The sequence below is a fragment of the Lytechinus pictus genome, chromosome 2 (genome assembly GCF_037042905.1).
Source record: "Lytechinus pictus isolate F3 Inbred chromosome 2, Lp3.0, whole genome shotgun sequence".
NCBI lineage: Eukaryota > Metazoa > Echinodermata > Echinoidea > Temnopleuroida > Toxopneustidae > Lytechinus > Lytechinus pictus.
In genome coordinates, this window is record NC_087246.1 from 22,089,530 (window position 1) to 22,157,500 (window position 67,971).

Genomic DNA, 67,971 nt, shown 5'->3' on the forward strand with positions numbered 1-67,971 from the left:
ACTACTACTACTACTGCTACTACCACTGCTACTCCCACTGCTACTACCACAGCTTTCTACCACTGCTGCTACCACTGCTACTACTACTACTTCAACTACTACTAGGCCTACTACTACTACTACTTCTACTACTACTACTACAACTACTTCTAATACTACTACTACTACTACTACTACTACTAAAACATGCACAAATACTACTATACTACTACTACTACTACTACTACTACTACTACTACTACTACTACTACTACTACTACTACTACCACTACTACTACTACTACTACTACTACTACTACTACTACTACTACTACTACTACTACTACTACTTCTGCTACTACCACTACTACTACTGCTACCACTACTACTACTACTACTACTACTACTACTACTACTACTACTACTACTACTACTACTACTACTACTACTCCTACTACTACTACTACTACTACTACTACTACTACTACTACTACTACTACTACTACTACTACTACTACTACTACTACTACCACTACTACTGCTACTACCACTGCTACTCCCACTGCTACTACCACAGCTTTCTACCACAGCTTTCTACCACTGCTACTACTACTACTTCAACTACTACTAGGCCTACTACTACTACTACTTCTACTACTACTACTACAACTACTTCTAATACTACTACTACTACTACTACTACTAAAACATGCTAATCACACACTGATTTCAGATCTCGCTGCCAAAATGCCCGGGGGAGGCAGTCTAGTATATTGACCCTATTAAAATGTATTTGGGTATGCTTTTTTTCCAAAGCTTTTTTTTAAGACTAGCCAAACGTGTTTAGGGTATGTTTTTTCCCTCATGCTTTTTCCCCGGGGTCATATTCTGGCAACAACTTGTTTAGGGGCGAAAATGTGTGAATAAAGCCCGCGAAAAACTTGTTTAGGGGGTTATTTTGCACACAGAGAAAAACTCGTTTAGGGGGTGTTTGGAAATCATTTGGCCAAGCGTGTGTACAGCAATACATTTGACTGCCCCCCCCCCCCCCAGGGGCAAAATGCGAAAAGTTTCCGACATATTTTGTGGGCCTACACACCAGTCATGAAGGGGATAGTAGCCTTTGCCCCATGTGTCTATGAACCTTGATCTCACTATACAATACCAAATGTATGAATCCTTTAATCTATACATAACCAATGCACAATCCATTCCATACTTCTCATATAAACACCTCTTAAAAGCAACTATTTCCATACACAACTAAATATATTTTTAATGGTAGTTTATTATATATTTTTGCCTGTACACCATTTACAGTGTATATACACCATTGTCAATAGTAAACTTAAGATTACTTAACTACTTGTAAGTACAAACAAAGGAAACATAGTAATGCACTGAAGAAAGATGGGTGGAAAATACTTTTCCTCCTAACATAGCAACAAACAAGATCCCAAAGATTAGCAAATCACACTTGAATAGATAGTCACTAAAACTGTTTACATGTAAGACCTCTAAATATCAGAATCAAAATGGAAGGTTGGAGATTGAATTCCCTTTAAAAAAATCATACGAAAGCAATCAATCTCTGATAATGATGACCAAATTAGATGTAGAATGTTTTTCGATGGATTTTTACAAACATAGCAAATTATGGCGGAAATTATAGGTGAAATTTACAACATAAAAGGGGAAGGATAACTAGGAAAGACAAAATAATGAGAACCCTAAATGGGGAAGGGGCTGAAAAGGAGGCGTTTTGAAGATGAGTAAAAAGGGTAAATGGAAAGGTGATAAAAGTCTAAAATTTCTGGAAAATGACAATACATTTTTAGAGGGAAATGGATCAGTACATGAAAGTATGATCACGAGAACCATTCAAAATGGCAATATTTGTAAACAGATCAAGACAATGATCTTTTTTACAACGTGAATAAATAAAAAAAGAATAAATTGTCAGCATGTCTATCAGACTTCATCACAAGACAAGTCTTTGAAGAAAAAAAAATCCCCATAATTATATATTCTAACAATAATCCACTTTTTAAAACATGTTTTAGGCTTTGCAAAATACAGACTTCTACTGATTAAATCAAGGATAAAGTAATTTATTCATTCATATCACATATGGAAAGTAAATATGGTTTGATGGGTTTAATGCTTCTAATGCAAGCTGGGATATTTTGAATAAATATTAAACATAAACAAAGATTCACGAATAATGTACATTAACTTAGAATGTGTTCAAAACTGTATTAATATTTAAAAAATCATCATTTTATGACATCACATGTCAGTAATTAATAATTGGCTTTATAAAACTAACCTTTGTTTGGTCTTTACAAAAAAGGCTAAAGTGAGGGAACCAGAAAAGGCAGAGATGTATGAATTAATAATAAAAATAGGCACTTAAAATATAAGGATGATAAATAAACACTGAAAATTTTAGATAAATAAATGGATTTCAAAGAAATTCAGCCAGTTGACAGATATTGTTTAACAACTATTGATTTAACATTTCAAAAAAAAATATAGCAATGAAAAAGACTTGTAACATCTTGCGCAGAATAAATTTTTAGAAATTAAAATTACCTTGACTTTGGTCTGAACTGTAACCATAAATCACTTACAGTGATTTCATCACATATTTTAGTCTTTACAACTGAATTCCAAAAAAGGCAATATAAGAATCATAATGGGCACATATATCAATTAGCTCAATACAAAGCAAATTAGTCAACCGTATATACACATCTGCAAATAAAGAGATTTTTTTTCAGTTGTGAATGATCAACATTATTCTTATAGGTAAATTGATTTACAGACTTCAAAGTGGATTGAAAACATGATTCTTTTAGCTCATCCATATAATTTACTTACAGAAAAGTACACATATACAACACATTAAGAACTACACATAACACTTATTAAGAGCTCTTCTGTCTTTTTTTCAATAATTTGTTTTCAATACGGAGAGGATGCAATATTTATAATCAAAAGACCGGCTGAAATTGCCACCGGGAGTATCACTATCTCACTTCAAATTTCCATTTCTTAGTATCAAGCCACTCTGACATTCTAAATGAATCTCTTTTTGGAAAAAGTTTAGGGTACCTTAAGGCATTCCTTTGCCAAGGTAGAATGAGTGCTTTGAAAAGCTCATCACAAATACACTTCCAGAGGTGCCAACCAGAACAAGAACATTTCAGTATTTCAAAAGCTGAAAATCAGTATTTTCAAAGAAATACCAAAGGAAAACACATTAAACTGAAACTTTGGAAATCTGTTGTTTTTTTGCATGAAACTACCAGCATTCTTCACATTTTCAGTACTAACTACCAGTACCTCAGAGTTTTGATGATGCTATCTTTGCTAGGAAAATTTGAGCTCAGTTAAATTTGTAAAGATGACATAACAAGTTAACAATTCATGCTATAAATGATCAACAACACTGACTTGTATGTCAAAGTTTCATGAAATAGTCCTTACACTTTCAAAGTTTTGGTGACATTTTAAAATCTTTAACCTCTGTTAAGATTTCAATGTTGACAATGCCGCTGCTGCCAGAAAAAAACAGCTGTGACTATGTCTTAGCTATGCTAAGCAGGCTTGACAAATGAAAAGAGTTTACAAAACTACTTCAATTTTTTTTTATGTTTACCTATCAATCACATAGTAACAATTCAAAAAAAAAATTAAAAAAAATCTTTGGCACATTCAAATATGACTCTTTGGCCATGAAGAAAAACTCTGGAAACTATCTCATCTTTTATCTCATTTCACTAAAATGAAGAAAACAGATTCCTTTACAATAGTGATTATGAGAAATGGGCTTAATATTCTACAAGTTTAACTTAGGCACCAGACATTTAAGTATACATTCAAAACCTGTTATGACAATTACAATAATGAAGGTAAGAGTTCAAATGATTTTCAGAATTCTGGTTCAGATAGATGATTATGGTTCCCATCAAATTCCTTACCTGGATATGGAAAAGAAGTACTAGTACATTATATAACAAAATATGAGTATCACACTTGTGCTTGGTATAAAGTTAGCAACACTTCCGATAGCACACGTTTTCAAAAATATAACCAAGTAATTGACCGATCTGTTAGAACAAGTTAAAGATCATTTACTCACATGGGTGCATTGACAGGGTGCTTCATTTGAAATGGACATAAAATGATATAAATGTATAATATAAATAGGCCTATCAGCTTGCCCTTCGCGCTCACATCATTTATTAAGTGCGATCCATATCCACTTCGCAATTTTCCTACAGTGCTTGAAATAGTGCTTAAATCGACCCTTTCAAGATCGGAATATCAAATATTTTCAGCGCTTGCATTATTGATTTTCATGAAGAAAAAAAAAAAAGAATTTTGAATGCCCAGATTCTGGTCTATATCTAGAACACACGCCCACGCATGTTTATTGAGATACACAGCTTGTTCTTTATTCAAAACGTGCTTTATAAATAATCCAGTTTCAGATCAGAATGATAAAAAAAATTCTGCTCGCGCTTTGCGCTTGCATGTAAGAAGATACCCAATTGCCAAGTTTTCATGAAAACGGAGCATGAATAGATTGTCCCGTTTTTAGGTCTAAATCTCAATTTTAAGAAGCTGATCTGGGAAAATATGGTTGAAAGAATTTTTTTGCCCCCCCCCCCATTGGCGAAGGCTGGATCCGCCCCTGCATTTACATAACATAACAAACATGTAGAGTAAGAAGCATACTTACTTCAGATAAAATGAGCATATTCTGGTCGATATTTTGTTAAGATTTTGTTTAAACAGTTTAAATTTCAGAAGCTTTCAACTTTTCATGAAGAGTACAAATGAATGAATGAATGAAAATAGGAAATATACCTGAATAAAACAAACCATTGTTAGAACAAGAAATGCTTTTCTTTTTTTTTATTCAAGATCTTGTTAATATTCATCCTTGCGTCATGGAACTTTTTCTCAACAGATTTCAACTCCAAATCTAAGCCTTATCAGATACCAACCACATCAGTGTTACCAAGAATTCATGGTGTATCAGTAGGCTACATTACATAATGTTTAGTGACATTTAAGTCATAAGTTTCCAAATATACAAAATACAAATTTACATATATTATATATACACCAATACAAATACACTGTTTCTCCAGGAGAAGGGGAATATAAATGAATAGACAAAGGGATAGAGAATATAACAAAAACAGTTCTGCAACTACTATATAAGCCAATATGATTTGGATAACTTCTAAAGTCTACTACAAGTTTCATTTAAATTGATAGTTGAATGTTTGATTTGACAAATTTGAAATGACTTTTGCTGCTTTGCAAGCATAGAAAGAAATGTTGGCTTGCCACAAGGTTCTTATTTTGATCTTAGAGAAGACGTGACACTCCGACCCACTCAGTCATTTTACTGGACCAATATACAATACACAATGTATAATATTCCAGTGGAGACTGGTCCACCAGCATGATAGTTAATGCAGGAAGCAACCCGGGGTGGGGGGGGGGGGCGTTTCATAAAATTGTTTGTAAGTTAAGATTGACTTTAAGAATGACTGGTGATTCTTTCCTGTGGTAAATGATATCCAACATTAAATGTTCATACCTGTATGTCGCGAACTTGGTCTCAAAAGTTGCGCGAGACTTAAAAGAAAAAAGTAATAAAATTTTGCGGCGCTATCTTTTTCGGAAATATCGCGTGAAGCGTCGAGGAGGGGGCCATCATGGCCCTCCAAGTCCTTTTAGGGTTAAAGGTGCAGGTTAGAAAAATGTCCAGTTTGACCTAACACTTGTGCTCCCATAGCAACAAGAATGTGACTAGGAACACAAACAGAGTGTAGATGGACCCAGCGAGGGTTTGTCCAGCAAAGTTTCTGTGGTTGGGGTCTGCTCGCCTTTTTGCACAAAGTCAACAACGATAAACTGTGCATTATTTAGTTTCGAAACAAATGAGATATGCAGCTCAGAAATGCTATGCCAACAGTAGTAATAATACAACAATCTATAAAGCCATCGTCTGAATGACGGTTGAGCACAAGACATCATATTCTCCATGTAGCACACATATAAAACAAATCCATTGAAATATACAGTGAATATCTGAGTCCTAGATTACACAGAGTTGTGATCAATCTCAAATATGGCAAGCCACTGATGACACAAGTCTCTATCTCAGAAGTATATACATGTACTATCCATAAATTCGCCTGCGCAGCCCCAAAATTATGAAATGGCTTGCCATATGCAATTAGATTCCTCTCCATCAGCTGAAACGTTCAAACTTAGACTAAAAACATATCTTTTCCAATAATTTCCATAGATTCTTCTTCCCTTTTTATAAATCTATTTTCTAACATTTAAGCAGCTCTTAATTACAGCGAGAAGAATATATGCACATAATTTCTGCGCTATACACATCAGTATACTATTATTATCATTAAATTGTTAACAGACGGAACCGAGTGTTTAAAATAATGATGCACACATGAGGGTTCATCATCATTGACAACATGGAACAAACATAGGTTTGCATCCTAGATGATGTTCCTGGCTTGCCATAGTCAAGCAAGATTGAACCAAAGGCAATTATATGTAGGATAGGCCTTGGAAAAATGTATAAGTTGCATGTATATAGCTCACAGTGCATACGTGTATTCCAGAAATAAGTAAGTCACAGATACAAATAGGGATGCCAGTTGGAATTGATCAGAGGGCCTGAAAATCACCTATAATACAATATTTTGTACACAAAAATGATAAAACTATGGCCTGAAAATAAATTGTCGGAGCCTGAATTCAGGCTTTTGCCTGAAAACTGGCATCCCTGAGATACAAAGTGGTGGGCTCTCACGAGGATATTAAGGTTACCTTATAAGGATGCAACTATTCACATTTCATACTCGTATAAGAAATTTCTAAAGACACTCAAAAGCATTTGCTATCAAAATCAGTGGTAACTTTTGCATGGTGTTCATGAAACTGCCCTACTATACATGCAATGAACATACAGCAGTCTCAATTTTTAGACACTAATTACCGACATACATGTACTTTTACCAATCCTAGTAGGTAAGACACATTCTTATGAAGCACTTCTGGTACTACGATTGCTTCGATGTGATAATACTGAAAATAAAAAAAATCATATTGCAATAGCAGAATACACACTTCTGTACAGATAAGCATTTAAATTACTTGGAAGAATACGATACGTAAAAAAAATGGCATGTGTTTTGGACACAGTTATTGCATAAATGGCCGACACCTTGGAGGCTAACTATGGCCATTATACACTCTGTTGTGCAGAAGAAATCGATGAAGGAAGGTCTAGACTATCAAATAAAAAGACTGCCAACCTCACATGAAAGGAAATAATAGATCTGTAACCAAAATGATGTTCATGCTGAAAATATATATAAAGTTTAGATATATATTTGTATATAACAGTGGATTGCATGTGTTTGCTAGGGTTCACTTTAGGTTGGAATATCATCTAGTTTTATACAGGTTAATCATTGTATTCACCAGTTAAATAGACCAAATTCTTTCAATGAACATCGATGAAATGATGACTTGCTTGTTTTGCTTGGCAATAGTAAGGTTCTTTCTGGCAAACACATTCCTATATTACATCTCAGAAAGCCATTAGGTGTTATTATGGATATCATGTGTTTGATAAGTGCACCGCTTCTATTACCAGATGTATTCCTTGAACCTTCTTGAACGCTGTCCAGTCTAGATAAGATATAAGCACCGTCTCATTAATATGTTAAACTGCTCTTCTTGAACCAGTGTTACTTGGCCACACACATTGCAACAATCCACTTTTTGTCCTTTGACATCAGAACTCCATCTCCATCCTCAAGAATGTCCTATCGGTTTCAGCCTGTCTGTCCATTAGGTATTGCAAGAACCGACCTCCATCGGTACCTCCCTGTAACCAATGTATCTATGAAGCATGGCAGGGATGTTGTGGGGATTTAATTCATTCCAGTTAGGGAAGGTGCGACGTAGGGACATTCTGCAGAGGTGCCTTAGAGGCAGCAGGTCCTGTTGGACGGCTACAAACTGCACTGATCCAGACCTCGTCCTGTATCAAGAAATGAAGGATACAAAGGAAAACAAAAATAAATTTTTCATACGGAAGACAACACCAAGGCCCTGTAAGATACAGAGATTATAATAACAATAATAATAATATAGGTATATTTACCCAGGGAAGCCACTTCAGTTCTGAAAACTGTTCTCCCAGTGGGCCTTGCGATTATTATTACCCCGGCTTTAGCTGGGCTGCCTAGGCGCTCAAGCATCCAAGGAATTTCTTCCTACCGGGTACCCATTCACCTCACCTGGGTTGAGTGCAGTACAATGCGGATAAATTTCTTGCTGAAGGAAATTACGCCATGGCTGGAATTCAAACCCACGACCCTCTGTTTCAAAGTCAGAAGACTAATCCACTGGGCCACAATGCTCCAGGGGGCTGACTTTTACAATTGAATATACACAATCCCCGTAAAAAATGTTTAGGTTGAACTCAAATGAGTTTTTTTTTTTTTTCAATCCACTAAGCCTTCAAAATGCTTCAAATACAGATACCGATGACTTACAGAAACTTGTAATGTAGCTAGCTTCTAATGTCTATGATTTTCTTGTTTTGTTGTGTTTGTATAAAAAAAAAAAAATTAAAATACTGAACGATTAACCCTATTTCTGAAAAATTGCATTCATACTTATCATTATTAGTATTATTCTTTTTTTTTTTTGGGGGGGGGGGGACTGCCTCTACAACACCTCTGCAGAATGTCCCTACATCGCACCTTCCCAACTGGACAAAATCTATGATATCAATCATAGAAATCAGCCCCCCCCCCCCCATCAATGGCTAAGCTTAATCTCTACTGGAAAAGGATAGTTTATAACTTTTTCAGGGAAAGATACAGTATGAGATAGCTATTTCCCGCAAAAAATATCTTCCCACTTCAAGAACAGTAACTAGATGGAAGGTGGTACTGTATTCAAATAAATATCTTCTATAGAGTGCTTAAAGTGGCCCTCTACTGGATTCCATCAAATTTGGTTCATTGGTTTATTACTTATTTGGAAAATTCATACACCAAAATTAAACATTAACTTGACCGAAGCCTTAACAATTCTTCTCATAGCCGACCATACATGTATATGTATAATGTGAATTATAACTTAGTTAAAAAAATTTTCCATAACAACATTATTTCATCCTTGTTGCTCAACTAACTGTTTGTTTATTTATCAGGCAAAACTGTTAGAGTATCAAAAGTTATTCTACATCCAGTATCTGATGAAATTTTCAGTTCTTCACTCAAATAAACATTTTCTGGGGGTGGACTTGAACTTTACATGCTTATCTTTGTATCCACCTTACATGAACATGCCTTTACTCACCCAGCTGCTAATACAGTGCCATCAGGATTGAATGCACAGCTCAATGGCTCATGGATTGATGAGACTAGAATGGGTTTCTTGTTGTTGGAGATAGACCACACTCGTAGCATACTAAGGGATATTGAAAAGTAAATAATTTGAAATCAAGTAATTGATTTTGAAATCACTAAGCGACTCGCCAAAGAGCTGAACAAGGGAACATTTTTTTAAAGCATATCAGCCCCAATAAATAATCATTCCCTCACAGTTAAAAAAGAGACAGTCAGACAGAAGTCTTATTCAGCCGATCAAAAATAAGGATTTCAATTAAATTGCCAAACCTAAAGGTACCAAGGTATTTGTTGGGACTGATAAAAATGAGACTTAGGATCAAATTCACAAAGGTTAGGGGGTTTTGATTCTGTGATTTGAAACCATGGTTTATGCAGATTACACACATTGATTACTCTTAATTCAGCGGGTACATTGAGAAAGCATCTAATAGCGAATGCCCGTTTTTGCCACACCTTATTAACACACATCAAAAGAGAGAATCCATATCATTAAATTGATAATCATTGAAGAATGTGGTTCATTTAAGAAACAGTCCAATGAGCATTTTTAAATTCATTTTATTCATTTCCATTAAGTCTCAGCAAAAATAAATGTATACAACTGGTATAAAGAATAATTCAAAGAAACAGGAGACAGCATTAAGAGCTAAGATGCATCCTTTGCATGTCCACAATTCGAGTAAAATATGAATAAACAAGACACAATTGATAGGATAAATAACAATAAAATATATTCAACGAAATCTCAAAACAGGCAGTTACAAAGCGAACGAATGAGCAACATTGACTTACTTATCATCACACACTGAAGCAAAGTGTAAACCTGATGGAGAGAACGAGATATCCCTCACGTAGTGATCATTGGAACCTCCAGCAAACATCGGACTCAATGCAGGGTACACATGACTATGATGAATGAAAGAGAGAGAAAGAGAAAAAGAAACAAATTTGATCAATAATTCATTGAAAATAATAATGGTGATAAATTACTACTTTAATCAAAAGCCAACAACTGTTACAATCTGCAAAATCACATCATTACGAGCAGCCAGCTCAAGCAAAGGGTAAGAAGAACCTCAACTTTGTTTATAAATTACATGTAGGCCTATACAGTATATCACAATGCAGAGTCTAGCTGATTTTGTTTATGAGCACTTGCCCAAAAGAGGAATGCCAAAATGAAAGATTTAAATTTTAAATTAAAACCTCCATTTCTCAACGCACGTAAAGTCTCACAAGTTTAAACTGTCTAGATAATCGTCAATTACCAGAAGTTAAGATCGGAAAACCTACAGGAGAAGTCCTTCATTTCCGTACCTGATGTGATGTGATGTGATGTGATGAAGAGTGGTTGCAAGTATTGCTAAATGTACATGTTGGTGATCTCCCTTAAAAATAACCAAGCATTGTTTGTACTGGCATGGATTATAATCTAAATTTTGGCTACAAATTCTGATTTTTTTTTTATAGGACTTCTATTTCTTGTTTATAATTGACATTACTTTGCGAATAGAAAAGAAAAATCATACAAAAGAGAGTGGGTAAAGTGATGGAATGTATCACAATTTTTTTTTTAATTTGATTATTTTTAATGTTTTGACAATAAAGCTAATTTACATCCCCCACCCCCCCCCCCCCCCCTGTATAAAGACGGAAGTTGACAAACATGTTAGCACTTAATGCAAAGTCCAATTGAAGATCACAGACCTTTTAAGTTTCCCTCCAGGAAGAACATGCTAGTATTGTGGCTATCCCCCACCTACAATTTCTTATCTACATGTATCTCTCTATTACTACTACCAGTTAACAGGTTTTTTAGTCACTGCTCCCTCTGACCTGAAGATAAGTGGTTCACAACCACAATTACAATCTCATTAAAAAAAATTACTCAAGATACAGAAGATTTAAAAATTCAGAGCAAATAGCACATTGGCCTTGTGAATTAACTTGCTAATGTATGCTTGCCTTTAAAGGTTACATATATTACCTGCAGTCTATGGGTCATATCTTTCATATTGAATGAAATATAGGTTACTGCTTACATGTAAATCAAACTTGAGTAGTTGCAATGGGAAATATTTTTAAGTTATGATCATTACAAATCTACATACAAGTACATGTACAATAGGTTCTGACATACATGCAATTTAAGTAATCAGCTAAATCTCAAGTTAAAATGTAACCTGAGAACCAAGAAAAGCGCTGAAGTCTCATTTCACAAACTCCTCATTATCTGATGCGATCCTTGGAACATGTTATATGAATACAAATTCTTGATGGTGCTATAGTCTTGTTGATACTTCTATTAAAAAACTGGACTATGTACACTAGATCATAAGGTACATGTACAACACTATACACAGGGCACTGCCAACACAATCAGTTCTTGTGAAGACATTGATTGTAATCTGATCATACAGATATCATAAAACTAGAACATAAGCTCGTAAGTGTGAAGTCAAGAGAATGAGCTGGTACATTAGACTGTTCATTGTGCTGGCTGCTTAATTACACAGAATAATGCTCACACCTTAAACCCAACAAATTTTTCATTCTAATGGGTACTTTTAGGTGGAAAATGGTATAGGCCTACATGTACTTACACAATCCTGGAGGTTGCTAAAGATGATTTGACTTTTATTTGTGCATTTTAGGATGAAAAAACATTGCGTATATGTGAACACTTTTTAGATTTTAGCATTGATTCTGAAATAATTCCACATGCTTTATATAGTTTTTTTTCTGAACCATAAATCATGATGCTGTTTTATCGAGCCACCCATTAGAATGACAACTTTCTGCACCAATGAATTACTACAAGTAACCCCCCCCCCAAATCTGTTACCTAGGGAGGGGCATTTTGTCCCTTGTGTGTACAAAGCAGATACCCAGCCCACTTGTCTGAAAATCCAACAGAATGAAGTTTTATTCATGAAAAAAATTAAAATGATAAACTGACTTAAATGTGTTCATGACTTATACTGCAAAAGAAGTCATAATTTTTCAGAATAAAGGAATAAAATTGAGTCTTGAATGCCTGAACTCACATGTGGTACGAAGGATTCAAGGAGGGACAAAAAAACAATTTAAAAGCACATCAAAAACACAGGCAATAGGAGAGTACACTTGACTCACTTCAAAGCATGCGGGAATGCACGTGAGCTTTGGTTCCCTGACCTATGCCACTGCAGAATATGTGTACACAAGTTCAATTGCACGTGTCAATAGTGAGATACATGTAGCTCTGACCTCCAGATTATTACTCGTCTGTATGTATTTTGGATAGCACCAGTACCTGTTGTACATGTGCATGTATCACATATGTTTTGGGGGTTATTTCTATAGAGATAATAATTGCCTACAGGTACTAATATGTGTAGGTCAATGATAACTCCTCAATATGTTAACATCAAAGCCATTGCAACTGGTAATAATACAAGTTGATAAAACCAATAAAATGAACCAAAAAGTTATGAAATTTGGCTGGATATGGAATTTAAAAAATACTGCTTTTCAGAGCCAACAGCTCACAACGCTGAATCTGGGGATACATGCTGAAGTTGGTTCCCTTTGTGTGGGAGGAATTAGAGTTGAGAGTTTTACATGCAAATCCCATTGTTACTTTTATAACAATGTGGTCAAGTACTCTTAACTTTTCATAAAGGATTTTTTAAAAGGAAAAGTGTGAGTCTTTTTTTCTTCAGATTTCATCCATGTCAGACAGTGGATGTAAGGTAGATTCCAATGTATTGTGCTATGGGCATACAATATCTTGCACAGTGCTAACAAAATTGCTAACAATTCATCAATGAACAAAGTGTCATGGATGAGAAGGTAAAGTGAAGAGTATTCCCAATTCATCTTATCATGAAATCTTGAAGCCTCTAACAGTTTCCTAGACGCGATAGGAGTCTACAATTAATAAAACAATGGTCTGTATCAAAGCATCAAAACATTCTTGGCAGCCACAGGCTCCCGGGCGGGGCACTTCTATTGACGAGTGGATACCATGCGTGACCATAGGGTCTTGAAAAGCACCCTAAACAGGTATTTTCCATATTCTGAAAATTCACCCCTTAACAAGTATTGATGTGTGAAACCCTACCCTTAAAAAGTATTGGAAACAAAACGATACTCTTGGCAAGTATTCCCTGAATTGACCCCCTAAACAAGTAGAACAATATTTTTATTGTTATGTGCACTAGCTGTCGTCAGTTTTACCTGATTGGGTTTAGTACAGCCCCTGCACCTCCCACATCTTGCGCAAAATCATACTCTAAACACGTAGTGTTGACTCTTGGGGCAAAAAGTACATCCTTTATAAAACATTTTAGTCTTAAGTTTTTACACCCTCGCAAATTTGACCCTAAACACGTAGCTTTCCTAGCGAAAATAGATACCCTTTTTTCATTATTTTAGTGTTTTTGTCACCCTTATTACGTTACATACGTAACGTGCCCTATCTTGAAAAAGACATCCCTTTTACATGTTTTTTTGGTCGCGCATGGTTTCCACTCGCCAATGTACATTGTAAGTGGGGCCCCCCCCCACCCCGGGCACAGGCTGAATCAATCCACTTTATCCTATTTTATTACTATTTTGTTGACTGATTTTAAATAAAAGAGGGGCATTATTCCATTCTTGAAAACTTTTTGCAGGAAATGTGCAATCACATGATTTTGCAGTCTTTGGAATGGCAAAAAAATATGGGTCCTTGGTTGAGCAGAGTTTACGGCATGGTCATTGTATTAGGCTATCTTCACCGAACATTGGCATACCATTTACTTATAAAGGTCTTTGAAAATAGTAGCGATAATAATAGGCATTTATGTTGCACCATCTACATGTATCTACAAATATTCTATTATGAGGTGCATTGTTATTATTATTACCCCAGCATTAGCTCAAGCAACTGGGTTGAGTGTAATAGTTGAGTGCAGCACAATGTGGGTAAATTTCTTGCTTACGGATAACACACAATGGCTGGGAATCGAACCCATGTCCCTCAGATCGAAAGACAAGAATCATAACCACTAGACGACGCCCCAAAAAAGTATTTTAAAGACAATCCTTTTCTTTAAAAAGGAGCCAAAGGTAACAGAGAGAATGAATAGGTAAAAACACAGGACACCGGTAAATGAATTACAAATGGACATGATTACTCTAGCATCTATATATGTATTCAATTTATTTGGAAACTACCCTCACAACGACACGTAGCTAATCTCACGGTCACAAGTTAAATTCATAACAAATTTCAATTTCACAATCTGGATCCGGCTTCTCATCATTCCTAAAAGTAGGAATAAGAAATGTAACCAGAATAGGAAAGGGTTCATTTCCTTTCATAGCTGAGTGTGTAAATTAAGGAAGTGTGTTTATACATGGTTCACGCAACAAAGGCCAGAAGAGCATGTACACTCAACTGCAGGAGTGTCCTCAAGCAACATTTTTGGGGTACATTTGACATATTGGAAAGAAAATGGTGAATTAATAAATTCTACAATATTATATTGATTGCAAAAAATATCAAAGAAATGAGAAAGATAATTGGTTTTCATAAAGGGATCTAGGCATGAGAGAGAACTCGGTAGAATTCAGGAAATATCAAATATAATTTTGGTTTTGTGATTTCACAAACCATAGTTGTATTCTTACATGTACCAAAATAAGATATCAAGATCTGTGGTATTTTACAGAGGAAGGCTGCAATTGTTGACACATACTCTCACAGTTGGCACTATCTGCTTTACTAAACTTTTTATTATCCTAGAATTGTGCATGTCAAATGTTAATCCCTTGACAGGTCATTTGCTCCTGCGACAATTGCTCCTGGCTTAATTTTGTCTATCAAAGATGTTGTAGGGTTAGGGTTGCAATAGGGTTTTATGGTCTGGTTTATGTTTAGGTTTACATGTAGGGTATGATATAGTGTTAAACCCAGGGTTGAAGTTGGTCTTTCAATTAGTGTGTGGAATTCAGAGCAGAGCAATTACCGCTGGAGCAAATGTCATGGAACCCCTTGACAATATGAAATCCTCTGCCCTCTCTGTATGCACATGCATGAGGTAAACTCTCACAGTGAGTGGGCCACAGTGATCTGGCTTGGGTTCACAAATTTTCTACTTTCAATTTTCATCACCACTCCTCTCACAAAATCGGATTAATTTGAGAGCCTTCACATCTTCTTCCCATTCCAATAAGGTACTGGTAAGTCATCTGCACAAATACTCATACATGAACGATGGCTCTTAGACTGAAATTCCCTAACTCACAGTGAGCTTTAATAGCAAACACTACAACATGAAAGCCGAACTAGAAGATAACTGTATGCTGCCCGAAGTATCATGAATATTGCTGGGTAATCTAGCATGCTGGCTGTATGCTGGCTGGAAAGTATAATTTGCTCCTGCCTTCAAGGGGATTTTAGTTCAAAATAATAAGGATTAGTATTAGGAGTATGCTTACGTTTAGATTTTATGTCATAATGTACAGGGTTTCCACATGAGCAACGGCACAAAAGCAAAATGTACAAAATTCTCCAGTTTAATCAATCAAACTTGACAGCATCTGGAAGCAGAACTAGGCTTGAGGGATAGAACAGAAAATTAGAAGAGGATAGGAAGGAGAGGAAGAAAGAAAAAAAAATGGGAAAAGGATGACAAAAAAGGGAGAAGGGAATGGGTAGGTGGACATCAGAAGAGCCAAAGACGAAGAAGAAACAAAACATACCTGAACTGAATAAGAGTCTGTCCTGTATGAGGGTCCCAAAGAATGACCCTGGTATCATAGGATGCGGTTGCTAGAATAGCTCCATCCGCAGAGAACTCACAGGACATCACCATGTTGTGATGACCATGCAGTCTTCGCAGGAGCTTGTACTTGTGGAAGTCCCACACGATCACCTGTACAAAGACAAGACGAAATGGAATTGCTTCTGTGAGAATATCAAGTTAGAAATGGGTAGATACATATATGAATGAATAAAACCCGAACTACTGGCATGCTAAAACTGACAAACTTATGCTGCATTTTGCATTGGGATAAGGATACATTTGATTTGTTATAATTACTTGTTGATATCAGGTTCATTTTTCGTTAAATATGGAGCTTCCAGTGATTTACTCCTGTGATGAAAATGATTCAACTGATATCATAAGATAGTAGAATCATAAAGAATCACAGTAGTTGTAAATAAAAAAAAATTAAGCAAGAAAACTGTTTAGTAATCATATTGCCATATTTAACATTAAGGAAATTCAGTTCTTTGACTACAGGTATCTAATCTTCAGTCTTTGAATTATTCATTTATCAATGATTTTTCCATACCGATCTCTGCTCTCCAACCGAAGCCAGCATGGAGCTATCTGGTGAGATGGCACAGCCATACACAGCCTTGGGATGTCCCTTGAGCGTAACCACCATGTTGCCATCGTCCTTCATGTCCCATACCTTTAGGGTGCCGTCCTGGCTTGCGGACACAAGAAACAGGCTCCCATCGGGGTTGAACTTGATATCCCGAACAACGCTCCTGTGGTCTACAAGGAGGACATGTTCCCCTGACAGAATAAAAAGAAAGTGATCTAAATTAGTAAGAACTTTGAGTATGCTATTGCTGGCTTGCAGTCACTCCTGTGGGCTACGAGAAGGATAAATGTATGTTCGCCTGAAAAATTCAATAAAACATGATTTTAATTCAGCAAAAAGCAGAATTCAGATTGAGCTAATAATCTTTTGCATTGTAAAACAAAATTAATAACGAAACACCCTTAAACTTGTTATTGAAATAAACTTCTTTTATTTTCAAATTTCATTTCCATTTCTGGTATATACATGTACTAGTATGAAATATATGTTCTTCTATGTAGGTAATGACAGACCAGAATAATCTTGATACCTACAATATAATCATCACATATTCTGGGTATATTCAATATAAATTTGCTACAAAAACAACATTTTCAATTTGAGGAAGTGGGGATGGGAATTGTGCATGTACATGTACATTATTTCAACAGTGAGTTGTCTGTGAGTTTATCAAAATATACATTGTGTATCTTATCTTCACTTAACAGTTTTATTTGTTTCTTCAGTTGCTCCATTTATCCAACATTAAATAGTAGAAATCCCTTTTTACATTACGGGTACATCCATATCACCACCAGCTGTCAATATTGTGGTTCAAACAGGATTTATTTCAAAAGGCAAATTAGCTATCAAGTATATAGTCATGTCTTTCTGGATAATAGCCAAGTTCCGGTTGGGCATTCCTTTGAAATCAATCACCCCATGTCCCCGTCAACTATACACTGTATGTACATGTACATTGTAGGCGCAATTGTTTTTATTTATTCTGCTGCTATTTAATTAATAATCCTCTCAAGATTGCTATAGACAGCTACAATTATGTGCATGTTATGTAACACCTTTATGGACTAAAATGCATATCAACAACAAATCTTTAGAATATCAACAAAAATAACAAGAGAAAAAGTAAGGATGTTTTAATAAACAGCACATGTATCTCAGACTCAGAAATTAAATCAGGTTTACAATGTAATTGCAGAAAATGTGGCACAAAAATATCTTGCTCAGATTCAGATACAACTTGCATAATCCCATCACAAGCTCATAATTACCAGCAAATACATGTAAATTGATATACAAAAAATTAATCACGATAATTAGATCCTCACTGTCCATCAAACAAATAGTGGTTGATTGCCTATCTAGTGCATGTATGTAGGCTTTCTTTATGAGCTACATGTACATGTACATGGCATAAGAATCAATGACTGAGGAATATTGGCTAGAAAACCAAATGTCTCCTTCCGTTAGATTGGGTCTACATGTACATGTACATTAGGTTTTAAAATTTAAATGTCATAAAAAGCCATATTAAAGCTTTGTAAATTTTGATGAATTCTGAGAATTCATCGAAATTTCCTAAATTAATTGAGAATCATTCTTGTTGTGATCTTATTCCCCATCCATTCCATTATATGCAATGTGGTCAGATTATAAAGTTAAACTTTGATGTAAAAATCTAGGACCTACTACATGTATGTAAAAGGAGAGTGAATGAAAAAGGAACTTGTGGGAGGAAGGAATAATACTGTATCTTAGGGGACACAACTGTATTGTGAGATATCCCAGATCAATGATACCCCTTTCATAAACACAATTATGCGGCTAATAGCAGCATAATTTGGTCGTAAAATCGGAGGAGGACCAGAGTTATCCGCATTATTTTGATGCTGCAATTATCCGCATAATAGCAGCATCGGGACAAGATTTTGAGTTTATGAACGTATTTCCAAATAATGCGGATAATTGCCATGGTGCAGTCACAAGGTCACCCTTTTCCAACACAACCGCATCGGAGGGGGCGTGTCCAGTTGTCATGACGATTATCCGCCTTTTTCAGGACAGGCGCTCGTAAAAATAATGCGGATAATTTTCGGAGTTTGTGAATGCAATTTTTATTGAATTATCCGCATTACTATTAGGCGGCTAATTGGAGGATAGGTTTATGAAAGGGGTATGAGTTGAAAGGTCGCTGACTTGTGCCCCCCAAAGGAAACATATATGAAGAGAGTGTAGCGATCTGGATGGTAAAGAAATAATTATTAACTCTGATACATGCAGACCTTGGCAGAAAACCAAGGAAAGTCAACCTACAAGAATTTGTCTGTAGCCCTTTGTACATATGTAATCACATTAGGGAATAACTATGGCGCAATAGCTCAGTCGGTAGAGTGGGGGTTTCAAATTCCGGTGACCTGGGTGCTATTCCCAATTGGTGCACTACTAGTGCCCTTTGGCAAGGCATTTAAATCCTCATCAGGTCCATAGGAGAGGACCTTAAGCGATCAGCCCTCTGGTTGCTTGCTTACAAGCACTGATGCTTTCTTAGCAATCAGGTATAAAAAAAATCACTACCAACTTTCTTCAGGTCCCAGGGCTTCAATACTGTAAATTCAAGGCCATGTTCTTGGATGCTACAATGTAAGTAAGAGAATAATGAAACTAAGCGCTGAAAATTTCATCAAAATCGGATGTAAAATAAGAAAGTTGTGACATTTTAAAGTTTTGCTTATTTTTCAGTTATATGCACAACTCGACATGCAAATGAGACAGTCGATGATGTCCCTCACTCACTATTTCTTTTGTTTTTTGTTTTTACAATATTTCGTTTTTTTACAGATTTTGCAATAAGGATCAACTTGACTGAACCATATACATGTACATGTAGTATCAACCAATGCTAATTATTCCACATGTTCACAGAGGAACTAATCTTTATTTCAATTCAATGAGGAGAAAATTCGAATATTTCATAAAATGAAATACAAAAGAAATAGTGAGTGGATGACATCATCAGTCTTCTAATTTGCATACTGACCAGGATGTGCAAGTTGCTGTTTTGTGAAAACTGTAAGCAAAACTTTAAAATGTCATAAAATAACTTTCTTATTTTACATCCGATTTTGATGAAATTTTCAGTGCTACATGTAATGCTTGTTGGATTTGTCCCTTTTTATTGAAATCAACCTTTTTGTTGGGGTGGACTTGTCCTTTAAAGGTCAAGTCCACCCCAGCAAAATGTTTATTTGAATAAATAGAGAAAAATCAAACTAGCATAACACTGAAAATTTCATCAAAATCGGATGTAAAATAAGAAAGTTATGGCATTTTAAAGTTTCGCTTATTTTTCACAGAACAGTGATATGCATAACTCAGTGACATGCAAATGAGTCAGTCGATGATGTCCATCACTCACTATTTCTTTTGTTTTTTATTGTTTGAAATATAAAATATTGATTTTTTTACAGATATGACCATAGGGACCGACTCGACTGAATCATATACTATTAAGCATGGCTAATTCCACATGTTCAGGGAGGAATTAATCACCTTTTCACTTGACAATGAGGAGAAAATTAGAATGTTTCATATTTTACATTGAACATGAACATTCATGATAAGGCTTGAATGTACATGTACACACATTCCAAGACTTCTACAAATGTAAACACCTTCACCGATTTACTGTGCATGGTTCGCCAGCCAAGAAAGCGGCTCATCATTACTTAAATGTAATTTACAAATGTATACCGTAGTCATATGCATGTAAAGTTTGTTTGCATTACTTACATGTTGTACAATACACATCTGGGCAGTTCCACGGTTACGGAGTGACATTCAGAAACAACTTTTTTTGCATTCAAACAAAGATACATGTATCACCCATATAAAAAAAGTTATTTTCAAAGAAATGGTACATGTACCTGACAGTAGTTGCTGAAACCCACTTTTCAAAATAATAACATTTTAAATTTTGATCCACTGAATTAATGAGATATGAATATTCATAAACATGGTTACGGAGTGACGCAAAATGGACATGTATATTTGAGGAGAAAACATAATGCTCAAACTTCTAGAATTTTCAATTGCTATCATAATTTTGATTCATTGATTGGATTCTATGTTGTTCTAGCTTTAATATGCTGCATTACATTAAAAAATTTGTGTATTATTTCATTAATTACGACTTAAAACGTAAACCCATACCCGATTACTGAGTGACCATTACGGAGTGACATCAGAAATATCCACTCACGGGCAACGTATAATGAACTTATATTTTAAATTTTTTGTTTGATATATGATGTAAAGTGATGACCTTCAGATTATCCAAAAGAAAATTTTACAAAACAAGCAATAATTTTTCTGTTAAATTGAAATTAAGTAAAAAACAATATATGTAGTCCCCATGTATAGAATTTCTTGTATGGTTTGGATTCTCCTAGAAGGAAATGCGTAAGAAAAAAAAATTGTGGCTATTTATGTTCCCCTTTTGTATTTATGAAATTCCATATGAGTTTTGATAGAAAAATTTGATCCAGATTTGTAATAGAGCCAATATAAATTTTTGGAAAATGTCCACTTTTGCTTGGAACTGCCCATCTGCAGGCAGAGAATGATATCCTGGTACACTACAATGTATCACATGATCACAATTTGCTACAAGCATGTACGGTTGTAGTCCTACAGTTAATGTGTATGTTTTTTTTCATAAATGCAAGTGGTAAAACAATACATGTACGTTATATGAGTAGCAGGTTTCAACACATCACTCTACAGAAATATATCCTAAACAGTCTATAAAATTCTAATAAAATTTTACATTAAGACTTCTTTACTCCTAATATCGCACTGTTTGTCTGGTTTTCCTTCCCCTTTCCTTTTGAGGACTTTATCAATTTCAAGCTCTAAGCTTAAGATGGAGGTCTCCCACATTTCAAAATGTATTATGTCGATATTATGTATATTTTTTTCTGCTATTTGTTTTAATAATAAAAAAAGAAAGAAATTTCTCAGGTATTTTAAATATATTTCAATTCGATTGTTAGAATGTATATATGCATATGTTATTCATTATGTCATTTGCTTATTATGTTATGCTAAGAAAATTGATTACGCCTGTATATAATTTTGTTTTTGGAATGTGAAAATAAATAAATCAAATCAATATCGAGGGACTGGGTGACAATGAAATTGACAATCTAAAGACACATCAAATATTGGATATTCCTACGTACAGTACATAAATTTAAGACATTGACTTATACCCTCTCTCACTGGTTTTCAAATTTTGATATCCCGGTGCTGTCACAGGAAGGTGAAACCGCTATAAACCCGCTATAAATGCATTTCACAGTAGAAAAGTTATCCCTGCTCTGTTGGCACAGTCCTGGGATAGATTTCATGTACTCATTCACACTGCAGCAAGTGATTTTTATTACCTCCTTAACAAAACTTGTGTAGGCTTATGACCCCATGAGTGACCCGACTCTGATACACCGGAAATACTTGAGGGTGGGGAATCAAACCCACGTCCTTCAGATTGAGAGATGCGAGTCACAACCACTAGGCCATAACACCCCCACATTATAGTAAAAACATCACAAGTGGTTTATCCTGGTGTTGTAGCGGAGTGCCTTCACACTGAAGGAACACCGCGGCGGTCACGGGACTGTCCCGCTATTACTATGGCTTGCCTAGCGATAGTTTGTTGCGGAGTTATTGCGAGGCGAGGGTATCCCCTGCAGGTCTGAGAATTCACAGTAAAGGCAACACAGCTACAGTGAAGTTGGGATAGTCCCAGTACTGTAGCGGCGTTTGTGGCCAGTGTGAAGAGGGTATTGGATGCCTTTTAATAATGTGTCTGAGAGAGCACATTATTCAAGGCCGAATCATGCGTGGAACACACAGCTGCTAAGGCAATAACATGAAGCTTAACATGAGCACGTACATGTAATGCTGATTAGGTGGGGCATGAGAGGAAACTTGTCTTGATACTGTTCCAAAGAAATGTTTTCTCCCAGGTCCAAATGAATGCCCTTGCTTTGAATGCCCTACATGTACTTTTCAGAACTGTTTTCACAGAAAAGGGCATTGGGCATGTACACCTCCAGCCTAGTACAACATACTGCACCAGTAGTTCTGGGTCCCGTCTTACAAAGAGTTGTGATTGATCAAATTAACATCAACCATATGGAAATCCATCATTGTCATAATTTTTCCTACAAGAAATTTGCACGTCCTTTAATAGTAAAGAAAAAGGAAGCACACTGTTTTGTCAAAACAACAATGAATGTAGAGTATACATGTACATCATATCTAGAATTTAAAAAAAATGAAATATGCATTTTAGATGTTGGCATTGCCAGCTTCCCGTACATGTGGTTGGGGTTGATAGGATCAATCACAACTCTTTGTAAGACAGGGCACTGGACCCCTGGTGTACATGCATGCATATGACCAGACCCCCCACCCCCTCCCCTCTTTCTGTTCATAAACATTTTTATTGCAGCTGATTCCTACACACCAACTCTCCCACATAATCTTTACACGTAAATGTATGTATACAGTAAGAGAGAAAAAAATACACTGAATCAGGCAAAGTGAAAAGGGGGTAAATGCAACTGGCCAATTTTGGAGAGGTAAATGTGGCCACCGCCAACAAGATTGGGGTGGGGCAACTATCAATAATATCAAAAGAGACTGTAAGAGTCAATATCACTTACCACTTCTGACATTATATGTCTTGATCTGTCCATTCTTGAGACCTATGGCCAGAATGACTGCATTGTCAAGCTTCTCCGGGAAGCCAAAGAGGCGGTACGAAAGGCTGCATCGACTCGACTTCTTATCAGGGACAGAGGTACCAAACGTAATTGACCAGACGAGATCTTTGCAGGTTATTGTGATGACATTTCGTTGAGTGGTACGGTTTACCAAGTGATCATTAGCATTGTTGTTCTGGTCATTGTCACTGTAGCTGGAAGAAAAATAAATACGTAAACAACAAAATTTCCAACATTACAGAAAAATTGGAATGAAATCAATTTTATTAACAGAATACAAAATTAAGAGCCTTTCCTACAGAAGTGTGTACTAAATTAGAATAAAAAATATGGGCAAATTCTTAATAAGAACTATGAATGGCTCAAATTCAGAGCGTTTTTATTTTCCATATTAAAAACATGTAAAATGATGAATGAATTCTATAGAACCTTAACACAATAAAAAAGTGGCATAATTTCCCAGTGCAGCTGTTATATGCTCTGCACTAAATCAGAAGAATTTCCAGGGGAGGGTTGGTATGCACTGGCTATAAAAAGTTTGAAACATTAGCGAGGGCCAAGGGAGCAAAGAGACCAATCAATTTCATATTTCTTTCATTTATTTTTTAAAATCTTTTGTTTTGTTTAACTCTTTTTTCCTTATTTATATTAATTTGTTGACTTTATTTTATTCATTTAATTATTAATCCATACCTATCAATTTAGCTATTTTATTATATAACATTTTTTGGGCCGAGTTCAGCAAAACAAAGAAAAATACTGTAAATCATTACTTGTTGATCCTCAAGGACAGGATTAAATCTCCAAATTTTCTGACTGAAAGATAAGAGTCAGAACCATTACAATATGTACGATGCTTCAGTAGGACTTGGTAAACTTTCTACTCACATATTGTGATTTTCCTTGTCCCATGGGACGAGTTTGACAATACGGTTGCCGCAAGACCAGGCAAAGTAGGAGTGATCTGGCGCAAAGGCCACGTCCCACGTCTCAGGAGCAGACCTTGTGGTATGAAACGAAGGTAAGACTTCACGCTGGACCGGTGTCTCAAGCTCGGTGATCACTGAGGCCTTGGCTGAGGACAATGACAAGAAGAAAATCAACCTATATACTGTATATTTTGCTCAACTTTAGTTCAATCACGGAGACTTGGTGTACATGTACAACAGTATAGATGTACTGCTAGATGAGTTTGAATCTCTTTGAACCATGTTCAAAATTACCAGAAGTCAGTAATGTGTTTTATTTTTTCCATGTTTGCCATATAATTTTTGCCTGCTTGCATATTCATATACTGTACAGAAGTCCTTGCGTACATGTACAGTACATGTAGTAGGAACCATCCCCACAGTTAGCCCCAAAAGGCTTCTTTTTTTTAAATTGCCTTTAATTTTTAATGCTGTAGTCACCTTTATGATCCCCCCTTGAAGGGGGGGTCATATACTTTTGTGATACATGTTTAGGCCTACATGTACATGAATACACTATACTCTTGAAAGGGGGGGCAATATTAAATTATGCAAGACCCATATGAAATTTATTCAAATCAAATTTGTAAACTCTACATTTGTGGATACTACCACTAATGAGAATATAATGACTGTTCATGTACAAGATTCGGGCCTTCCATTTCATTCTCCTTTAAAGGGAATGCTAAAAAAAATTGAAGTACATGTAGGCCTACAAGGTATTGACACCCCATGCACTGTTAAATGCTCCTTTGTATCCAACTTCTTTAATCACTTTCATTCCATCATTGCAGCAATATATGTTTTTCATTGATCATCTACATGTTCATGTAGCCTATCTCTTGCAGACCACGGCTTTGATTCAAGTCCACTCAAAGTTTATATTTGCACAGCAGGTCTGGAAATCTAATCAGAAGCCATCCAAAATTGCGAACCAAGTTATATTTATTCATGGCGACATGGCGGATGACACAGTAACCTGAAACTAAACTTAGATCATCCTGTATCCGAGTGGCTTTGTAAACCCTATTAATGGAATTCTTACACAGAAGTGTACACAAATCAGAATTTAAACATAAAGAACTTTTAATCCAAGGCCACCATGACCAAGGCACTGGGTGCCCTATTGATTGGCTTTAATGCCCCTCTCGTACATACATGTAAAGACCCGGCATGTACGCCTTGGATTTTTTGTTGTGCCCTTTTCAATTTTTCCCATTAGTGCTAAATGTACATTTGGCCTATCATAAAAAGAATGTACCCTGTATTGTGGCAGGGATACATGTAGCCAGGGTGTGTAAATACCAGTATACTGCCTCAAGTTGAAAATACAGGGAAATACTACAAAATATGTTTTGGGGGTATTGCCCAGGTGTTCATCAAGCGTATTCTAGCATTTCCCTTTACCTCCATGTAAGGCCTTTAATCTTAGGTACTTTCACAAGGGTGTGCAAAACCTAAATTTCTTGGAAAATTGCCAACCTGGGGTCCGTTTCATGAAAGTTGTCAGCACTGACAAGTTGTCTTTCACCGACAGTTACCATAGCAACAGTCAGAGGCCAGTGCTTCTTAGCCAATCAAAACCAAGGATTTCACTGAAATAGTCAGCACTGACCATTTAGTCAGTGCTGACAGCATTGATGAAACACCCCCCTGGTCCCTGGTCTTGTCCTACAATTATTCAAAGACCCAGACCAGACCAAAAAGTGACATTGACAAATAATACCTCTACCAATCGAATGCTTAAATCAACTGTATAGGCGGTGCTGCACCATCCCGAGTTTGCTCAATCTCGAGATTTTAGCCCGATCAGCCCTCTTCGCGATTAATCTCGAGATTCAAGAAACCCCGTCTGCACCATCCCACGAGGAGCTATATCTGCTCGAGCGAGGCAACAAGCCCGATATTCCGGGCATGCGCACTTTCGGATCTTGGAGTTTCAACGGCCCGCGCTTTTGAATAACTTCCCGCGATATGCAAGCAATGAACTCCTTTCACTAGTACTTTCGCCGAATTCAACCGGTGTTATGCAACAATCCTTTCAGCTCAGCGAGTGAAGAAGTGATGTATTCTTCGTGAAATATGATGGCGGAGTAGGAGGCAACGACAGAGAGAGAGAGAGAGAGAGGGAGAAGGAGGAAAGAAATGCTATTTGCTCACATTTTTCGAAGGAATAAGACAACACTGCTGTCAGTGTTGTTATTGAATATGACTATCGTCGATGCGATGAGCGCCTCCCCCTTCGGTCTGGTCTCTCCCGGGGTCTCTCCCAAAATCCATTCACTGGTGGGGACACCATCGTTGCTTATGAACGCTATTCGCATGTGTAAAGTTGACTTTCGCACGTGTTTATGTTTTGACCAAGGCGGAAGTGGAACGCGAATTGCATTATGGACTGACGTCATGAATAAATTACCCCGAGTCCAATCTCGAGTGCGTCTGCACCGACGAATTAGCGGGATAATTCGTAAAATAGCGCGCTATTTTGCAAATAAACCCGAGTTGACTTGGGATTGCAATCTCGAGATTAATCCTACGAACTAGCGCGATAATTGCGTCTGCACCGCCAACTATCTCGAGATTTTTCAGATCGGGATAATTTGCCGGATCAGAAATAGCGCGCTAATTTGAAACTTCGGGATGGTGCAGACGGCCCTTATGAGTATTTTGCTTCAGTATTATTGTGCTTAGAGAATAGGCTTTCTCTGTACACTGTGCTTTTGAACACCGATCGAGACGTGACGTCATGTTGTGTACATGTAGAAGCGTCGGGATTCCATAGGGTTTCATAAACACAGTAACACTGGGTAATTTTTCTGATTTTCAGATTCTGAATTCAATTTTTTCTTTTCAATTTCCAGAAAAAATGGCGATAATAAAAAATAGTCAGTGCTCATATGGAAGGAAACCCACTACTCTTCACTAGATTTTGGGGGATTTCTATGTTTGGGTCTTATTGGGCCTAAATTGCTATGTCAGGAAAAGTTACACATTATCTGAATGCAGACAGAACTGGAAAGCTGTGCCAAATATGAGGGAAATACAATGCGGTACAAAGTACTGTACTCAAAAGCTGAAGATTTCATCAATTCAAGCTTTCAGGAATATGTGATAGAAGTGAAGAAAATAAAATGTGTAATCTGAAAAGCAGAAAAATTACCCAGTTTTTCTGTGTACAACCCTATGGAATCCCAACGCTTCGAACATGTGACGTCCAGGTCTCGAGGCCGGTGAAAGCACGTACAGAGAAAGCCTATTTTCTAAGCCCGATAATTGGAGCTATTCTGAAGCAAAATACGCAGCTGGTAAGCGGTAAAAATGCATAAAGCTTGCATTTCTGTACTACAATGTAGGATCTGATTATGATTCATCAATATCACTTTTGGGTCTGATCTGGGTCTTTAAAGCATATCTTTAGCTCTCTTAATACCCTGTGTCTTTGATGTGGAGGATAAGAAGTGACACTCTATTTTCCAGGATAAATTCTGTGATTTTATATGAAAATTTATTTTGATTGGGTGCCCAATCAATATTTAAGGGGTACTCCGGGCTGAAAATATTTATATCTAAATGAATAGAGTAAAATTCACAGAGCAAAATGCTTAAAGTTTCATCAAAATTAGATTACAAATAGCGAAGTTATTGAATTTTAAAGTTTAGCAATATTTTCTAAAAATACATAGTTATATGCATGTCATCATGAATAAAGGTGGGCTGCTGATGCCACATCCCCCACATTCCTTTTTCTTATGTCATTGCATGAAATCATGATTGTTTCATTTTTTCATACATGTTTGAATAATGTGTCTCCTTCATAATGAAATAAGTTGCAGCAATTAAAATATCTACATGTAATGCACTAAATCAGTTGTCTATCCAATTTTTTCAGTTCTTGGTAGAAAAAATTTGAATAAATCTAATTTCATATACATGGCTACAATGTAAAACTGTTTCACTAGAATAATGCAAATATTTAAAATGCCATAACTTTTTATACATGTACATGTATGTATTTCTAGTCCGATTTTGATCATAACAAGTCTGATTTTTCTTTATCTGTTTATCATATATCATTCTCAGCCCGGAGCATCCCTTTAAAATACGGTATCTGTGTGCTTTTCTCTTTTCTGATAAAAATAATTCCAAAGCATGGAATGGGATGAAAATTCCATGTTATAAACTATTCCTGATTAATTTGTATGATAAATGATTAATGAGCCTTTTTATAAAGAAAAATAAAACATTGCTGATAACTGTACATGCTCTAAATATCTAAGATTTGAATATTGGAAATTATCACAGGCTATTAGCGGTCAAACTGAAAAAGAATAAAGGGGTACTCTAGACAAAATCAGACAAACATGACAATGAAAATTTGATCAAAAGCAGACAATTATATAAAACGAAGTTAAGAAATTTTAAATATTTAAACCATCGACAACTGATATACAGTACATGGTACTACATGTACTTATGAATTAGATCTTACTGCAATCTACTTTATTATGTAAGGGAGACATACATGTACATGTATCATTTACAATCACACATGAAAAAATGAAATAATTATGATTTCACGTAATAAGAAAAAGGAAAGTGGGGATGTGACATCATTCATATTGAGCATACTGTACAACTGTTTTCTCAAATTATTGTTAAATTTCAGAATTCAATAACTTTTTATTTCGATGAAATTTTCAGTATTTGCTCAGATAATTATTTAGAAAAAAAAATTCAGCCTGGGTTTCCCCTCAGAAACAGCTACTGCACTTCGTAAAATTGGCATGTTACATAAAGCTGATAGGCCTACTTGATTGTATGTTATTCACATCAATGACCTCTACCAAAGCTTTCATGTTCCTTCAACATTGCACAGTGCAATAAAACAGTTTACATATATTCCATTAATTCCAACATCTGAAGAAAGATAAATTGCAGTACATTCATCTGGTCACTTTATTCTCCTGTACATGTATGTACAGGTTGTCTATGAATCAACATACATTTCATGTACATGTGACAGTGATGTAGGCATTTACATTGTACATGTACTGTATGTAGGCTACAACACATACATTTATAGATGATTAGAAAAAATAATGACATGCATACAAAATGTCCAATTTCATGGGAAAAAACACATTACACATATAAACACAAATGTATTTGTGTATGGAAGAGTATCTTCTGCCTAAATATTGTAGCATTTTGATTTGGTATAGACCTACATATAATCATGTCTAGTTGTCTTCATTTGGATAAGCAGGATTTTTCATTTAAGGTATTTTGTGGTGATGTAATATATGATTTATTTCAAAGGGAGGTACATGCTTCGGCCTACCTCCAATGAATTAATGTACAGGTGTATTATGGCAGTATTTAAAAGTAAAAACATTTAACAAAGTGGTAACAGTGAAATTCATTGCAAAATACACTTTCCATTAACAGTTGTTTACTTTTCATTATACAATTCCTATGTTAATTTAATTGAAAGGAAGTTTTCAATAAAGTTCGCACACAGCAACTCATACAGGAGATTGTATGTTCATTCATTATATATTATTGCAGACCAGTCATGCTTTTCTTTGACACAAATCAAATTTATTTCACATCTCATTCACAGCAAAGAAACTTCCTTATGATCCAATCATACATGTACAGTAAAAGTACTATAATGTGCAATCAAATTATTTGGGAGAAGATACATTGTAGGCTACTCTTTTAGACTTTATCAAATTGATGATTTTGGGGGGTGAAAAGTTTTTTATCTGACTCACTTGTACCAAACTGTTATGTTAGTGTTATGGGTACCTGTACATGTGTAGGCCTAATGTACTTGCATGCACATGTATGCTGCTTGGAAGAAAATAATTTAGGCCTACTGGTTTAGGCTACTTCCTGCGTACATGTACATGTACACATGCACATCCCGTTTGAAATTGTAAGGGTATCATTATATTCACTGGCGGATCCAGGGGGGGGGGGGGACAAAGCCGGCCTGTACCCCCCCTTTGAGATGCACTATTAAAATTTGTAATTTAAAACTGATGTTAAAACACAAGTGTGCCCCTCCCCCCTTTTTGAAAGTGGAGATTTTTTTTTTTTTTTTTTTTTTTTGCCTGTCAAAATTTTCCTCTGGAAAATGTGCCCCCCCCTTTTGAAAATCCTGGATCCGCCCCTGATTATGTTTATAATTGCAAGGGTATAATCTATCATTAACATGCACAGTACAACATTTGTGCAATATACAGTACAGGTGCTATCACGTACATGTGTACCTGAAATGATAGACCTATGCACTAAATTTAGTACTCAAGATTGTGATGATATACTGTGTACACATGTAGGCCTGCATGTAGGCCAATGTTTATTGGGCCAAGACAGCTCAAGCAGGGGAAAGTACAAAATGTGTACTGTGCAAAAAGGAAAAATTTAAGTATTGTACAGAGTCAAGGATAGCATTGGGTTTACAACATTATTCAACATTATTATTAAACTGCATTAGAAGGGTATAAACACACAAAAGTCACGGACCCACTTTATTACCAGGATAAACCAGGGTCTGAAATTGAAGACTACTGTATGCAGTAGTGACCATTCTTCCATACACACTTTATACACACCCCCAAATTGACCAATGGAAGAAGAGCATACACTCCCACCCTCTTTTATGCAAATGTCCATCCATGGAGGGAGCACCATGAATCCTTTTGTGTTACCAACAAATGGACACACACACACATACCATACACATTTATTGATCTTAGTACTCTGTTCACTGGAAAAGGCATGTGGATGACTGTATAAAGCAAACAGATATACTCTACAGCAGGTATTATTGGCTTGGACCACAACAGTACACTCAAGTCAATGGCTGTAAACAGAAGAATCAGACTTTTAATAATTGCATCATCCAAATCTCTTTACTGAGTTCTAATTATGTGATAGTGAAGGAAAACATTCAATTACTACACTTGACTAGATACATGTAAAGATAAAGAGAACAGTTTGATACAAAACCTTTAGGCAAAACCTAAAGAAATATTTCAGATAGAAAATTGGATACAGGGAACACAAAATAAATAAATAAACCAAATTAACAAAGGCCTACACAATATCGCTTCACTCCAACCAACACAAGAAAATCATTTATGACAATGTATACACAGTTTGTTCACAAATTACAATGCAGTGCAGGGAATGGGAATTTTTCAGGGCTCTTTAGAACATTTTGAGAACAAAAGCACCCTAGTATAGTACATGTGACCATGTAATCAGAAACAATTGATTAATGACACAAGAAATTTAGCACTATGAAGAAAATCAACCATCCAACTCTTCCCAAAATCATTAGTTTGAAAAACTTTGCTAATTGAAAATTTGGTCAATGATACAGCACTGTAGTGTTAGTGTACGCCTGAATATGAACATATGTCATTGGCTTCAAAATCAATATAATATTAATAACACCAAGATTTGTGATCGATGGAAGTTTTTAAGACAATTCAGATTCATTGGACCAATTCAGGTTAAATAAATTATTTAAGTAAACTGTTTTTACAATCAGTCGAAATAATGTTTGATGCAAAGTCTAATGTTCACATACGGTAAATACATAAGAAAAATTTGGAAAAAAGAGAGATAAACAAAAAAACACTGCCTATTTTAATGCATCCATGACCATGTACATGTAGGTGAAAAATAATGATTGAAATTTGAATGAATGAATGAAAATCATCCCTTTTTTGTGTTTTGCTTCAAAGGTTCAACATTGATTTCTATCCCCAAAAAAAAACTTTCGGATTTGGATTTTGGGGTAGCTGCGTTGCTTTGCTTAGTCATGATTCATGAGCATGTAGATCTAATGATGAAAACAATTATTGAGCTCTCTGAAATCAAATTTTTACCCTTATTTTCTAATTTTCATTACTCTTTGCCTTTGTTTGGCATGTTTGGACTTTTTAATTTGAACTTCTTTTTTGGTCAATTTCATTTGGAAATGAAAATTTTATTATAGGAAGGACAGTTTTATTTTTGTTTGAAAATAAATTTCACTTACCAATATCTTCGAAAGAATTGTTCTGGGAAGTACCCATTCCAACAACAGACGACTATTCGAATTTACAAGATATGAGGACGGACAACAGATATTTTCGGTGAAAGCCACGTTCCGCCCTCCGGCTCCGGTCTTCCTTCTTCACACCGGCACGGCGAATTGAGTCCCCGACGTTGCAGGGAAGTTGGCTCTTGCTGTGCAGCAGTGCAGTGTCGACCGTGTGTTCAGTGTTGTTGTTGTGTGCAGTCGAGCAATGTCTTACTTAGCAAGCGATGAACACCCAACGGTAATTTGGTTATTACAATTGATCAAGAATCGATTTTATCAAGCCACTTGGCCAAAACGTAAGAGTGTAGGCTTAAGAAAGAAATATGCCGTTTTATCAGCCACACGTTCTCTTCTAAGAAACAAAATTATTCGAGATTCAACGTATGTATCTCACTCAGCATGCAGCAAGCCTCATTTCAACCATGTTATCAACGCAGCTTGCTATGCACAGCGCATGCGCACAGGTGACGTCAATGCACGAGAGACCCCCACACTCATTTGCATACAACTGTCAACAAAAGCAGACAAGGTGAAATAATCATACAAACAAAAAGGACAAGAAAGATAATAAGCTATCATTTTCAAGCAAAATGAAAAAAAAGTCTCGAAATTTCAGAAAGGGGGTAATTCAGACATCGCTTTGTAAAAGCACTATCGTCTCGTTGTGATGCTGCATCCGAGTCCTTGAAATGTACAATTTACTCTGATAAACGACACCTTTTGATGTATGATTTGAAATCTACGTCTTGAAAATCTACGCCTTGGAAAGTTTTGGTGGGGGAGTAATACCTCGGTCACATTTGCTCTACGGCGGCCGTACGGCGAGTCGAAAACAGCCGTTTTATTTATTTTATTTCAAACCACCTATTAGAGTAGCTGGTACAAAAAATGTTAAAACGGCTGTTTTCGACTAGCCGTACGGCCGCCGTAGAGCAAATGTGACCGAGGTATTAGTGAATCATCCAGACAATTAATATGTTTTCTTTTTTGTTGATCATTACATCGTCCGTCCTTGAAAACAACCATTTTATGCATCATGCGTCGAGTGCGGTGTCGATCTTGTACTGTGACATTCAAACTTCAAAGTTTTTTTTTGGTTAAAACAAGAGATTGATGTACTTCATCAGTTAATCACTGGGAGGGTAGGGGGAGGCTGGGGAGTTACTTAACTTGCCACGCTCTCCGAACTGTATAAATAAACGCGATGTTTTTGCACAGTGCTTTTCCATAATAATGACATACCCAAAGCGCTTTATAATATATACAAAATATTCTGCTCACAATAATTAAAGGGCATATTACAGAGAAAGTAAACATGATTTTTGTATAATGTATTGTTGTCATCATCACCATCATCGTCGTCGTCATCATTATCACCAACATCATCATCATCATCGTTTTGTTCATTTGTCACTCCTGGAGTGGGGTATTAGCCAACAAAAATATTTTCCTCAAAATTCAATTCCAACATTGCCCTGCTGTGTGTAGGGTGTAGTCATAAAATATACATTTCTAGCATTCCTATCTGTTTCAAATTTCCTGTTTATCATTTTAAAAAAATAAGAAACTAAAATAGGAAACTTTTTCAAAAGGAGTGTGACTTTCATGGCGCCAAATGCATCGGTTAATATTCACTATGTCTACAAATACATTCTAACAGCAGGACATAACAGACGCATTGGTCTACAATCAATATTTGCCATCGTTGTCATTTGGTTTACACTACACTTGGTTCATGTATATACCCTCTGATTACAGTAAATAGTGTTTAAGATGTGAGGGGCCAATTGGTCTAATTTCATCTTTGTTTTTTTTACTTATTTTATAACACTTCACCTAGATATTAGACGGAATTTAAAAAATGGCAAGTAGACAAAGTGGCAATTAAACCAAATGGTTATCAGACGAAATGGATGTAAGTAACATTCTGGATGAGAACTTAACAGGCAGTGGACAACCTTGCTGACCAATGGGTATGGGGGTATCTTCCATCCAATATAGTTATTTGCTGAAATTATAAAATGTCTAGCGCCCCCATTGTCAATAAACATGACAAACGTCCGTCCGGCGCGTGGGGAATGTTTCGACATCATTTTTCGACTAAAAAAAAATTTGCTGAAGTTCCCATTCTGGCGGCCCATGTAGGCTTATTCGTTAACATCAAGGAAGTAAATTTAAAAAGAAATCAATGATCGAAAAGCAACTGGAATTTTTTTTTCATTTGCCTTTATTAATAGTAACGAATTGTTAGAAATCTATAACAGAAATATAATATGAAATCAATGGCATAATCGAGAGGGAAGGGAGAGAAAACGCGAACTATTATGAGCTTAAGCAAAAAATATATTGTTTGATAGTGAACTTGGAGGATAAATTAACGAAAATGGTGACCGTTTCAATGGTCTTCAAAAACCAACTTTATGACCAAACAATCTCGTCATCAGAGCATAGTCAATGTTGATTCAAATAAACATTCCTGTCATTAGATCATAGTAAAAGTTTGATATAAATCATACCTTCCGTTCTGAACCAAATCATGAAGCTATTCTGCACACAATGAGCTATTTTATTCATCTAATTTTTAATTCATAGATTGAATTATCAATTTGAATTCGCTTATAATTATGTCTTCTTCTTTTATCATCATCTGTTTCATTTTTTGTTATTAATATTATTATTATTATCATTTATTTATTTATTCATTTATTTATTTATCAGGGGTTACTGATGTAAATTTGACAAGTAAAAAAAAAGAAAAAGAAAGCTTTACACCAGGAGTGCTGGTCCCGAGAAGTTTGACAAGCAGAAAAAGTGTTTCGTGTCATAGATTAGGTCATTTTGCTTACATTAATCAAATTTTTAACACCTACCATGCAGTGCTGCCTATAAACGCAGCACCCCCGAGGAATGTTATCCCAACAACTTAAAAAAAACACGGTTGGTTGAATCTTTGAGGCTTGAGCATAGCAATTATCTTATTCGGAGAGCAGAGATCGAATGACCTGTACAATATGCTTTGACGAAAAGAATATGATTTACTGATGATATCCATCAACTCGATGCGGTTGAAACTATTATGAATATTTCAACGATTTTATCCGTTTTATAAACTTTAAATAGCATTTAACATAACAAATTTATTTTGCATTTCAAATTTGAATTAATCTTTGTTCAGAATTTGAATTTTGTATCAACTCCGGAAGTCAGTTTTCAAAATCTTTCCCTTTTCATGACGGCAATATTATCAACAGCGACAGATTACCCTTTTTACACAGGATTTTCTTAACCCCGGACTATCGCTAACCCCGTACTATCCTTAACCCCGTACTATTTTTTTTCCTTTTCACACATGCCAAATTGTTATCGCTAACCCCGGATAAGGAATGCTTGCTTTTCACACACGAAACTCGCTAACCCCGGACTAGTGGTTTTTGTCGATCATTCGTAGTACAAGTACTTCACTCGTACCTTTTTACACACGCTAAAATTTCCTTAACCCCGTACTATATAGTACGGGGTTAAGCTTAGCCCACTTTCGTTTTACACTAGCGATCTTAACCCCGTACTATCGCTCTTAGCACCGCAATTGCTGGGATAACCCTGCTTTTTTGCAGGGCCAAATAATCCCGTACTAAAGGTGGGGTTAGCCCACTTTGCAAAAATGCTGTGTAAAAAGAAAGTGGGCTAAGCTTAACCCCGTACTATACAGTGCGTCCCAAAAAAAACTATACACTTTTGAAATGGCTGCCAAATAAAAAGTATATCACTTTGGGGGGAAAGACTTATACATATGGAAAGCCGATAAAGTCATCTTTCAAATTACACCAAAATGTTGGAAAACTATTCATGCTTGAGTGAGCACTACCCGCTTAAACAAAGGGTATGAAAATTAGGGTGGGCAGGAATTAGCCTTTCGGTTTCTTTCAGTTTTTGAGAGGCGAGTCCCTTGGAACTTGCAAACTTGAGGGTGTTCTGATGAATTGATGGTCATTCATTATCAATTTAAATTGTTAGAGCAAATTTCATGAATTATCAAATTGAAATTCCATGCATGAGTGAGCATGAATTGCAATCTTTAGTGAAGCATTTTAACTTACAATGTGGGTCTCAGCAGTGTGTTCATTGGAGTCAGGAGAATAGGGGTAAGAAATTACTTCAGTGTGTGAAGTAAGCTGATGGGAAAAGGGTCAACAGAACGTTTAGCCTCCCTCCTACAGGTCCGTCCCTCCCCCTTCCTGTTGAGATTGAGACTGATTGCTATTACATGTACGCATTAAGTGCAAAGCGGACTGTCAATTTGATAATAAATTCTGAAAATTAGATCATCAACTTTTATCTATCAATCAACAATCTGTTAGTAAATAAACTCAATCAATGTCATCAATCAAATATTCACCTTTTTCAATACATTATCAATCAAACATTCAGCTTTTTCAATAAATGATTTCATAAATTATCATAATTAGTCAAGTTCTTAATAAATCATTCAATGGAAAAGAAAGACCCATCAACCATCAGTCACTTGGCATTTTAAGTTTTAAATACCAACCAAGAGAAAGAAAGGGGTGGAGGGCGGGGTGAGTACATGACATGTAATTTGTAAGAGAACACAAAGAAGAATGCCCCTTTAACCCAGTCTTACCCTATCTCATCCCCTTGCATGTAACAGGTACCATCACATTACTCTGACTCTCACAAGCACACTTGCTAAGATCCACATAATAAACGAAAAATGCTACACTAAAATTACAATTCCTGTTTACTCATGCATTACATTTCAATTTAGTAACTCGTGAAATTTGCTTAAGAAACCAAAACGGATCTCCATTTATCAGTAATCTAGCATAACACCCTTAACTTTGCAAGTTCCAAAGGACTCACCTAAAAAAAAAATGGAATTAAGGCTAATTCCTGCTCACCCTAGCAAAGGCTAGTCTCTCAGGAGGGGTGAAAGGGGTAGAGAGAGAGAGGGGGGGGGTTAAGTGTTCTGTTGACCCATATCCCGTCAACCTACTTCCCCCACCTAAGTCCTATCCATATTCTGACTTCCATGAACACATTGCTGAGATCCACTTAAAAAGTGAAAAATTGTATTTCATGTTCACTCATACATTAAATTTCAATTTAATAATTCTTAAAATTTGCTCTAAAAACCTAAATTGATAATGCTTGATCATTGATTTATCAAAACATCCTCAACTTTGCAAGTTCCAAGGGACTCGCATCTCAAAAACTGAAAGAAATTGGAAGGCTAATTCCTGCCCACCCTAATTTCCATACCCTTTGTTTTAGTGGGCAGTGCTCGCTCAAGCATGACAAGTTTTCCAACTTTTTGGTGTCATTTTAAAGTTGACTTTATATATAGGCTTCCATGTATGTAAGTCTTTCCCCCCAAAGTGATATACTTTTTATTTGGCAGCCATTTCAAAAGTGTATAGTTTTTTTTGGGACGCACTGTAGGTGGGGCTAAATTGCCATTTAGCCCCACCTATAGTACGGGGTTAAGGAAATTTTAGCCTGTGTAAAAAGGGTATTATCGACAGGCCTAATCTCTCCTCTCCTTTGTTGTGGCACAAGGCCCATTCACATTACAATATTTGTAAGGTATATGACTCCATCTTGGGGAAATATTGTGAAATTTTTTTTGTGTGTGATGACAGTGATGTCCTAAATACACACTCTTAAAAATGTTGGGCAACAAACTGTCCACACAGCAATTTGGTTTATAAAGTTGTATCCAATACTGGTTAGTTTTAAACCAAAGTGTGCTTTGGGTGAAAACTACAGTTAAAAACTTCACAGAGTTGGATAATTTTGTTAACCAATTGTTGTGTGGACAGTATGTTACCCAATGATGATATTAATATTAATAATACATTTGACTTATAATATAAAGCGCCAAATCCATTATTTAGAGGAGGCACTTTTTTAATGATCCCTCTTCTTCCTCTTGTTTACGCACTTTTCTAATTTTAGACTTATTCTGGAGGCATTCAGTCCCTGATCTTGAAAGATTCTTTTTTTTACCCCATAGAGTATTCAAAATTCTAAAAATTTGCTCGTATGGTCATCGGACCCAACTTAGTTTAGAATTATAGGCCTATAGTTTATGTAACAAACCTAAGAGCATCAAATCCATCGTTAAAAATGTTTCATATTATTTTAATAGACCTTGACTATCATCACCAAACTACATGTATGGAGATCCCGTTTCGGGACCCCCCCCCCCCTATAGCCCTGAAATGTATTAGTTTCACCCCCCCCCCTGGATGCACACACGTCTTCTCGGGCAGGATTTACCGCAAACGGATTTTCAATAGAAATATGGAAAGAGATTCGAAAACAAGATGAGACGGTCATAATTATAGCTACTTTTCCTTTATTGGTTAAATACACGTCGAAAGTCTGAAGGAGAGAAATAACGCTTTGACAGTTTTATTGTCAATTTTTTTCACTAAATACTCGTACTGCTTTTTGTGAAATTTAATTTAGTTTCACTTTTGTATGTTATTAATCCATACCAGGCAATAACGCAAAAAAGACCCCCCCCCAAAAAAAAAATAGATGTAGAATGTGAAATTAAAATACCTCCATACGCATGCGCATATCAATCATATTAGGAGAATGAGAGTGAAGGGGGTGGGAGAGGGAGAGAAAGCGATGGAGGGAGGGAGAGAGATTGGTTTAGAGAGCATGGGAGAGGGAGGTTAAGAAAGAGAACGAGAGAGAGGAAAAGAGAGGAGGAAATTGAGGCATCCACATCATGATTTACACGTCATCATCGTTGCATAATCATGATAGCATCAAAACTGATTAAATCGCTGAGTAATTATTTTGTCATTGATTCATTAGGGATAGGGTAGGAAGAGAGAGAGAGAAAAAAAAAAGTCAGCCATTTCCCTATTATTACAGGGGCAGCTGACGAATATGAAATGATAAAATCACCGGATCGAGAAACGATAAGGAGACGATGGTCACCCCACCCCTCTGGCCTGCAAAAGCTGTGGTAGGTTACGTTCATGCTTCCGGGTATGCATAATGATCTCATCCAAACTCGATGATTTCGATAAACCATGGACCAAGTTCAAGAGATGTTTTATTCAATTCAATTCAAATAAACAAATTAATATCTTTCATTTCATCACATATTTTTTTTGGTAAACATTGCTCGTTAATTGGCCTACGACTTCCCTTCCCTCGTAAACAGCACGCAAAATTATTTGATAAATATAGGTCTAATTTCCGACCAGAAAATTCCAAGGCCCCGTAACCATGATTACCGTGATTTTTACGATCGATCATTGTGTCACATGCAGCAATCAATCGCACAAATAAACCCAACAATCGCCACTATGTATTGGCCCTGTTACCTTCTGTTAAATTGATGAACCAAAATGTAGGAGGGTCCGATAGTGAGGGAATGATGCGAGCGAGCATATTTTAAATCGCTCTGTACTGTTAAATTTAGACATTATATTCAACATAATTAATATCTAATATAAACCTTTTTCCTTTCATATTCTTTCGGGGGGGGGGGGGGTACCGGGCTCTGTAGGTGTGTGTGTTCTGTGCTCTCAGGCGGATGTAACCCTTATTACTAAAAGATTTCTCGTTGCCAACTTAAAGCTGTTTGTGTATAGCCTTTCACAATTGATGGTGCGGTCGACTATACTTATAACCGTTGCGACTGTGTACAACATAAATGCTGTGACCAAATGATCGCAAACGATCGCAAGAGCGACTTGTGAAAGCCCCTTATTTCACAAGGGTGGTGAAATGAAAGTGAATAATGGTCTTATCTTAGCTCTGTGAAAAGGGCGTACGTAATGCCTATTATTAGCGCTATTGTTACACGAGTGAGACACCCTCACAATGATGGGTATATATCGATCAATACAAGCCCATACAAGCCCAGCAAACACAAAACGTTTTAAGAACTTTCTCGAAACCAAACTAAACGTTTTAGAACATGTCCTAAAAACGTCAAAATGGAATGTTCGATATAAATCGTGTTTGTATTACGTTACCAACACTGACGTGCAAATGGGAAGGGACGCTTGGGGGCATGAACCCCCCCCCCCCCAGAAAAAAAATCAACGCAATTTAATTAAAGGAAAGGGGGGAAATAATAAAATGTGATGGAAATTTCATAATATTATGTAAAAACCTATCTCATTTTTTCTTGTATTAAAAAGTGTCAAAAAAAATTCTCGCACGGGCGCTTCACTCGATCGCATCATCGCAGCTGTTTGGAACTTGTGCTACAATCGTAAGGATTGCGGTGGCCTTAAGCTGTTCGCATAATGAGTTACTCACGAATTTACGCACTTAGCATCTTATACAATCTGAAAGTATAGGGGCCTTTCTATGATCCGTGTGATACTTGTTAATTTGCAGACATAATTCTGTGTTATTTTCTCTGCCATAACATTATTGGCTCATTTTATCTATACAATAGATACTCAAAAGATGTATTTTAGGACAAGCCATTTACAACACCGTGACATTTCAAATCTCAATGATCGAGAAACAACGCTTAGTGTTTGTCATTTCGCTATCGAATTTCCGACGGGAATACAGTAGAGTCACAGGATGTAGTCCTTATATCAGGGAATTGCCCTCAATAAAATTCCCTGCTACACTCCAGGGGGGGGGGGGCGGTCAAATGTATTGCTGTTCACATGCGTGACCAAATTTTTTCCAAATATTCCCAAAACGAGATTTTTTGTGTGCTAAATAACCCTCTAAACAAGTTTTTCGCGGGCTTCATTTACACATTTTGGCCCCTAAACAAGTTGTCGCCAGAATATGACCCCGGGGGGTAGTCTTAAAAAAACCTTTGAAAAAACATACCCTAAATACGTTTGACCCCGCGATTGACCATTGACCAGTATTTCAAAACCATCTCTTTTTTTTTCGAAAATCGGTGTTTTTGATACCCTTAACGAGTGCACGCGCGGCCCGCGTCCAAAACTGGAAAAACACACCCTTTTTAAGCGTTTTTTTTTTGTCCGCATGTGTATACAGCAATATATTTGACTGCCCCCCCCCCCCCCCCCCCCGGTATAAACTGAACGGTGCACCGCTGATCGTGTTTGTAATCATGGTAATAGCGTGTTTTCGGTGATTCATGTTGAAAATAGACACTTGAACACACCCTAAGCTAGACCGAAGAATCAGTCTATTTCGGTCAGGATTCGTCTGGCTGCGCGGCATCCCCTCCCTCTGAAAAAATAAAAAATAAATGTTAAAAATCCTCCGAAACAACTGTTTTTTCAGTCTAGGGTATTACCCTAAGCCTACACACCCCCATACACCCTGAGTACAATGTCCATATATTTCCTGAGTGGCGTGTATACTTAATTGTGCTATTAATAGACCACTACGTCACCAACCCGTCACCAACAGAAGTGACTCGCACGCAGGAAACATTGATCGCTGTTAGGATATAAATAAGGGTAACCAGCTCCACCAGCTAGCTACTGCTGTTTGTTTTCAATAGAACGCGTACACGAGCATATCCATTGATTTTATCCCTGTGAGGTTGGTGTGCGAATATAACCGAGCAATATGTCACTCGTGGAGCTTCTAGGAGAGAAAATTTGCCAAAAACAAGAAAATGGAGAGCTGGTGCCTGTAGATACCTCAACCCTCGTGGGTTCAGGGAGATACGTGGGCATCTATTTCTCAGCGCATTGGTGCCCTCCTTGCCGCATGTTCACCCCAGTGCTGGCCAAATTCTACAAGGAATTCAAGGAGAAGAATGAGGGCAAGTTGGAGATCGTCTTCGTCAGCTCCGATCAGACTGCGGATCAGTTCAAAGATTACTACGTCAAAGAGATGCCTTGGAAATGTGTCCCGTATGAGGATCGAGAGAGGAAGGTGAGAGAATTAAAAGATCTTAACGTCAGGTATACCTTACACCCACTGGCACTGATGCCGATCATATAGTAGATTAACAGTATAACCCCGATCACAAAAAAAGAAGAAGGAGAATAAGAAGAAGAATGCAGGCCAGGCGAGTGTCGTGATCTGGCTTGTGCGATACGTAAAATATTCAAAAGAGCAAGCGCATCTTGCGGGGCATCTTGATCACAATATCGAACCTAATCAAGGCGCATTGGCTCCAATTTGGCGTCCAACTCCAACTAGACATTGTTAATAGTCGATGGCGCCTGATTAATCGGGGACATCATGATCATACTCAATAGCAGGGGCCGCGGAACGGTTTTCAAAGTGGGGGGGGGGGGGGGGGCTGAGCCAAAAGTGGGGGGCTGACCATGCTAAAAATCACAATCATATGGTCATTTTTACGTTTTTGTACACGGTTTTGGAAAAAAGTGGGGGGCTGAAGCCCCCCCCCCCCCCCCCGGTTCCGCGGCCCCTGAATAGACAATACGGACTTAAAAGAAGAAAAAAATCTTGCCTCGATCTGAGTGCCCTAATCATTTTGTCATGTTTCCCAACTTTAGTGATGGTCAACACCACTTGAAAGAATTAGGAAATAAAGTAGCAGCTATGCTATGTAGACTCTCAAACCACCATGTTAATTATTTTTACCCAGCAGTAAATAATGGGCGCTGTTGTTCAGATGGCTCTATTCAGCTTTCCAAGGCCATCTCCGTCGCAAGCGGATGTACAAAATACGCTTATACTATGTATTCCGTGCCTGTTTAAAGTACTGTAACGCTCAGTAGGCCTACTGACAGACTGATAATTTTGCGGGAGTTGGTGGGGCATGAATTAATTTATGAATAGGAACTGAAATAGATTGTTTTGTTGTCGGTTTGCTACTGACCGTAATCTTGTCGATATATACGGAAGTATAGATCGGTGGCTCATGAGCAATTGGGTCGGCACTGTAGGATACTATTTCAAGTTATACACAGTAAAAACGCTGTTTAAGATGTTATACAACGCTGTTTACTATATGAACCTTACAGTATTTGTTTAACCGTTTAAACAATCATGTTTAATTCATTGAAATTTAGATATTGAAAATTAAACTTTGTTGCTTAAGATTTAAACACTTGTTTAAACTGTTTAAACAATTACTGTGAGCATGGTGAGGTTCATATAGTAATCAGCGTTGTATAATTTTTTTTACTGTGTGGGGGCATTATTACGCATGCAGTAACACGACCCAACAGACCTCTTCTCTTGGTTTTTTGTTTACTCTTCTCCATTCTTTCCTCATTTTCCCTGTCCTTTTCTTCTCCTGTTTTATATAATATTTATGGCTGTCGATCACCCCCTGCCCTACTGTGGCGCGGCCCCTGGATAGATAAAAAGTAAAAAGGGAGATATTATAGATGCAGTCAATTTGATATATGTATATATATATATGTATATATATTTATAACGATATTACATTCCGCGTGTTGGACATAGATGAGATAAAAGAGGCAAAGTGGTAATGCATTGATACTTAGTTCCAACAGAGTTTATTTTGAAGTCCAAGTTTTCGACGTTTGGCACACGTCTTCTTCGGGGATACAATAATAAAGCTCACAGTCAGCTTTATTGTATCCCTGAAGAAAACGTGTGTTTAACGTCGAAAATTTTGACTTCAAAATAAACTCTGTTGGAACTAAGTACAATGCATTACCACTTTGCCTCTTTTATATATATTTATATATATATATATATATATATATTGTGAAAGAAATGAATGAAGATGTTGTACATGTATAATTTCTCACATATATATATATAGATAAGACATCAGAAATGCGAAACAAATTCACGAGTAATGCAGTTTTTGAAGTGCCAACAATTAAGTTCTTTTATTCACTCTCCAAATTTTCGGTAGACATCTACCTTCTTCAGGGAAGATTCGTGAATTGTGACAAGTTTGAATGACAGTTGTTTTTATTAAAGCGTGCGCGATCTCAGCGGGACTAGGGTAACCACTGCTAGGTGCGCAAAATGCTGTTATGAATGCTGTTATTTGGAGAGTGAATAAAAGAACTTAATTGTTGGCACTTCAAAAACTGCATTACTCGTGAATTTGTTTCGCATTTCTGATGTCTTATTATTATTATTGCCAATACGTGGAAAACCAAGATGCTAGATATATATATATATATATATATATATATATATACACTAAAAAAATATCTTCTCCATCAAGGATAGAATATAATCAACAAAATAATTGAAGAAAATTTTCTTCAGCTTTTCTTAATTATTTTGTTGATTATGTGTTTGTTTGTTTGTTTATTTTCCACCCGTCTGTATTAATCTTCTTTAAAATTGGTATATAAAGCGAACACATCAGGTATATATACGAAGTATCTTTTTGAGGTGGATTTTATGTGACTCATTCCTATTACGTAACATATAGATATCGATCAGAAATCTCATGACTCATTTAAAGAACTGTTCTTCCGTTTCCTAGTATCGGAACTTCATTTCCACATAATTTATCGCTTTCATTATTTGTCAGTACTCAGCAGATCATACACTGAATATGAATTCGCTAATTGGGGCAGAATATTGGCTCTGACCCTGAATACCCGCGAATCTGCACCTCTAATTCGTCGTGTGCAAATCGTTTAAATCTTTAATTGTTTTATTATTTTCATCCATTTGATATCATAAGGGGGGTAGGTATATAGTCAGGATAGTTGACAAGCGAATTCTAAAGAGAATTGACATGTCTTTATATATACAGAGAAAATCACTCTATCAGTGATCTCAAAATAGTTCTTTTCGGAGGAGGTTATAAATCCGCGGAAGAGAGGAAACTCGCTGATATGAACTTCGAGCCATTATTCATAGCCGAAGTTTTCAGTATGGCCTAAACAAGGATCTGTCTTGGCAGGACAAATACAATTTTTATAAATAATTTCAGGAATTTCTCATAGATTTATTATTATTATTATTGCTCTACTCTCCTCCATACATATTAACAGTTGATTTCAAGATAGAGTGATTTGGGAGGTCATTGTCACCTCCTTTTATCGCAATTTATTTTCTTGATATATAAGCCTTTATCCATTCTATTCTTGCACTTTCATGATTGTGGTGGCGTCATAATAATGATGTCCTCACAACAATGATGTCCTCACGCGATAATTTTTACAGCCTGCGCTTCCAATATGCTTTTTTTAATTATTATGACGGTGATGCTGTTTTGTGCGCGGTTCCATGACTACCACAATCATGAATGTTATTATTTCAGTTCTTGTCACTTTGAGCTTTTGTATCCCTGAAGAAGACGTGTGTTTAACGTCGAAAATTTGGACTTCAAAATAAACAGTTGGAACTAAGTACAATGCATTACCACTTTGCCTCATTAGTAATATCGTTATATATATATATATATATATATATATATTCAAAATGTGATTTTTACACCAATGATCTTCTGAAATCGTTTTGGTGGGTCCTTTCTTACTCGATTGTCGTCCTTTTCTCTATCATTCCATCAGGAAAAACTTGGTGAGAAGTACAGTGTGAGGGGTATCCCAACGTTTATCATCCTCGACAGCGAGACATGCGAAGTGGTTTGCAAGCAAGGCAGGAATAAAGTGATGGATGATTCGGAGGGAGACGAGTTCCCATGGCGAGAGTAGGCTCAGCATTATCTTGATGGATGCGCGCTCTCCCCCTCTCAACCACCATCTTTCCAAGTACATAGGAGCGACATTCCGATGTCGTTGCTGTTGATTCTACTTTTGCGAGTTTGAACACCTCTTGAAACCATAGATACATATTCTCTGCCATCTTCACTGTTTGTATCGAAAGGCATACTTTCCTGACAACAATTACCATGGTCGTAGCGTATATTGTCTATTTTGTATCTTTTTAAAAAAGTTTGATTATAATAATGTAAACGCATACATTATTACTAAGGGCGATGGAGGGGGATGGGACCATATCCCTCCAAGTAACTGCTGCTCGTCAAAATTTCTTCATTTTAAAAAATTTCTTGATGACAGTCACCGTACTTTTTGTATCATATTCGTAGGCTTATGTATAAAGAAAGTTTTATCTAAAATATCTGTAAAAGTACGTTGTTGGTTAAAATATAGTAATATGCTGTGTAAATTTTACGCAATGCTGTGTGGATATTTCAAATGATGAAAGGAAATGGGCTTTTAACCTCATTATGCCTAACTGGTTCTTTGGACTGAATACGAAGGCGGAGGGGTGTCAACATGTGGGCAATCTGATAAGCTGGTAATTGTTTCCCTCTGTTTTCACTCTTGTTTTTAAAAACGAGTCATTGTTAATATTTCCAAACATAAACCAGACCATAATGGAGAATAATGCATCCCTAATCGATCTTGATATTAATTCTTTCTTAATTATTAAATTATTATGATGCACAGAAGTTAATTACTATTATTTTTCAAATATTTTTTATGTCTCTTTGATAATGGTATTTCAGTTTATGTTTGAAAACACAAGGGCAAGTATAGTAACCGCGTTACCATTATAGGCCTATATGACATCATCATCACCGAAGCAATTCATTTTCCAAATGATTTGTTTTCATCTTCCTAATCATCAGAATCAGGCAGCATTTTATATCATCGTGCTTATCCGTATCTCTTTTTATGCGGGTTGAAAACAAATATCTCAGGTTTGAAGTACGTGGAGCGTAATCGAACATAATAAGGTAGATTACGACGTATCGATGAATATATCGAATATCGTCTACGTGTGAACAATAATTCCAGGACACACTCATTTTTTTATACACCGACCTTATATGTTTCTATTTACATTGTGTGCTGTTCTTTTGTGTTAGAGATATGATCTCGATGACGAAAGTCTGAGAGAAAAATGTTCAACTTCTCATCTTAAAATGGTGCAGTCAAATGCCGCACTGGGAGCACTGTTAAAGTGTGCAACTTTGCACGTTCAAAACCATAAAGACGTTAAAGGTGACGTTATATAAGTCAGCCCAATCCATTCGAAATTCCTACGCAGACGCTTTCTACAACGCACCGATTCCTTTTAAAATGTAAGTCAAATCACAATGGACAGCTGAGAGGTTTTTGTCGAAAGTTGGGGGACCAGGATATAGCAGACAGTCCGGAGATTCGAACCGGACGAAAAATTGCAAGTATATGACTTTTGATTCACCGATTTTCGACAAATACTGTGTTGTCTTGAAGGGCTTTTGAGAAAAGACTCTGCGTTATAGAAAGTGTCTATATGTAGTGATTGCGTAATGTCATAGGAGGCAAGGTCATTGTCGACTTGTCAATTTCACTAATTTGTCATAGAACCACTTTCTTTCGTCTATTTTAATTTGATGGTAATGGTATAAAGGAAAGTAAGCACTCTACAGGTTTGTGTGAATATTTTAGTTAGTTGAATATCGAGATAATCATAAGAGTATTTTGTATTTTATATTCTATGTAGTGCAATCCTTTGATGTGTTCTCATGCATTTCGGGAAAATTTATCATGAATTTTATTACACACTCTTTTAGCTTTATATTTTTGAAAACAATTTATTGGAGTGAAACTGGTAAATTACGAAGAAAATATTTTGTGTCTTTTTGTTTTTTAAAAAAAAATAAAATTCTTTTCTAACCGGAGATTTGTTCTTATATAATTGGTTTGACATTTTCTTTTAGAGAGATGTGTTTGTTGAAAATACAGGGCCAGATATGAGGGGGGTAACACACACCAACTTGAAAATTAAAAAAAACGGGAAAAAGAGAAAAGGGAAGAAAGATAGAAAGGGAAAGGGAAAGAAAGAAAGGAAAAAAAGAAAAAAAAAGAGGAAAGAAGGGGACAGAAAGAAGAACATAAATAGAGAAAATAGAAGGAAAGCGGGAAAATGAAGGAAAGAACATTTGAGAAAGTACAAAATATCCTGAAATATGAATACAGTAGCATTTTTAGCAAGAGAGGGATATAAAATCAAAGGATATGACTCAATGGCACAGGCAAGAATGGCGGGAAAATGGGAGAAAGAGGCAAAGAGAAACGAGAAATGAAAGTAGAGCCAAAAGCTAAACTGAAAAATCAGAATATGAAGAAAATGGACAAGAAAAAAACAAAAGAACTTAACAACACGACCGGGCTGCTGAGGATTGGAAAATATAAAGAACGGGAAGAAAGGTGGATGGCGGCTATTATAAGCTTGCTAAATTTTGAGCAATAATGGTCGCTAAAAAATTCCTTAGCCAAGGATCTCCCTATTGGGTAAAGCTTTACGCTTACTAGATTTACCGTAAAAAGCCTTTTAATGTTTACTTTGGCTAAATTTCCAAAGCTACTATCACTAAATTTCACCCAAGTTACGTCCTTCATCCATCCCCATTTGTCAGGGTTCTTGCGCTTCGAATCATGAGCCCAGCACTGTGCGGACTCACAAAAGAAGACCATCGTAACTGATAATCAACAGACGTAATAATACTAATAAACAATCAACGAAATGTTCAAATAAACATTAAAATCTTTGCGACGGCAGGAGAGTGTAGCGAGTTCGAGCAGACGATATATGCATATGCATGCCCAGCGACGACGGCGTGCGGCTTCCGAACAGGAAGTTGTTGTAACGAAAAGCTATCCCATAATGCAATGCGCGTTCCAGGGATTTTCCCCGGATCTCGGCGAAATCGCTATTTGGGGTAGCGAGAATTAGAATTTCATTTCAAAATCATTTTAAAAGGCCATTTTTTTTGGCTCGCTTCGCTCGCTGGCGAATTTTAAAAATAAACTTTATGTTGTGTTGCCTCAAAATATTTTGTTTATTATCCGCCACCGCTTTGAAGTTATGTGTGGTATGTTCCTGCTGTTCGATAAAAAAGTGGCCAATGTTTAAAAATATCACGAGGTTCCGGTTGCTCCGCCCCGGACCAGGGATAGCACCAAAGGGGGGGGGGGACACGGGGGCCCCCACTTGCTCCCTCCCCCCCGAAATTTTGAAAAATAAAAAAATTATAGTTAATGGTGTCATAAGCATCCTACTAAAACTGCAAAGTACTCCAAAACAGCTTTTTGTTAATTCTTTAGATTTTGAAATTGTTCTCTCATCCATTCACTGTTAGCTCCCAACAATTTTTTTCAACATAAATCTTTCAGGTCATTATATAAAACTCAAAATTTCGCTCGCGCTACGTGCTAGCAGTAACTGTTGACTGAGATAAGTAAATTATCTGTTCACATGGGGCTTAAAAATCCATGCAGTGTTAAAGTCAATATGCTTCTCGCGATTAGAGTTTTCATTATTCGTTTTAGCGAGATACACAAACTGCGTATTCATAATTGTCAAAAAAAATTCAGCTCGCGCTACGCGCTCGCATCAATTGTTTAGTTAGATAGCCATCCAGTTCATGATAACAAAAAATGCTTAGAACGTCCAGTCATCATCTCAGAATATCAAAAATTTTCAGCTCGCGCTTCGCGCTCGCATTATGCATTTGATGAGATATCATCTTCATGATCCAATGCAAACAGCCAGTCCTCAGAACAGGTCCCTTTTCAATTCAGTAATGCTTACATTGAAAAAATTAGCGCACACTTCTCGCTAGATTTTGTGAAATAGGAAAAAAACTTGTGCTGCCCCCTCCCCCAAAAAATGTTCTTTTTCCTCCCCTAGGTTAAGAATCCTGGTACCGCCACTGCCTCGGACCCAATCTGCATAGCACTGCCCCAAAAAAGTTTTACAACCGAGAACAAAAAAGAACAGATGAAAGGAAGGGAAGATGTAAAATATGATGTTATTTTTTGAATACTTTGTCAAAATCAATCTCAAAGTTATAGATTCTCATGAAAAGGTGTTTTTTTCTCGCTCGCTCGGGACTTGTATAAAGTAACTTTTTGCCGCGCGCGCCATGCTGTGCTCCTTCTTTTTTTTTGCACTTATCACGCGTTGAGCTTCGCCATAATGCTGGGGCACAATCATAAAAAAATCCTGTTCATACCATGATATGACCGGGAAATTTTCGGCTCTTGTCCCCCCCCCCCCCGGCCAACGACCCCTGCTACGCCCCTGAGAACACACCGAACTGTCAAGAAGTCAATGAATTTATGGATATACATTCATGACTAGAAAAAAAAATTGAGAAAACATGCATTTTATATGTTGACTTTGCTGGCTTTCCATAGTTGCGATTGATCGGATCAATCGCAAGTCTTTGTAAGATTGGCCCCTGAACTCTGATCAGTAAGATTTTAGTAGTTGGAATGTCCATATCAAATGTTTGTGTGCTTAAGTCTTCTTGGTGTCATGGGTGGAGGAAGAGGGAACTGTAAAACATGAATGATACGTCATTTTGCAAACTCTGTTTTTTTTTAAAATCTTTGCGACACATACACATGTTCTTACATTTAACACCCACACCCACAAACCGGACCCGCTCGCTCATCCCAAAACACATCGGCTATGAAAAAAACCTTAAATACAAAATGATAAGGGGCACTTCTTGTCTGATATATAAAACAAATCTCTTGTGTATCATTTTATTATCTAGCTTTAGAAAGGATAAGCACTTGTATGAAATGAAATATCAGGATGGAAAAATGTCGGAAAAGACATGATTTTAAAGGGTTTCCTTTCCGATAAATAATTTCAAACAGTGGCAGATTTTTGAACTGAGGGGGAGAAGGCACAGATTTTAATTTAAATAAGAAAACAGAGAAGGTCTTCACTTGAAAAAAGGACCTAATTATTTTCATGCTCAGTTCCAAAGGGGCACATCCTTCCACATTGGGTAAAAACAAGGGGGTACACTATATAGTGCGACCCCCCCCCCCGATCCACGCATGAGTCATAAATGATGGTTCGATGAATTTGTTTGAAACCCGCTCAATAATTATTATGGCGGTGATGGTGATGATAATGATGATGGTGTTGATGTCGTTGGTGTTGCTAAGAAGGATGGTGGTATTGGCAATTATGATAAAAGGGGGAAACAGTCTTTGGTCTTGATCGTTGCAGGTTAGAAGGTGATAACAATGGTCAGGATGGCACCAGTCTGGGGTAAGAGGAAGAGAGCAGGAGGGCGTGAAAATGATTTAATTATTTTTCAAATACGAAAAATTGGGATGTTTTATAATTATTTGAGTGAAAACTCTCTGTTTATAACCCTATCAACTCCTTGTTCCTTAAAGGAAAATGAAACTCTTGGAACAAGTTAGCTTTTGTGAAAGCAGAAAAATCAAAGAATAAGATCAACAAAAGTTTGAGAAAAATAGGACTAGCAATAGAAGAGTTATGAGCATTTGAATGTCGAGATCACTAATGCTATGGAGATCCTCCTATTGGCAATGCGGAACAACTCTCCCCTTTTGGACACTGAAAATATACCCCAAAACATCTCTTTTTGCTCATTCTAATCATATGACAAACGATTCATCAATGATATAATGTTGTGAATCCTCTTTACTTGTCCTCTCATAAAGAGAACACCTTTCCTTGTGATAGACTCTATAAAAGTGAGAATATAAGTGAAATATAAGTACTAAAGTAATGAGGGAGTTGAACGTGTGTGACATCACAGATCTTGGTCGCATTGCCAATGGGAGGAACTACATGGCATTAGTGATCTCAATATTCAAATGCTCATAACTTTCTTATTATTCATTCAATATTCCTCAAACTTTCAACAATATGTTTCTTAGATTTTTCTCTTTGATATGGATTCAGCTGGTTTCAAGGGTTTCATTCTCCTTTAATACTCAATTTTTTTTCGATCAGTTAAAGAAAATAAAATTCATGCCATACTTACGTTGGTGTTGCTGCCGGTAAAGGCGATGGCGATGATGATGGAAGTGGTGGTCGTTATGTTGACGGTGAAGATGGTTTTAATGATGATGACGTTGACGATGATAGTGATGGTGATATATTCAATAATGCTGATGACAACGATGTTGCTGTTGCTGACTACAATAGTATTTATCTTGTTTTGGTTGTTGATAATGATGTTAAAATATTTGGTTGATGATGATAAGGAGAAGAAGGAGGAAGATGATGATGATAATGATGATAGTGGTGATGGTGATATATTCAATAATGCTGATGACAACGATGTTGCTGTTGCTGACTACAATAGTATTTATCTTGCGTTGGTTGTTGGTGATTATGATGTTAGGATATTTGGTTGATGATGATAAGGAGGAGGATGATGATGATGAAGATGATAATTAGGTACTGACGAAAATAATGGTGATATTAACGTTGACAATTTTGAGGAAAATGACGTTGACAATGTTGATGGTAATGGTAATTGACGACGATGTTGCTGTTGTTGCTGATAATGATGTTGAAAAAGTTGTTGAAGATAAAGATGATAATTTCGGTGGTTGGTTATTATGATTCTAAGCATGTTTGATTGATTGATGATGATGATGATGGTGATGATGATGATGATGTAATGATCATGGTGATGATCATGGTGATGATCATGATAATGATGATGGTGATGATCATGATAATGATGATGATGATGATTGATGATGATCATGGTGATGATGATGATGAAGATGATGATGATGGTATAGTGGTGACAATCGGGTGGTGACGATGCTATTGTTTGGCTAATGATGATTATGGTTATAATTCATGATGAAAATTAGGTATTGACTCCAATATTGCTAATGACGTTGATGTTGATCATAATGATGGCGACGATGATGATGGTAATTGTGATGATGCTATAGCTGATTAAAATTGCTGATTTTAAAATTACATTGAACAATATCAATTGCAATAAATTAATATTCGTATAAAAATTGATTATGAATTGAATGGACAAATGAATAATGATAATTATTGATGGATAAAAGACTGGATTAATTAATGATTAAATTGATTAATTAATGGTTAATTATTGTGTTCCACCGTATATCATAATGATATGCCGTATTGTCACTCATCGATCATCCGAGAAAAAGAGTTTGATACTCTATGAATGATGTAAATTATTTTATCAAAGTGGGTTGCACTGGGCACTATTTGATATCTATTTCGACACCGCGGGAATGAAATCGGGCGATCTCTGTGCAGAGTCTATGGAAATTACCAAATTCACTATTTACCAGATCCAAGCTATGGAGGTCGAAGGTATATCACAATCGTGGTCTAGTGTTTATGACTCTCTCTCTCTCTCTCGTCTTCCAAACGGAGGGACGTTTGTTCGATTCCCAGACATGACGTTCGTGTTTTCCTTCAGCAAGAAATTTACCTACATTGTGCTGGACTCAACCCAGGTTAAGTGAATGGGTATCCGGTATAGGAAGAAATTCCTCAAATGCTTAAGCACAGCTACAGCCGGGATAATAAAATAACAATTAAAACAATTTGAAGAGAGGAGACCAACTCTACTTATTCATAATTCATGAAAGGCAAATTCACAAATTATTGAAATCCAAGCATTAATTTTGAATAGCTTTGGGTTTTTTTTAAAGAAATTTTCTTGATTAAGATGTCAACACTCTTCAGAAATTCGATTTCCTCTCAGACACCAACTTCTCTCCAAATACTTTTTCTTTCACTCATGCATGTTTTTTTAACATAAATTTTAGTGAATACTGTATGTGTCCAATCAAATCAAAGTACAATGTGGTAGATTTCAATAAATAAGTGATTTATATGTTCTTGGTCGGAAACTTTCACATTAACATTGGGTATTTTGACCAATCCATTTTCACACTCTCAAATATTTCTAAAGATATATCCCCTGGGATATACCCCCGCGGTTCATGTATTAAACAGTATTGTATAAAACAGTATTTTTTATTGTGATAGGGCCTACACATGAATGTACAATTCGTCTATTAAATTATGTAACGTCTATACCGTATATTTAACATTCAAAAGTATGATTCGAAAGAAGGACCCCATGGAAGAACAGTGGTATTTTATTATTACCGCTGAAATTAGGTCACATGATCAAGGTCAAATGTCATGTAGTGAATAGTTATTTTATATTAGTTTTCAAAGTCAGCACTGCTGCTACATTGAATCGCGTAATGAAGGTGAGACTGCCAGAGGCGCTCCTCTTGTTAGGTGTAAATCTGGATTTTTTTTCACTCGCGCTTTGCGCTCGCATCGATTGTTTAGTTATGTACTTATCCTTTTCACGATTACAAAAAGTGCTTAGAATTTCGATTCTTCAGGTAGAAATGACAAAATTTTCAGCTCGCGCTTCGCGCTCGCATTATTTGATTGTTGAAATATGTTAACGTCTTCATAGCTAACTGCAAGCAGCCGTTAACAGATTTTTGATCAGATCAAAACGTATATCAAAAATTTCTGCTCGCGCTTCGGGCTGGCAGTAATTACTTAGTTGGATACACATCTCATTTAGGATCACAAACACTGTCCAGAATGTTTAAATGGTAGGACAAAATACATGTCTAGTACGTGCTTCCACTCGCTCTGTATGAATAAGGCTTATGAGATTATTATTTATTTATATTGATTCATAAGAATAAAGCTTACTATTAGGACTACCCCTTAAAAGAAACAAACAAAAATCAACTTCGAGCGGCCGATCGGGGAAAATGTGGCTGAAAAAAATTCCACCCCCCCCCCCATTGGTCAAAGCTGGATCCGCCCCTGTGTAGTATTTATATGGTTATTAACTTCATGACCGAAACATTACATTCTGGGTAAGAATTAAAGAACCAAGAACCCTAGCCCCGGGGATGTTGCCTTGACGGGCTGCAGCAGTTAAAGGGATCCATATACATGCCGATAGTGAAACCAAAGTAAAGCAAATGGGAAAAAGAAGAGGATGAAAATTGGGACATTGTTTCCTATACATTAATTAGTACAGACATATTTTCACGAAAATAACGACACAATGGATCAAGTCCCTCTGTTATACACAACACATTGGGACTCTCCCAATCAACTGGGGACAGTTGTAAGATACTCTCCATTTCATAATGTTGCGGGGAGTTCTACAGTCGTGGCAAACTGGGCCATTATATCATGTTTGATAATGTTCAACCACCTTAACCCTGCGAACATGAGAGACAGAAATGACTCGAAAGGATCCTGATATTTCCAAGTAATTTATCAGTATTCATTTTAATGTACATGCTATAAAGTAATAATAATGCAGATAATAACATTAGAAATCATAACATATATATACGATACACATATCTTATTTGATACTCTGTAGGCAGCTGTGTTCTCATTCTTAATAATCAAACATAAATCTAAAAAAATATAACTGAAAAGCATGAACTTAACAGAAAACAAATTGTGAACATCAGAACTCCGTGTATCAACTTATTCTTAATACATATTGCAAACATGACTAATTTTGTCCAGAATAAAACTTGTGCAATTACTAAAATCATGATCCATCGTCAAGCCAAGAGGAAGATTATACATGCATCCTCTCACGTTTCAACCACACGCACCTGTTCTAAACAGGATCATATCACATGGTTAAAAGTTGGTGACTAAAACATTTAACACCATTATTAAGTAAAGTTCAGTGTCAGCTTAACATCAAAAGGTGTATCCATACACTATGTGGTGTAATGTTAAGGTATAAATATGATCACCAAAGGTAAGGTACTTCCTAAACTGATTGGTATTATTCTAAATACCCTGACTTTGGTGTAGCAATTCTCCTTTTGCTAGACTGTTTGTAAGTTGAAGGTATTAGCAAAGCCTCATATTTAAAAAAAAATTGAGAGAAGACTCTAAATCTTGTTCAGATTATGATGCCATAAAGCTCAGCAACATTTAAAATGGCCTAATTTATGTTTAAAAGGTCATCTCACACTCTTAAAATATCATGAATGGACAAATTCATAACATCAAAATAATTCCATTATGACAACATGGCTTAAGTCATTTCGCTAGGCTGTCAAAACCTTGTTTTTAAAAAATAAAAAAATGTTGAGGGCAGCTCGGAAAAATATGAATTTTGGAAGTATATCAATGATGGCAAGCTCATGTTGTCTCTTCATTCCTATAGGGAACTCTTTCTAGGCAAAAGAAGGTTGCTTCTGATGTCGTAACTTTAAAAATCAAGATATTTTGCCCTTTTCCTACATCTTTTATAAACAGTTTATGTCAGAATCCCCTTTCCACTATTTTGCTTATTTTCACCGTAGAGCCGTCCCTGTCCATGTATCACATCTATGCAGGTATGTAAGGAAGAAGGCCTCTCATTCATAAACACAATTCGGCAAGAAAAGCTGAGAAAATAATCAGCTTTGTAATCCAAAACAATGTCCCTATCACCTCAGCAAATAATCTAAAATGGTTTCAAATTAAACACCATTTGGATGCCCCTGGTGTACAACTATTGGCTTACTATAGGCCTACTACATTATTCAAATAAATCTCTTTACACAAAACAGACTTGACAATTTGACCCAAAGTAAAATAATAAAACAAACTAATGGAAGGCAGGTGGATATGCATAAAATAATGAAAGAATATTCTGTCCTTAAAATACAAATAATATGTTCTAAAGATTAAAAATGGCACAGATATAAAAATAATGAAGACTTATTTTGTCAAATCTAAACGTGCAACATCATCTACAAATAAAACAGCAGATTTGAAAATAACAAAATGGGTTAAGTTTAGTACAGAAATAAAAGGAGTGCAATAATCATTTTAAAATCCAATCATATTACATGTTACGTCTCACCATCCTATTACAAGTACATCTACATAGATGTGGGTTGGTTTTCTGTTAAGGCCGTATTTTGCTAGCCTCGGCCTCTGGACAATCATTTGTACGAAGACTTTGGGAGAAAACTTTCCAAGCAGCCTCGTAACTTTTGTTGACTCCGTCACTTGAAACACACAAAACCTACAAATTCAACAAAAAAACCCAGCATATTTTTTTGTAGTATTGTGAGATGTGATCATGTATCCAATATTGTCTATTGGGCTGTCAATGTAGATTAATATCACCTTATTTCCACATTTTTGTTATATTGTACACTCCGAATGAATGCCATACTGCATATATAACCTTGGAAACTTGTTCCGTGACATGATAGAATGCACATTCTTGGATTAAAAACAAACATCTTTTACAAAGGTAAACTTAAATAATAAGATGTTTTTAATATGATAGACTACCTTTTACACAGTTGAAACTGTATTTGGGTTAAGCTTAGTCCTTAAGGTGTTGGTATAAAAGAGCAGGAGCATTTCATGAAAGGAATTGTCAGAAGTATTTCTCGCAAATCCCATTTTATTTGAAAGTTACCACAGTAACATTGCTTCTCAGCCAATCAAAATCAAGGAAAGATGTCAGATCTGACTTGTCGAACAAAAATGTTGATGAAACGCTTCCCAGGTTGTCTACCTTAATAGCTCCAACACCTCATATGGGTTTGGTGTTGGTGTAGAGAAAATCAATCAGGCTGCCTAATCTTGCTCCAACACCTCATATCGGTTTGGTGTTGGTGTAAAGAAAATCAAACAGGATGCATAACCTAGCTCCAACACCTCATATGGGTTTGGTGTAGAGAAAATCAACCAGGCTGCCTAATCTAACTCCAACACCTCATATGGGTTTGGTGTTGGTGTAGAGAAAATCAATCAGGCTGCCTAATCTAGCTCCAACACCTCATATGGGTTTGTGGTTGGTGTAGAGAAAATCAATCAGGTTGCCTAATCTAGCTCCAACACCTCATATGGGTTTGGTGTTGGTGTAGGTGTAGAGAAATCAATCAGGCTGCCTAATCTAGCTCCAACACCTCATATGGGTTTGGTGTTGGTGTAGAGAAAATCAATCAGGCTGCCTAATCCAGCTCCAACACATCAAATGAATTAAAGATAACTCAACACCTTGTGAGATCAGTCTCAGCCCAAATCTTTCATCAAGTTTGGGGTGTAAAAATCAGCTAAACACCAGCTGTCCACACCTACTTTTAAATCACCAATTGTCATAAAATTGCTTCAGCATACAAAACCTGGACACAATTGCTAACTTTTCTTTATACAAATAAACTAACATTTGACAAAAATAGTTTCCCTCAACTGCTACTACAATAATAATAATATAACATAGAAGAAAGTAAAACAACAGATGTGTACAATTCGTCCAAGTACACGCTAATAATAAATCACATCTTTAATTAAAAAATCGAAGAACATACATGTATTTCTCATTTCACACACTGTGGTTGTTTATATTGTATAGCATTTAAGTAGCAATCCATCTCAAGATCAAGTTGATTTGTTTAATAACACTAGAAATATCAAGAAGGTGGTTTATTCCTTTGCCCTATAACGACTACACATGTGAAGAAGATATATAATGGCAATTTCAAAATTTCCATGGCAACACCATAATGCCATTGGCATTGAAACACATTTTTCTGACAAACTCACTCAAAGACCAATGTGTACACCAAACCTCTCAGGCATTGGGTGAAAGTAGTTTGCTCTGCAAGATTTACCCCTGCATTATTGCCTTAATATGTCATTACAATGTAGTACCCAACACATTAAAAAATATGTCTAGCATGTTGTGTTTCATCGCCTTCCTATGAAAATTTACCATTTGGTTTTGTTTTATTGTACCATCTTCATTCGAATCAACTTGATCTTGAGAAGGAGTTCCTCTTTAAAGGACAAGTCCACCCAAACAAAAAGTTGATTTGAATAAAAAGAGAAAAATCCAACAAGCAAAACACTGAAAATTTCATCAAAATCGTATGTGAAATAAGAAAGTTATGGCATTTTAAAGTTTCGCGTATTTTTCACAAAACAGTGATATGCACAACTCAGTGACATGCAAATGAGTCAGTCGATGATGTCCATCACTCACTATTTCTTTTGTTTTTTATTGTTTGAATTATACAATATTTCATTTTTTACAGATTTGACCATAGGGACCGACTTGACTGAAACATATAGTATTAAACAATGCTAATTCCACATGTTCAAGGAGGAATTAATCACTGTTTCACTTGACAATGAGGAGAAAATGAGAATATTTCATATTTCATATAATAAAATACAAAAGAAATAGTGAGTGGATGACGTCATCAGTCTCCTCATTTGCATACCGACCAGGATGTGCATATAACTGTTTTGTGAAATTAAGCGAAACTTTAAAATGTCATAACTTTCTTATTTTACATCCAATTTTGATGAAATTTTCAGTGTTATGCTTGTTGGATTTTTCTCTTTTTATTTAAATTATTTTTTTGTTGGGGTGGACTTGTCCTTTAAGGGTGTGTGAGCGTGTGTGTGCATGTGTATGTATAATTGTGAATGAATGTTTGTATATATACATGTATCAATGTCTCAGAATGGTAGAACATCACTGTATAATTTCATAATTAGCGTACCTGACTTCAACGCTTGTGAATTTTCAAATCACTCACAGCTCTCAATTTTTCTACAATACATTTAATACCGTCACAGAATAATTTATATATAACTTAGTTTTAATATATTTATGAAAGTTATGCATAGATTTACATTATTCATGTCAATGTCATGCTACAATTTGGGCAATATTGAGTACATGCTTGAAAATTACTAGCTACTAATTTCAGATCTGCTTAATGTCGCAGCACTGTATGAAGATGCTCGACACTACCTTCGAAGATACTACAGCTTGAAAATAGTCCATGAGAGATAAATATTTGGAAAAGACGATAGAGACAGAAAAAAACCCAACAATTTAAAGATGAAGATGAAACAACCATTATTCAAAGGAAAAGAAAATAAATAAATAATATAGGATTTGTATAGTGCACTTATCCACCTTGATAGGTGCTCAAGGCACTCCTATATTACCCCAGCTAAGCTTTTTGAGGAATTACTACCTGCCGTTACCCATTTACCTCACCCGAGTTGAGTGCAGCACAATGTGGGTAAATTTCTTGCTGAAGGAGAACACGTCTTGGCTTGGAATCGAACCCACGTCCTTCAGATTGAAAGACGAGGGTCGTAACCACTAGACCACAACGCCCCCACATGGAAAGGAGAGAGACGAGAAAGAGAGGGGAAAGAGTATTACATATCAGGGGTAACAAAGAATATAATAGAAAGAAGGGTGGTAGGAGTGGTGGGGGTGTACAAAGTATTATAAAAATATGTTTCATGTTGAGCATTAAGATAAAATAATTTCTCTCCACAATCAATCCACTGCTAAAAATACAATATCAGTATTTGTTTGGCAGGGCAACCAGGTGGGTGTTTCATAAAGCTGTTCTTGTATTGTGAGCAACTTTACGAATGACTGGTGACCCTTTCAGTTTCTATAACAAACTTTCTATCAGCCAATCAGATCAGAGGATTTTAGTAGCCTTTAACTGTTATTGCAACTTTTTTATTGTCACAGGTTTCATGAAACGGAGCCCCAGATTTTTATTTGTGTTGATTCAATGGTAACCAGTTGCTCGTAATTTACAAATAGCTTTATGAAACACCCACCATAATTTGCTTCATTTTCACTGCACTTAACATGATGTGTCATGTCTCTCTTTCAAATTCATACAACCAGGGGGGTGTTTCACAAAGATTTAAGTATGACTCAAGTCGCACTTAAATGCTGACACGTACAAGATATGCAACGCGCAATCTTATTGATCAATACGCAGTAGTGCGTGTTCTCTTCGCATTATCTGACCAATGCGGTCATGCCTTTTATACCGCACGCAAATAGACATTTAAGTGCGACACTAAGTCATGCTTAAATCTTTGTGAAACACCCCCCAGATGTGTACATTAGGAAGCATAAATCTATTTAACTACCCTTTAAACCCATATCGCAATATTAAAGTAATCTATAGTGTCCATGCTCTACAAATATAAATATCATCAACACACATCAGTAAGAACTTTCCGAAACCCCTGTCCATATACGCCTCCAAATACCGCAATATCATGGTATTTTGCCCGGGGAGTACATGAACAGGCTTCAACTAGGATGCTTCATTACGATGCAGACTATGCATCTCTCCTGTACAAAAGGCAGAGCAATATTCATATTAATCATCAATATTGCTACATTTTGTCAAGGGTCGTGTTAGTCATATCAAAGCAAAGGAGGCAAAGATTACCATAAAATCTAATTGACATTCATTCATACATGCCATAAAACCATAAAAATGCTGTTACATTTGCAGAACAATTAATGAAATGCACTTTCTTCAGTCTTTTACTTTCGCACTCTGAAAGACTTAGATATTTCTTTAAGACATAAAAAAAATTGACGGAACACAAATGTTCAGACTATGCCTTAGATAAACTGTGATTGTTCACTTGAATATAATCTCTGAAGGTTTCCATGGCAAAGAAGAAAAATTGTAGTGGTTACATGGTGTACCATGAAACCACTACACTTTTTCAATATAACCGTTGACAAAATTCAAACCAATGGATTAAAAAAAGCACACAGAAATAAAACAATGAAGAGGAGACTTCAAAGTATTTGATTGATATGGGTTAATGCATTGAAGAGAAGCAGTCACGTACGAGCTCTTTACGGGAGCATTCGTTGCAGAGGCATTGCAATTATCTGATCCTGTAACACAAAGCTTAGCAATACAATTAACTACAGGTTTCACAACCTACTTTGCTAAATAACGAAGATTTTTTTTGCTATTCAAAATGAGATGTTCTTCATCAAGGCCTCAGACAATGCTCAATAGTGATATCACATCAATTGAAGAAGATTAGCTTGCTCAGACATTGCGCTTGCCTTCATTGCAAGCTTAATTGTTTGGGCATATAACAACAATTTTTCATATTCTATAATTAATTAAAAAAGAAATGAAAATAGCATACCAATCATACATTGAGAAGGTTATGAATAGTGCAGACTTTATAAAGAGCATACAACAGTAAAATATTTTTCCTCCTTTCATTTCACCTTTTCTCAACAGTATGATTTAGTGTTATTTCTTGAATCTCCCTCAGTAATTGCACCCCAATCTCAAAACTATCCAACAAGGCATGAATTATCGTACTTGATGACATCTTAAATACTTAAAATATATTGCAAGACCAACTCTGAATTGACAATCTATGTATCACAACAGCTCCTGTAACTGGGTAATATGTCTGATGTTGACCGAGACGTAACTTTGGTGTATATAGGTTTCAAGTACACCGCCAAATACTTGATATCTAGGAACATACTTTTATTAAGAGAAAGATTTTATCAAGAGATATAAAATATAAGATATCAAATGAATGGACACGCATCAACAGTTGTTTCAAAGTCTCCATCATTGTAACCATCATCAACATAATCAGTGAGGTTCAACTTCTGGCACTGTTTTATGGAGAGGCTTATAGATTGTCTTTGAATTGAAATCATCCTACAGTCAGTCCTCACCAGGATGTTCTAATCATTGTTATCACTTGCGTATTCAATAACTTCTTGTACATGGGCAGCTCCCATTTATGAGGATGGGAAATTTTTCTGTGGCTTCCAAGAACCAGGTAATCCCTAAGTCTACAGGAATTACAGAATGCAGAAATCAACTGGCGAACGGTTGGTGATCACTTCACTCTAAGGGATGCCACTTAGGATTAATACAAACAGGAGGAAATTCATCCAGAATTAACCTATTGGCACACAAAAGTGTATTTCCTATGGCAGAAAACATTTTGATAAGCAGGGATGCCCAATTTATGCTGACGCTATTGTAGCATTCTCTTCGTAATCACTATGTCTATTATCAGATGGCCTCATTATCAGACAGTCTAATGCCGTCATGTTGCAACCCACTTGGTCTAGTATTAATCTGATCCAATTGCCACTTGGTCCAATCATCACTTATTTTAATATTTACTTGGGCATAGACCCAGGTTGTCTTATTTCCACTTCATCTATTCAATTTTTCATACTTAATAATACAAATATTTGTTTCATTAACAGCTCATCTAATCATTATTGATTAAGTGGTGTTAGACCAAGTGGATATTAGACAAAATTTGTATAGTTTCACTGGAAACTGGATAAACTGATAGATGGGCTAAGTGGCAATTAGGTTAAATGGTTATGAAAAGAACTTTATGTAGACAAGCCAGTATTAGTCTACGTAGGATGAGACCAAATAGAAGTAGACACGATGCGTGTAGCCCAAGTGGCAACTGACCGTAGGACTGCATGAGTGATCAACATCCAAGAGGCACAATCCAAACCTTGATCAAAGTTCATTTCATTGATCTATCTAATCGTGATATATCTAATTTCACTATCTACCCAACTCCTCTTCATCTATATCCTGATGTTGCCGATGCAGTAGTGTTAGAAGCGTCGCTGGTGTCCATGGCTTCCTCTATCGGTTGGATGTGATGAGCTGAAGCAGAAGCAGTGTGGCTGGAAGAAGGCTTGGACAACAGATCTTCATCAAAGGCAAACTGAGTCTGAGGTGTCTTGGCAGGACTGGAAAACAAATATTAATAAAATACGGGATGGAATGATGAAGCTTCCTTTACACATGGTTGAATTAAATACAAATCAATAATAAATGAAACTAAGCACAGCAACAAATTTTCATGTTGTATGTTGTTTAGGCATAGTAAAACAAATCAACTCACTTGTGAAAAAAGATTGGCAATCCATATGCCAAGTCTTTAATAAATGATTAAAGTTGCACATACACACTCACAAGACTATTAACATATAAATATATGATGTCAGGAGACATGTTGAATGTCATACATGTACATTTTTCAAAGCAACTCTGGACAAATTATTCTGCATTGATTTTTTTCTTTACAAGAATCTGATCGAGACCCTGTTTTTTGTTGCCTTGTGACAAAAAGAAATCTCTTATGTAAATAATAAGTAAAATTATGAGTGTATTGTGGTGATTAATATAGGGTAATTACAATACGCAACAATCATGAGTCGCTTGCACAAAGTAATCTTGCATAACATTGTGAATACCCAAGATATGCCTCCTTTTATCTTTTCACCATCCCTCTATCCTTCTTCATCATGCCTAAAAACCTCAATTTCAGAGATATTTTATTTCATAGTAAACAGTCTAATACAGGCTCCTCACTGAATGATTAATCTCCATTGGGAATAGTTCTCCTCTACATTCAGTATATGCTTAAATGTAGATTACCTGAAATAGCAACATTAATTTCCTTACCTGATTGCAGACCTAGGACTTATGCTCCCAGGAATCTTACGAGGTGACCGCACTTTGGTGAAATGATGGACTTTCTGATGCATGCTCTCCAACACAGAGGGCGCTACATAGGTAAAACCCTGCAGCACGAGAAAGAAATTGAATGACAATATAAGGTGGCCTGTATTTAAACAAGTAGAATGCCTCTGGCTGTCTCGCCTGCATCACTCGATTCAATATAGCTGCAGTGCTGACTTTGGATACAATAATAATAATTATTCACAAAAACACCACTCATGTGATAATCATATACTAAGTTCATTGACCTGAAATGAAATATTACCTTGATCATGTGACCTGAAACTCACGCAAAATGATCAGTGATACTTGATTTCTCTTATGTCCAAGTTTCATGAAATAGGTCAAAATATTTTATAAATTTATGATGACACTTCAAAATCTTAACATTAGTTAGGATATCAATATTGACAAGACTGCCGCAGCCGCTGTCGGAAAAACGGCACCTTTAGTCTCGCTCTACTATGCAGGTGAAACAAAAACTATAGAATAATAAACCATGGTATAAATCTGAGGTCTAGTAATGGGAAACCACAAGAGACATACATGTGACTAAGTAGGTATCTAATTACATGAATATATAAATAAATTTCCCAAGTGGTAACACTAACAACTGAATTTTAGCAAAATTCAAGAAGAGCAGCATTTTTCTTGTATAAATGAATAAGATGTGGCAAATGATTCTGGTAAAAAGAAATAGTAATTGCTCAGACATAGAGAGATATGTATATTCCAGATAACAATGTCACTGGCTCTGAATGATAAAGACTGACCACACCAATTACTCTTTGTATAAGCTCTAGAAAAACTAATGAGAAGGAAAATGAGGTAAGAACATAGAAGATAGAGAGTGAATGACAAACAAACAGATACAAACTTATGCGGTCATAAAAATACATAAAAACATATGTATAAACAAAACAATTGGTACGCAAGCCGACTGGAAGAATTGTAGGACAAACTGGTAACTACTTACTAGGAAGATCTGATTGGCACTTTCACTAAGCATAGAATCATCAGGACTATCTACTGGAGTCTGCTTGGTAAACTTGGAATCAAACTGACTCACATCTTCCTCATTTACCTGCAAAGAGAGTTTAAAAAAAAATCATTTCAAAATTATTTATTTTGGGGGTAATACACCAAAACTATAAAAAAAAAGATAGAGACCTGTTTCTGCTGAAAGTCAGATGCAATATACACAGAAATCAAATGAAATGGGGCTACACAAATTTGAACATCAGGGCATCTTAAATCCATCCTCTTCAATGGGTACATTTAAAATTATCTTCATTGACCCTAAATAGACTGGGCTATTTTGATGCCTCAGAAGACGGGGGGGGTTGCTGATTCAGCCCCCCTTATGATCTCGGCCGTCGATCGCGCGATCACGACAAAACTTGGCACATGTGTTACCCATGGCATATACTACAAAACTACAAGATCAAATTCTTCAAAAAATTTCATTGCTAATTAATTATGCTAATTTAAGCGTAAAATCAAAAGTTTGCTTTAACTAAATAATGACAATAAAATGATAATTTTGGGTACACAGACACTTTATATGAATCTGATCAAATGTACTTAAATCAAAATCACATCTATTTTCTTATGTATTTTATTGTTTTCTAAATTTCTTATGTATTTCTTTGTTTTTCAACTTTCTGTTTTTTATTGTTTTTTCAATGGAAATTGTCGGGGACTTTATTTTGACCATAAATAAGGTAAAAGGAAAACTAATGATACATTTATGAATTTTGGCTAAAAACACTATTTGCATTGGATTTGTACACAAATTCACGTTCTTGTGCAAATTTGGGTCTGCATGCACTTACGAAATGTTGCGTAATTTCGGAACCGCGTACCCGGGGGTCGCAAAAAGTTGCGCGAGACTTGAATGTAAGAAGTCAGTGAGCGACGCGGTCAAAAAATTTCACACGGCAGATTTTTCACAAAAAATGTTGAGGGGGGGGGGGCTGAATCAGCCCCCCCCCCCCAGTCTTCTTAGGGTTAATAAAAATAAAAAAAGGTTTATTAAATGTCAGGCTAGTTTTATCAGGGTTCATTCTTGTATGGGTTGTGGGACTGTACCTACACCAAAAGTTGGTCAAGAAACGATATTCACTAATTCTGACATTTTTCAAATTAAAAAGAGACTTTTGAAAACGGGGCTGGATCTCGTTCGACGGGCATGCGCTTACCACAGCAGGAGTAATAGGGGGTTCTGCCTTCCTCGCTATGATATCATCCCATTTGACATTTCTGAAGAAAGCATGTTTTTTTATCCTGGTTGCATCGTCTACACCGCTGCCTAGCCTTGATGAGACATGCCTCTTCAGTAACTAAAAGAAAGAGAGAATATTTCATATTTAATGTATATCATGTTTAAATAATGATTATATGTATCCATCATGTGAGAAAACAATGATTGAAACAGAAGATGAGTGGGTTCTAGTGATGTAAAGTGAAATGCCTCAGCTGCTCAAAATACATCAAATAAAACATGACTGCAGGCTTAGAGGACAAGAACTAGTTGATTTGAAAAAAGTTTGCAGAAAGTGGTACAAGTTTAAACAAAACACAAGCTCTCAAGTCATTGCACATCTACGGTATTAACATAGACAGTCTGTCATTAGTTTTGATTACAGATTATGTGACACCTAGATAAATCCTTGTCATTTGATTGGTTGTTTGATATCGATCATGCAGCTCATTTTACAATGAAGTCATCAAACGTGCAATTTTGGATCCCTACGATTTTGTCCAATGCACGCGTGCACCCAGACTGCAGGCACCACAGCGCGCATGTTGTATGTACGCGACAATCAACGCAGACCCAGCTCGCATTGCATGAGCATATTTTACATTGAAATTCATAAATTTCATATGAAAAAGAATCTATTTTTAGGTCTCATATAAACCAAATAAAGAATTTCTTTTCTTTTGCGCAATGGACAGAATACTTCATTCAGTGAAAGATGAAATGAATGATCCATTCAAATCGGCTTCGCCTCGTTGAATGGATCATTCATCTTTCACCTCATGAAGTATTCTGTCCATTGCACTCATAAACATTCATTATTTGTATAATATTTTACAACGATTAGATATGAATGTATTCACAATAAATTGGTCTAGTGACAATATAGACATAGGTCTAATACGTCTAAAAGT

General features: G+C 36.2%; 3 protein-coding genes across 5 annotated transcripts in view; 1 reads left to right on the forward strand and 2 right to left on the reverse strand.

Annotated features, from left to right (window-relative positions):
- Positions 1–1,247: 1,247 nt before the first annotated feature.
- Positions 1,248–33,145, reverse strand: LOC129254567 (WD repeat and SOCS box-containing protein 1-like). Of its 2 annotated transcripts, none has more exons than XM_054893043.2 (8): positions 32,654–33,145; positions 24,515–24,701; positions 23,567–23,820; positions 16,800–17,029; positions 16,203–16,375; positions 10,263–10,376; positions 9,418–9,528; positions 1,248–8,086 (listed from the first exon to the last, which is right to left on the reverse strand). In XM_054893043.2, exons 1-8 carry the CDS (start codon positions 32,688–32,690, stop codon positions 7,894–7,896), a joined length of 1,299 nt encoding a protein of 432 aa, XP_054749018.1. In that variant the 5' UTR covers positions 32,691–33,145; the 3' UTR covers positions 1,248–7,893. The 2 variants fall into 2 exon arrangements, with proteins under 2 accessions (XP_054749018.1, XP_054749019.1); XM_054893044.2 differs by having other exon boundaries at positions 4,908–8,086; positions 23,567–23,814; positions 32,654–33,131.
- Positions 33,146–42,013: 8,868 nt separating this feature from the next.
- Positions 42,014–48,257, forward strand: LOC129254566 (nucleoredoxin-like). Its single transcript, XM_064113193.1, has 2 exons — positions 42,014–42,580; positions 46,135–48,257. Exons 1-2 carry the CDS (start codon positions 42,269–42,271, stop codon positions 46,276–46,278), a joined length of 456 nt encoding a protein of 151 aa, XP_063969263.1. The 5' UTR covers positions 42,014–42,268; the 3' UTR covers positions 46,279–48,257.
- A 7,424-nt stretch (positions 48,258–55,681) lies between these two features.
- The window catches only part of LOC129283018 (ribosomal protein S6 kinase beta-1-like), a 34,331-nt gene continuing 22,041 nt past the window's right edge, over positions 55,682–67,971 (reverse strand). The window contains exons 12-16 of one of the 2 annotated variants that reach the window (XM_064113211.1): positions 66,999–67,139; positions 65,774–65,881; positions 64,741–64,859; positions 63,840–64,022; positions 55,682–57,464 (exon numbers count right to left, since the gene is read on the reverse strand). In XM_064113211.1, the coding sequence (XP_063969281.1) occupies positions 63,851–64,022; positions 64,741–64,859; positions 65,774–65,881; positions 66,999–67,139 (540 nt within the window). In that variant the 3' untranslated portion in view covers positions 55,682–57,464; positions 63,840–63,850. Of the gene's footprint in view, positions 57,465–60,045; positions 64,023–64,740; positions 64,860–65,773; positions 65,882–66,998; positions 67,140–67,971 lie in introns of those variants that run through there. The other variant, XM_064113217.1, reaches the window with a different exon arrangement.

Coding starts and splice junctions, on each gene's coding strand:
- LOC129254566 (XM_064113193.1), top strand. CDS start 42,269: ATGTCACTCGTGGAGCTTCTAGGAGAGAAAATTTGCCAAAAACAAGAA. Junction 42,581..46,134: donor ATGAGGATCGAGAGAGGAAG/GTGAGAGAATTA, acceptor TCATTCCATCAG/GAAAAACTTGGTGAGAAGTA.
- LOC129254567 (XM_054893043.2), bottom strand. CDS start 32,690: ATGGGTACTTCCCAGAACAATTCTTTCGAAGATATTG. Junction 9,529..10,262: donor GCTTCAGTGTGTGATGATAA/GTAAGTCAATGT, acceptor AATATCCCTTAG/TATGCTACGAGTGTGGTCTA. Junction 8,087..9,417: donor GGCACTGTATTAGCAGCTGG/GTGAGTAAAGGC, acceptor TTCTTGATACAG/GACGAGGTCTGGATCAGTGC.